This window comes from Hypanus sabinus, unplaced genomic scaffold (genome assembly GCF_030144855.1).
Source record: "Hypanus sabinus isolate sHypSab1 unplaced genomic scaffold, sHypSab1.hap1 scaffold_125, whole genome shotgun sequence".
NCBI classification, from domain to species: Eukaryota; Metazoa; Chordata; class Chondrichthyes; order Myliobatiformes; family Dasyatidae; genus Hypanus; species Hypanus sabinus.
The window spans coordinates 6,687-78,775 of NW_026779314.1; the positions used below are offsets into that span (position 1 = coordinate 6,687).

Genomic DNA, 72,089 nt, shown 5'->3' on the forward strand with positions numbered 1-72,089 from the left:
GGGGAGACAGGTGGTGATGAGGAATTAATGAGATTGCAGTGCGAAGTCGACAAATTCGAAGAAATGGCAAAACCATTGGCAGAAGTAATACAAGGCTGGAAAATGCATGATATTCCATTTTGGTGAAGGAACAATAGTGCGGGTAATTATCTAAATGAGAAGGTTCAAATATCAGAGGTGCAGAGAGTTTTGCATGTTATCATGCAAGACAACCAGAAGTTAAAATTTACAGGTCTGTTGTAAAGAAGGCAAATGCAAAGTTGGCATTTATTTCAAGCGGAATAGAATACAAAAGCAAGGAGAAAATAGTGAGGCTTCGTAAGACTGGCAGGCCGCTCTTAGATTATTATCAAAAGTTTGGGCCCCATATCTCAGAAGGGATGTGCAGTTATTGGAGAGAGTCCAGAGGAGATTCACAGGGATGATTTTGGGAATAAATGGGCTTACATATGAGGACCGTTTGTAAGCTTTGGGCTAGTATTCACTGGAATTTAGAATAATACGGGGGATTTTTGTTGACATATTTCAAATGCTGAAAGGACTAAGTAGTGTGGATATAGAAAGGATGTTTCCTGTAGTGAGGTATTCAGGTCTGGATGGCACAGCCTGAAAATTGAGAAGTGACCTTTTAGGACAGGATTTTCTTCCACCAGAGAGTTTACAAATCTGTAGAATGCTCTGCCACAGACTGCGGAGGAGACCAAATCCGTGAGTAGCTTTAATGTGAAATTTTATAGTTTCCTGAATGGTCCGTGGGATCCAGTTTCAGCCATACATGGTGGAGCAGATGGAAGAAAGTTCATCTGCTGAGGCTGTGCTTGTAGAGCTACGTGCAGATTTTATTGTCCTTTTATTGAAAAGTTGTGTATAAGCTGAAAAGAGTGTAAAGAGTAGCTTTATGAAGATGTTGCCCAGACTACAGGTATGAGTTACATGGAGAAGATCCCAAGCTGGGTACTTCCTCCTTGGAATGTAGGAGATTGAGAAGCGTCTTTACACAATGTATAACATTGTAAGAGTCAGAAATAAGGTCAATGTTAACAGCCTTTTATTGAGGTCAAGGGAGGCCAAAACTAGGGAAGTCGAATTCGGATGTGGGTAACAGTTTAAAAATGACACAAGCAGCAACATTTTCATGCAGAGGTTGGTAATTATGTGGAGTGAGCTGTCGGAGGAAATTGATGAGGTCGGGAACATAATATCTCTTAAGAGGCTTTGGATGGGCATGCGGAGTGAAGAGAGTGCTCTGGGCCAATCACTGGAAATTGGAACCAGCTCAGTGGTCACTGTGATCAGCATGATCTCGTTGGGCTGAAGGGTCTGTATCCGTGCTCCACTGCTCTGTGACTCTATCATTCTGATGAGCCCGATATCACTGGACAGATATACAGACATGGTGTGAAAGTTCAAATTGCTTCTCTGATACAGGAGATGGATACAGACATATTTGCAAATGCAATAATATGCAAGTTTACCTCGACGACGGGTAGACACACATTATAGTACAATAGTCTTTGCTTTATTATCTTGTTCACTATTATTGGTATAGTATTTTTGAGTATTATTATTCAGCAGTTATTATTAGGTAAGCACACTGCTAAGTGTGCTTTTAAATGTTGCTGCTATAATGAAAGAATTTTCCATTTGGATCAATCACATTATTATTATTATTATTATTATTATTATTATTATTATTATTATTATTATTATTATTATTATTATTATTATTATTATTATTATTATTATTATTATTATTATTATTATTATTAGCACTCTCCCTGATTCACGGCTTCCTTGTGTGTGATTCAGAGGATCACCAGCAGGTGGAGCTTTCCTGCACCTGTACCAAAGTGAAAAAACAAGATGACAATCAACAATCATCAGTCAAAATCACAATGGACAAAGGTATAATCACTGGGTACGATTGAACTTCTGTTTTGTTGGTCTCAGTGGTTAAGATAAGGAAACATACACAGATGTGAACTGAGCACAGGAGAGTTTCAGCAATCAGGGTCATTGATCCCACTGCAAAGGGGCCGCTTTGAATAATTCATCAATCCAACAGTTCCAGAGCAGGGATGTGACACCGATAATGGTCAAATCACAGCGGTCACCATGCAGAGCTTCACCTGAATGAAAGGAGCAGCAGCACCAAAATCAATTAAGCACAGAATGTCACATTCCAGGAAACACTCCAGGGAATAGTCAGCGTCTGTTTTATCTCTGAACATGTCCAGAAGTGGAAGACGCCTCAAACTTCCATTAATAAAAGACCTGGAACACTTCCAGGATTTTAGAGATTGGGTGAATACAGGGCATTTCAGAGTTTGCAAGGGCGTACTTGCAAAAATATGTATGGGCAGAGCATGCACGGTAAATAGTAGGGACATGAAAGGTGTTGCCAAACAGAGTGAACCAAAAGAATCGATGCACATTTCCCTGAAACTGTTTATGCATGGAGATAGGGCAGAGGAAGGATGTCATTAAGATGGAAAGGGTACGGAAAAGATTTTCAGAATACTATCACGAGTGGAGGGCTTGATCTAGATGGAGAGGTCCGCAGAGATTGGGACTTTACTCCCTGTAGCAGAGCTTCATGACTGTCATGTCGTTACTGAAGCATTTTTTCCCACAATCTGTCCTTATCATTAGGATTGAACTTTGAACTTCCCATCAGTGGAGAATGAGGTAATTGGTGGTCTATTCAATATTGTTTACTGTCTAAATGGTTTAATTTAGCGTTTGAGCAAGTGAAGGCAGAATGTTCACCCGTGGTGAGGTGAGAAGTTTATACAAACTTTTAAAGAGGCACAATGGTTGTATCCTTACAGGCTGCATCAGGGTCTTGCATGGAAACACTAATGGCAATGAATGACAAAGCCTGTATGAATTGTTGGATGCAGTTCAGTACATCACTGCCAAACCCTTCCCCGTCAATAAGCCCTCCCCACAAAGGAGAACAGTCAAAAGAGAGCAGCCACTATCATCAAGTAGCCCCCGTGCTGGCGGTACAGTTGTCTTTGTTCTCACACTGGCAGGGTCAGGAACAGTTATTATCCTTTAACTATCAGGCTTCTGAAATAGCGGATATCTTTACTCACCGCAACACTGAACACAACCTTCGAATTACTCAAAGACTCTTGTTCTCATGCCCTTCATTAATTTATGTATTTGTTTGCTGTATTTGCAAAGAATGGAGTTTGCGTATTGGCTGCTTGTCAGCACTGTTTGTAATCTTTCATTGATTCTATTACATTTCTTTTTTCTACTGTCAATGTACAGATAGCACATTGTACGTATATTTACATTTAACAATGACGTTGCTAATGCAGGACACGGAATAATTCACCGGTTCTTGACCTCACTGATAGTGGATGGTGACCTTTAAAACAGAAAAAGAGTGAGGAAATCACGGTAAATTTTACAAATACATATTACGGTGCAGTGTGTGTGAAGGTACTAGAAGACATCAACATCAATAGGATTTGCAAATTGTTGACAAGATGTAGGTGTCTCTGTGAGGAAGTTGAAGTAAATTTCAGAGAGTGTGTTGGCAACATTCAGGCCACAGCAGTCCCAAGCTCAGAGAGAAGGCATGGTGTCCTGTGATTTTGGGGAGGGGGGTGTATCTTTGCTTATGGAAGATCATCCCAGTAATATGCCCCAGCATCATTGTACTGGTGCCATTAAGATTCCCTGGCCATCGGAATGTTCAAATACTGAACATCCAGTGATTAGTATTACTGTGTCTATCCTGTTCTTTTTCTGGGAGTAGATGTGTGCTTATCATGATGGTTACCTGGCTGGTTCATATTAACCAGCACAGCCCCACTCCAAATCTGATCAGCCAGAATCTCTGCTCCATTGCAGCCAGTCATTGTGAATGCTTGTTTTTCTTAGCTCTTAATTATTCTAGTATACACTGTAATGCATCATTTGTTTCAGGTGGGAAATTAAATCGGGCCCGGAAAGTATTCAGGAGAATTTTGCCAGGCATCTCATCGAGAGAAGGTGATCGGGACATGGGCAGCAATGTATCAAATCAAAGTCAGATGGAGACCGATGCCCCAATGGAGGAGAAGCAAAGTCAGCCCAGAGAGAGTGGTGGCACCGACACTGATCAGGTCCCTGCAATCAGCACACGTGAGACAACTGTTTCTCAGCTTGGAAGCTCATTAAATACGTAATTGTCAAGTCCCCAACAAGGAGTGCTTCTGGATGATAAACCCTGTAATATGTCCCTCTATCATCTGTACTGGTGCTATTAAGGTTCTCTGTTCAGCAGTGTGTTGAAATACTCAGCATCCATTGATCAGTATTACTGTGTCTGTCCTGTTCTCTCTCTGGGAGTAGATGATAGCTTATCATGACGGTTACCTGGAAGGTTCACATTAACCAACACAGTCCCGCTCCAAATCTGATCAGCCAGAATCTCTGCTCCATTGCAGCCACTCATTGTGAATCCTTGTTTTTCTTTGCTCTTAATTATTCTAGTATACACTGTATTTCTCAGCTTGGAAGCTCATTAAACATGGAATTGTCAAGTCCCCAACAAGGAGTGCTTCTGGAAGATAAACCTTGTAATATGTCCCTCTATCAGCTGTACTGCTGCTATTAAGGTTCTCTGTTCAGCAGTGTGTTGAAATACTCAGCATCCCGTGATCAGTATTACTGCGTCTATCCTGTTCTCTTTCTGGGAGTGGATGTGTCCTGACACCAGTTTATCGCGATGGTCACCTGGCAGGACGTGTGGTTCACATTCACCAGCACAGTCCCACTCCAAACCTGATCAGACAGAATCTCGACTCCACTGCAGCCACCTATTGTGAGTAATTATTCTGCAAAGCTCTAAATCACTCCAGTATAAACTGTAATTCATACTTTATTTCAGGTGGGAAATCAAAACGGGTACAGAAATTACTCAATAGAATTTTGCCAGGCAGCTCATCAAGAGAAAATAATCGGGTCATGGGAAACAAGGTACCAAAGCAGGATCAGATTGAGAGGAATGTCCCAATGGAATGTACTCCGGGTGTAGAGGAGGACGAACAAAGCCAGTCCAGAAACAGTGGCGACAGCGACACTAATCAAGACAATGCAACTGGAATTAGTAAGTTGACTGCTTGTCAGCACGGAGATGCATCAAACATGGAATTGTCAAGTCCCCAGCACGGAAAGGGTGAGTAAAATATGAGGGTGATTTGATCGCAGAATGTTGGCACGTGGTTAAGGCGTCGAACTAGTAACCTGAAGGTCACTGGTTCGAGCCTCAGCTGAGGCAGCGTGTTTGTGTCCTTGAGCAAGGCACTTAACAACACATTGTTCTGAGACGACACCGGTGCCAAGCTGCTTGGGTCCTAGTGCCCTTCCCTCCGACAACATCGGTGGCGTGGAGAGTAGAAGGCTTGCAGCTTGGGCAACTGCCGGTCTCCCATACAACCCTGCCCAGGCCTGCGCCCTGGAAAGACCCATCCAAGGCGCAAATCCATGGTCTCTCGAGACTAACGGATGCCTATGAAATGATCGCAGAATGAGGCAGGGAGGAGGGAGAATGTCGGGCCTTGTCGGACTGTTGGCAGAGGAGACTTTATCATGTGAATGAGGTGCAAAAGGTGTAGTGGTTCATCCATTACCCCTCTACCGGAAATGCACTACCTGCTCTGAGGGCTTCCAGGATGTGTCTTTGAGGAGATTCCGCTGTCCAGATAAAGAAAGTGTTTTCGCGACGTGAATTAAGGAAATGTATCTCTGGGAAGCGTGTATCAGTGACATACACAGAATTACATTGCCTATCCTAAATTGATCTGGGTGAATGCTGGGGTGGGAGAATTGTTTTCTGGTAATTTTGTTCTTTGGCAAGTTAATGCCCAAAGCATGGTTGAGTTGGTTTTAAGGCCCGTGTTGGAGATTGTGACAAAATCTGTTTTCGTAGCTGAAGGCAGGTGAACGCTGAGATTGCAGACATGATGTATTTACTGAGTGATGTGAGAGCAAGAGAGATGATGGATTTTTGAGTTACTGTCTGCTTTCTCCTTTTTATATTCACAAATCCAGAGTTTACAATCTCTGACCTAACGCGGTGGGACGACACTAGGCTGTACCAAATGACAGACTTCTACAGGGATAGACTGAAACAAGCAATTGAAGAAATGGTTGAAAGGCTCAGTTGGACGTTGACAAAGGAAGGACATTTTAGTAGAGAAGAAAACGAGGTGAGTGCATTTAGTGTATTGTCACAGAGCTGCTGGTATCTGAAGGAATAGTTATCAAAATTCATCTACACTTTCTCAGAGTTCTAAACGGCCATGGCAGTGCATTAGCACTGTTGAACAGACATTCAGTTTAAAACTAATTTTGCATCTTCTCCGGACTTCCCATCAAATTCACTTGAAGTCATTAATCCAGGATGAATATTAAGCTAACAGATTGTAAATTGGACCACTGGCGTCACTACAGTCACTGTGAGAGGGAAAACCTGCTAGCCACACCTGTTCCGGTCTCTATCTGAATTTCCAAACAATGAGTGGCTGAGCTTTCATTGTCACAGAAAAGTACAGAACAGAAACAGGACATTCAGCCCAACTACATGCTGACATATTTACACTGCCTTCTTCCACTGACCTACACGCAGGCAATAGCCCTCTATTACTCTACCAGTGGTATTCCGGTTCTTCTTCCAGACCGCGGACTCTGGGTCTTGCGGCCTCCCCTCCTGTCAGCCTTAAGCCAAATAGGATCATCTTGGCTTAAGAAGGTGCACCTGTTGCCTATCAGCTGGCAAGTGGATATATGGGACTCTGGGACCAAATCTGATGGGGGGGGGGATTGCCCTGCTCTGAATCTGGTTGTCTTGTATGAGCTGGTTTGCCATGTTCTGAGATGTTTCGTCCGATTGTCTCTGTTTGTTTCGTTCGTCCCGGCTTGGAGGGCCCATGGCTTCATCCTCAAGTTCTGTGAGTCAGCTCTGGAGCCAGCTCGGACCAAGTTCCCTTCCGATCCCTTGCCTCCGTCGGGTAGCAGGCCGGACTGCAGTTGCCTGACGGGGGGACTCTTTCCGCTTCCTACCCCTCACCTTTGATAGGTGGTGCCCACTACCTGCCCAAGTGTCCCGCGTCTTGCCCGGGCCTCCGTGTTCCCGTCTGGGAGGCGGCCCTGCCCAGGAGTATGCAGCCCCCCTGAGGTCTCTACCCCTTCCTACCCCTTGCTCCCTACGGGTGGTGCCTGCACCTGCCCAAGTGTTCTGCGTCTTGCCCGGGCCTCCTGCCTGGGAGACAGTCCTGCCCAGGAGTTATGCAGCCGCCTCAGGGGCTCTCTTGCCTAGCCACGGACTCCGAGACCCAGCCGAGCCATGGACTCCGGGACCCAGCAAAGCCACGGACTCCGAGACCCATCCTAGCCACGGACTCCGAGACCCAGCCTAGCCACGGACTCCGGGATCCAGCCTAGCTACGGACTCCGGGATCCAGCCTAGCCACGGACTCCGGGATCCAGCCGAGCCACGGACTCCGGGATCCAGCCTAGCCACGGACTCCGAGACCCAGCCTAGCCACGGACTCCGAGACCCAGCCTAGCCACGGACTCCGAGACCCAGCCTAGCCACGGACTCCGAGACCCAGCCTAGTCATGGACTCCGGGATCCAGCCTTGCCATGAACTCTCTCTGAACCCCAGGATTACCTAACAGGCCCCGTCTATTTCGCACGCCCTGGTCTCCCCATCTGGATCTATCCTTTAGTTATTCCTGTCCTGCCCCTAGTACTTCAGTGCCTGCTTTCTGCACTTGGGTCCAGCCTCCTGTCTCCAAGTGACAGAACGACCCCTCCAGCATGGACCCAGAAAGGCAGACACTGGAGTCTATTTCCCGTCACCCTACAGTTCTCTCTGTTCTGTACGTTCCCCCCTACCCACACTTCTCTAGCCCTAAAGACTCTCCTTGGTCGCCTGGAGGCTCCCTTGGACGGGGGGGGGGAGGTGTGCGTGGGGGTACTGTTCTGGTCCGTTCCTGTGCCCGCATTGCGGGTCTTCATCTGGTCCGCAGACACCGGACTCCGGGTCTTGCAGCCATCCCTCCTGTCACCCTGGAGCCAAACAGGATCATCTTGGCTTAAGAATGTGCACCTGTTGCCTATCAGCTGGCAGTTGGATATAAGGGACTCTGGGACTGAGCCTAGTTGTGGGGGTTGGGGTTGGGGTTGGGGATGGGGTTGTCGTTGTCCTACTCTGAACCTGTTTTATCCTGTTTGCTGGTTGCCTTGTACGAGCTGGTTTGCCATGTTCTGAGCTGTTTCGTCTGATTGGCTCTCTTTGTTCTGGTCGTCCCGGCTTGCAGGGCCCATGGCTTCACCCTCAAGTTATGTGAGTCAGCCTTGCAGTCACCCCGGAACAAGTTCCCTTCCGATCCCTTGCCTCCATCGGGTAGCAGACCGGACTGTCTTTGCCTTGTGGGGAAACTCTGTTCCCTTCCTACCCCTCACCTCTGATGGATGGTGTCCGGTACCTGCCCAGGTGTCCCACCTCTTGCCCAGGCCTCCGTGTTTCCGCCTGGGAGGCAGCCCTGCCCAGGAGTATGCGGCCCACCCTGATGTCTCTGCCCCTTCCTACACTTTGCTCCCCATGGGTTGTGCCCGCATCTGCCCAGGTGTTCTGCGCCTTGCCCAGGCCTCCTTGTTCCTGCCTGTGAGGCAGTCCTGCCCAGGAGTTATGCGGCCACCCAGGGGGCTCTCCTGCCTAGCCAAGGACTCCAAGAGCCAGCCTAGCCACGAAGTCTCAGAACCCCAGGGTTACCTAGCACCGCCCGTCTCTTTCGCACGCCCTGGTCTCCCCACCCGGTTCTTTCCTTTAGTTATTCCTGTACTGCCCCTAGTACTTCAGTGCTTGCATCCTGCACTTGGGTCCAGCCTCCTGTCCCCTAGTGACAGTCAGTCATGTAGCTATCCAAACATCTCTTAACTATTGAAATCAGGCATCTGTCCTTCCAACGCTTGTGGTGGTAGTGATTCCACACTCTCATGACCTGAGTGAGGAAGCTCACCGCATGTTTCCCATGAACTTTTCATCTTTCACCCTTCACTTTTGACCTCTTGCGGTGCCAGCACCTGATCTCAATGGAAAAAGCCTGCTTGCATTTACCCTATCTATAACACTCATAGTTGTGTTCCCCTCTATTAAATTTCCCCTCAATGTCCTATGTTCCAGTAATAAAGTCCTATCCTATTCAATCTGTCCTTATTACTCATGTCCTCCAGTCCCTGCAACATCCCTGTTAAATTTGCTCTGTATTGTTTCAACTGTCTGCTTCATCAGAGTTTCCTGTTCCTGCACATAGCTTGATATTGCCTCCAAAATTGGCCGCAAAGCCATCAATTCCGTTTGTAACGCCATTGCCAGATAATGCGGAACGAAATGGTCTTATAACCCACACATGCAGAACAATACTAGTCACTGGCATCCAGCATCTGAAGGCCCTTTTTGCTCCCACACTTTGTCTCCTGCCAGTCAGCCAAAAGTCTATCTATTGGAAAAACATGTATCCTTTCTCCATGCTACTATGTTTCTTGTCATACCATGTGATCTATTGGTGTTAAGCTGCCTCATGCGTGGCACCTTGTCAAAGGTTCTCTGAAAGTTCAAGTAAACAAAATTCCTTGTGAGCTATGCTTACTCATCTTCCCTTTCAAATAATTATTCATCCCTTGTGATTATTTATCCTGCACCTTCCAAATCTCTCCCAGGAACTCCAGCCATCCCTGTTCTGCTGTCATGTCAACTGATGTCATCTTTGGCCAACTGCTTTCTCAGGCCTTTGTAATTTCATTAATTCACAGTAATACTGAATCATTTAAGTTCACCTTCTCCCTCTCGAATTGCAGGGCGGGTTCTATCATATTATAATCACTGACTCTTAAGGGTTCCTTTACCTTCTTCTCACTACTGAAATTTGGTTCAAACCGCAACACAAAATCCAGATCCGGCTTCCGCATACTGACATCAATGACAATCTCCACACCCTGGCTACTGTTTGGAGGTCTGTATATAAGTTCCATCAGGGTCATTTTATAATTCAGGTGTCATAACTCTACGTCATACAGTCTTTCTAAGGATCTTTCTAAGCTTCATTTTTTTTAACTAACAGAGTTTACCCAAAGTTACTTGCCAATCCTTTCGATACAATCAAAAGGTGTTATGGCTAACATAAGAAGGCACACTTTTAATGTGCTTGGAAGTCGGCAGGTACTGAGGAGGTTTTTTAAGCAGAGTTGTGAGTGCGTAGAATGGGCTGCTGGCGACAGTGGTGGGGGCGGATAGGTGCATGGAACTTGGAAAAATAGAGGGATATAGGTACCCTAGGAAAATTGTAAGATAAGGACATGTTCAGCAGAGCTTTGTGGGCCGAAATTCCTGTATTGAGCTGCAGGCGTTTCACGTTTCTATGCTTCTAATGTGTATCATTGGATGTAATCATCCAAATATGATCTTCTTTCAGCCATGGTTCAGTGAATGCCCGCTGTCCATTTTTTATCACTCTTATTGTCCTAACTCTCTTGCTCTCCACTGCCTTCTGTTCTTGTCACATTCTCTGTCGTGTTGCTCATGGATAGATCAAGGAAATTAATTACGTTGCATCGACTGCAGAGAGTCAGCAAAGGCTTATTCTTGCTCAGCATGATTCTGGAGGATGAGGCGGCAGCCCAATGACTGAACCTGTTCTGAAGCTACCGGGACAATGAGCACGTATTTTCCTGCAGTTTCTCCATATTTTCTGCCTGCCACACAATAAATTTATTATTTCACTTTTGTAGAAAGTCACTGGACAGACAGAGAAGGGAAACCTGACAGAGAGTTCCAGGCTCTTCCTCAGTTTGGTGATGGACAAAGGCTTCCAGGCCCGGAGAGCGATGTGGGAATCCTTTGTGCAAATGAGGACTGTGTTACCCAAGCTGGACAAAATACTAAAGGAAATAGAGGAGTTTGGTAAATTAAAGCTACGCACTGAACACAAAGTCACATTGAAATTCACAATGTTAATTTTATTTGCTCTGTGTTCATGTAAGTTTTTGATTTAAACAGGCCCAGATCCAGATGAATACCTGAATATTGACCGAGGAGTATCTGACGTACCCACTCAACTGAAAGGTAAGTGATGAAATGCACAGTTCAAACCACAACTCAAATATTAGACTGTGGCCTGGCAGAACTTGGGAATCAAAATTAATCATAATCAGTTTTAATATCACTGGCATATTTTGTTAAATTGGTTAACTTAACTGAGCAGTGCAATGCAAGACTTGATAATATAGAAAAAATGAATTACAGTTTATATATTAAAATAGTGCATCAACAGAAATCGTATAAAAAGTCAGGTAGTGTCCATGGATTCAATGTCCGTTTAGAAATCGGATGACAGACGGCAAGATGCTGTTCCTAAATCACTCTGTGTATACCTGACAACCTTCAGACTTCTGGACACCCTTCCTGATGGGAGCAGTAAGAACCTGGAATGTCCTGGTTGATGGAGATCATTCATAATAGGTGTCACCTTTCTGATGAACCGCTTCTTGAAGATATGTTGGATAGTGCGACGGCTCGTACCCATGATGGAGCTGACACAAGCCTGATTTATGCTTCTGGGTCAATTCTATGGCTTAGAGACGGCATAGCTGCGTACCCTACACTGTAGCCTACGCCGCAGCTGGACGCACACCTCTGCAAAATGTAACTCTGCGTCACGGCGATACAGACCACGACAACTGTGATTGGTCCACTTGATAGCATCGTAATTCCTTCTGTGCATTTTTGGCTGCTTCTTCTCTGCCATTTTCGAATTGAGAGAGAGGAAAAAAAGAACGTAAATTGGAAAATGGACCAAATTGAGGAGATTTGGTCCAATTCAATTCATTCAATGGTCGAACAGACCATCTCCTCCTACATCTTCTCTCTGTTTCAATAAAAGCAACTCCTTTCCAACATTTATTAGCTCCAACTCCAACATGATGCGCTCAGTTTAAAGTCGCCGCTGTTTGAAGTACACAAAGAAACTCAATGCAGTGGCATAGAAACCCCATCACCGACTAGTGTTTTGGCAGTGAATTGCAGAGCAGACACACCAACGCTCAAGTACAAATGCTCACAACAGCGTAGGCATCTTGTGTAGGTTACGGTGTAAGGTCTACACAGAAGCAAAAACCAGGCTTAATTTTACAATACTGTAGCTTCTTTCAATCCTGTGCAGTAGCCCACCCCACCCCCATACCATTTGATGATTTAGCCTGTTAGAATATTCTGCCCTGTGCATCTTTAGATGGCTTTGCATGTTTTAGGTTACAAGCCAAATATTCTCAAACTCCAAAATGAAATATAGCCAGTATCTTGTCTCCTTTATAGTCCCATCTATATGATGGAACCAGGTTAGATCCTAACAGAAATTGACACCTGAGAACTTTAAATTGCATATCTCTCTACTTCTGATAGCTCTACGAGGATTAATTCATGCACCCACATCATACCTTTTTCTGGTCCATAATCAACTCTTTGGTTTTAACCATAAATCATTCACTGATCTCCGGATTCAAGGGAAACTCAAATAAACTCTCATTGAACCCTGAATATGCTTCATTGTCTTTTTACACAAATCCGGCTGTTAGTTCTGTAGAGGCCTTCATTCCTCATCCTAACACTCTGGGAATACCAACACACTCCAGACAACACACTCCTGACATTGTGTCTTCCACAGTGATGACCGACAAAAGCACTCACTGAGTTCATCAGCCATTTCATTTCCCCCGTTACTCCAGCATTACTTTTTAGTGATCGGATATGTTCCCTCTTTTTTTGCTCTTCACATATCTGGTTAAAAAAATCGGCATCCTCTGTGATATTATTGACCATAGCCTTTACATTCGTATGTATATCCAGGATTATCTTTAACAGTTGACTCAATCACCATCTAGGCACCCACCACTCTGAAATAAAAATTAAATACTCACGTGTTCTTTGAATGTATCCCGGTTCTACTTAACCAAATGCTATCTGGTATTAGACACTTCAGTCTTTGGTAAGGAATACAGGTTTTCTGTTCTACCTTTACCACTCTCTACTAGATCTCTCCTCAGACTCCAGAGTAAAGAAAGCAAATTTTGTAAAGTTCTCCTTGTAACACTTGCCCTCCGATCCAGGCAACATCTTGGTGAACCCGTTCTGCACCCTGTCCAATCCTTCATAGCGTTGGCCGATCAGAAATGAAAGCAATTCTCCAGATGCAAGCCATGATCATTAGACCTAGAAGCAAAATTAGGCCATTTGGCCCATGGAATTTGCTCCGCAATTACTCTCAAACCCACTGTTCTATCTTATCCCTGTAACTTATGTTCCTGCTAGACTTGGTCCTTAAACTGCTGGAAAACAGTGCAAAAAGAACAGGTGCTGTTTTCTCCTGCAAGGGATTAGTTTTTATTTCCAAGTTCTCCTGCCACGTTGTGTTACCCTGCAACCTTATTCTTCAATCGCTTTGAATATTGGAGGACAGTATGTTTATAAGTGTCTCTCTCCAGCAGACTTCATCATCATCATCATGACTCCAGTATTTCTACTATTCTTGAATGTTTCCTAAATGTACGCATGATTTTTTTTTGTGTGTTATATCGCTCAGCAGCAGTGCACCAACTGATTGGCCTATCAGAGTTCTCTTTGAGATCTAGTTGACCTGATCAGCATTTCTGATCTGGCTATTGTTCTCGATTGCACTTAATAAAAAAAATCTTAATGCCTTTATCTTTAATCTGCAAACTAGCCCCAATGACTTGTCCCCCACTGCCGTCTATGGCTATAATTTCACAGGTTCACCACTCACTGGTGAAATAAATTTTCCTTCGCCTCTGTTCAATGTGGACATACTTCTATTCTGAGGCTGTGCTCCCTGTATCCTCTCCGACAGGAAACATTTTCTCTACGTACACTATATATCGACCTCCAATATTCAAAAGCATTCAATGGGGCATCCCTTTTTCTTCCAAACTGCAGCAGTAGAATGCTCTGCATACATTAACATTTTCATTCCCAGGATCATTCTCTTGAAGTACCTCTCCAATGCTAGCACATCTATTCTTACAAATTGAGCACAAACCTGCACAAAGTACTCCCAATATGGTTTACCCAATGCCTGATAAATCCTCAGCATTACAGCTGTGCCATACTATCGAAACGAATGCTAAAATTGCAAATGCTTTACTTACTACTGACTCAATCTGCAAATCAGCATTTAGGAAATCCTTCATGGGGGGCCACTTAGTCATGTTTCATTTCTGAATTTTGTTCCTATTTAGAAAATAGTATTCACCTTTATTCTTTTACCCAAGAGAAGAATCATACACTTTCTTACGCTGTATTGAATCATCCACTTCTCTGGCTATTCTTCAAATTTGCCTAAGTAATTTTACGGACTAATCTACAAACTTGTCCACAAAGGCTTTACTTTGGATGGCGAGTTCTAGTATAAAATGAATTTTGTAACATCTGCAGCATTACTTCCCAGTTCAGATCTGAACTAATAAAGGCGAGCAAGCAACATACCTTCCTTACCATCCTATCAGTTCTTGAATCCATTTTCGGGCAACTATGAGGTTGAACCCCAAGATCTCTCTGCTCGTTAACATTTAGCAATGCTCTGTCTGTTTACTTTTGAAGTTGCAGCACTTAATGTTTAGATGGATTAATCATCAGATGTCTTTGTTACACCTATGCTTCCAACCAATCGATATTCCTCTATTTCCTTTGCTGGTCTTTTCCACTATACCACCATTCTTTGTATCATCTACAAACTTACTGATCTTCCCATCTATTTTTCATTTCGGGTCACTGATGAAAAAAAATGTTTGTATATATATAAAAAAATTACAACACGGAATCAGGCAATCTCGGCCCTTCTAGTCCGTGCTGAATGCTTACTCTCACCTAGTCCCACTGACACGCACTCAGCCCACAACCCTCCATTCCTTTCCTGTCCATAAACCTATCCAATCTTACTTTAAATGACAATACCTAACCTGCTTCTGCCACTTCTACTGGAAGCTCGTTCCACACAGCTGCCACGCTCTGAGTAAAGAAATTCCCACTCGTGTTACCCTCAAACTTTTCCCCCCTAACTCTCAACTCTTGTACTCTTGTTTAAATCTCCCCTACTCTCAATGGAAAAAGCCTATCCACATCAACTCTATCAATCCTCCTCATAATTGTAAATACTTCTATCAAAGTCCCCCCTCAACTTTCTACTCTCCAAAGAATAAATACCTAACCTGTTCAACCTTTCCCTTTAACTTAGGTGCTGAAACCCAGGTAACATTCTAGTAAATCTTCTCTGTACTCTCTCTATTTTGTTGACATCTTTCCTATAATTCGGTGACCAGAACTGTACACAATACTCCAAATTCACCTTCCCAATGCCTTAAACAATTTTAACATTACATCACAACCCCTATACTCATTGCTTTGATTTAGAAAGGCCAGCATACCGAAAACTTCCTTCACCACCCTATCCACACGAGATTCCACCTTCAGGGAAGTATGCACTATTATTCCTAGATCACTCTGTTCTACTGCATTCTTCAATACCGTACCATTTACCATGTATGTCATATTTGGATTATTCCTACCAAAATGTAACACCTCACACTTACCAGCATTAAACTTTATCTGCCATCATTCAGCCCGCTCTTCTAACTGGCCTAAATTTCTCTGCAAGCTTTGAAAACCTACTTCATTATCCACAACGGCTCCTACCTTAGTATCAGCTGCATACTTACTAAGCCAATTTACCACACCATCATCCATATCATTAATGTATATGCCAAACAACATGGGACGCAGTACAGATCCCTCAGGCACACCACCATTAGGCTTCCCAATCTGTGTGTGGAAAATTAAAATCTCCCACAATCACAACCCTATGCTTACTATACATATCTGCTATCTGCTTGCAAATTTGCTCCTCCAATTCTCGCTCCCTATTAGGTGGTCTATAATACACCCCTATAAATGTTGCTACACCTTTCCCATTCCTCAAATCCACCCTTATAGTCTCCCTAGATGAGCCCTCTCCTCTATCCTGCCAGAGCACCGCTGTAATATTTTCTCTGACAAGCAACGCAACACCTCCCCCGCTTGTCCCTCCGATTCTATCACACCTGAAGCAATGAAATCCAGGAATACTTAGTTGCCAATCACACCAATCCAGCAACCATGTTTCACTAATAGCTGCAACATCATATTTCCAGGTATCAATCTATGTTCTAAGCTCATCCACCTTTTGTACAATGCACCTAGCATTAAAATAAATGTATTCAAGAAATTCTCCACCTCTTCTTCTCTGTTTATCTCTAACAGTACAAAGAAATTTACTGTCTTCTTTTTCTACCTTCTCCCATACATCTGTTCCTATACTCTGGTTCCCCTCCCCCCTCGTAAAATTTTAAATCTACTGGAACCTCTCTAGAAAACCTACCTGCAAGACTATTTCTCCGCCTCCATTTCAGATGTAAACCGTCCCAACGGAACAGCTCCCGTCTTCCCTGGAAAACGGCGAATTATCTATAAATCTGAAGGCCTCCCCCCTGCACCATGTCTTCACCCATCTGTTAATCTGCACTATCTTACTATTTAGAAACCCACCTGCACGTGTCATGTGGCACTGAGATTGCTATCCTGGAATTCCTGTCCCTTACCTTGGAACTTAGCTCCCTAAATTCACACTTCAGGACCTCCTCACTCTTCCTACTCACATCGTTGGTCCCTGCATGGACCACAATATCCAGCTGCTCACCCTCCCTCTTGAGAATACAGAGAACTCGTTCCGAGATATCGCGGAATCTAGCACCAGGGAGCTAACAGACCATCCGGGATTCTTGATCTCTCCCACAGAACCTTCTATTTTTCCCTCTAACTATCCAATCCCCTAACACTACTGCTCTCTTCCTTTCCCTCATTCCCTTCTGAGCTGAGGGTCCAGTCTCGGTGCCAGAGACGCAACCACTGCATCTTGTCCCAGGTAGGTCGTCCCCACCAACAGTATCCAAAACGGTTTACTTATTGTTGATGAGAACGGCCACAGGGGTGCTCTGCTCTTCCTGTCTATTCCCCTTCCCTCTCCTGATAGTCACCCAACCACCTGTAAGCTGACTCCTAGGGGTGCCTATCTCCCTGTCACTCCTGTCTATTTCTGCTCTGCCTACCGAATGATCCGAAGTTCATGCAGCTCCAGCTCCAGTTCCCTAACACGGTATGTCAGGAGCTGCAGATCGATGCACCTTTTGCAGATGTAGTTATCAGGGACAACAGAGCTTGCCCTGACTTCCCACATACTGCAAACGGAGCACTCAACTGCCCTAACTGCTGCCTCCATTACCTACCAAGCTAATTAGATTAATTAAACGAGTTTACCCGGCCTTACCTCACCTGGAGTGAAGCTCGCATTCAGCCTCTGCTCGCTTTGTAGATTTCCCCGCTGAGCTTCCCCGACTTTCCCGCGCTTGCGCAGTTATTCCCCGTTCAAAGCTCGCCTCTGCCTGATCTCACCGAAGCCTGATAGAGCCAAAGCAGTACCACTGTGCCTCCGTCCACAGGGAGATCCCTGTGTGGATCCTTAAAGAACAAAGAACTCTAGCCAGAATAAGACTCATTACCATCTGTCTTCTATGGGGAAGACAATTATGTATCCTAAATGCCAATTCACCACTGTTTATAAGCATGTTAATTTCTGTATGAGGCTCCCATGTTGGATTTTGCCAAATGACCTCCTGAAGTTAGTAAGACAGTACTTGTCCTGCACAAAGCCTTGCTGCTTTTCCGTCTTCCACCTCAAACATTCTCTTTGCTCCATCTCCCATTGTGCAGAAGATGCAAAGCCTGAATGTACGTGCCATCAGAATCTAGGACAGTGTTACAGTTTAAATACAGCATCTGTATTTATAATACTATTGAATGTTGACCCACTTGGTTAAGACGGTCTCACGATAAAAATAAATATTATAATAAGGTAAAACATAAAGAAAAAAGACCTAAAGAAGAAATCACAAATGACCCATTAAAATATTGTCCGAATCAGCAAAAATACATAATGGCTTCCTTATTGTTGTTTGTTAATAAATAGGGTACTTGTAGTACACAAATGCTTCATCAGATGTTGTAGGAATTTCACAAGTATTGTTTGTAACGCATCATTATGAAGTTCCTGTGGTGCAAAGACGTGAAGGTTCTACCCCAGTCGTGCTCCGCCAACCTGGAACATCTCAAAATCAAGCGTCGTCCATTTTATCTGCGGATGTTTGCAGCCATCATCTTGTTACAGATGTATATCCCAAATCAGGATCATGTCAACAGCACAATCTGTTGCATTCCCCATCGTTTTGGGTGATTTTAAGCAAACCAGCTTGTAAAAAAAAAACTTTAAACAATTGTCACCAACATATACCTGTGGAATCAAAGGAACCAAGACAGTGGAGCACAGTTATACTACTATCAAGAGCGCTTACTGTGCCATCCCACGCTGGCACTTTGGAAAGGTTGATCACACAGCGGTACCTGTAATCCCTGAGTATAGGCAGAGAATAAAGACCACTGGAGTGGTAGTGAGAAACAAGAAGGTATGGACACTGGAAGCACAGGAGCGCTTACAGTTCTGCTTTGAGTACGTGGACAGGGCCGTATTCAAGGATTCATCTTCGGGTTTGGATGAGTGCAACACACTTGTCACTGATTTCATTAAAACCTGTGTGGATGACTATGTGCCTACGAGACCATACCGTACATACCCAAATCAAAAGCCACGGATGATCCAGGAGATTCAAATCAGCCGAGGACTAGATCTGTGGCTTTCATGTCAAGAAAGCCAGATACGACTTACGGAGGGTTATCTCAAGAGGAAAAGAACAACTCAGATCGAAGCTGGAGGGGGAATTGGTACACATCAGCTCTAGCAGTGTTTGCAGGACAATGCTTACAACTACCCGAAACCTAACACAATTACTTACAATGATGCTTTACTCCCAGTGACGCTCACCATTTTTGCTGCACGCTTTGACAGGGAGAATAGAACTACTGCTTTGAGAATCTCTGCAGCACCCATTGATCCTTGTGATCTGTCTTGTAGGCCGATGTCAGAGGGTGAACCCTCGTCAGGTGACACGCCCTGAAGCTGTACCTGGTAGGGCTCTGGAAATATGCGCCAATGAGCTGTTTGAAGAGATTTTCAACCTCTCATTGCTGCAGACGTACAATCCCACCTGCTTCCAAGCGTACCAGTGTCCGAGAAGAGCAAGGTGAGGTCCCGTAATGACTATCGTCCAGTAGCACTCACATCTACGGTGATGAAGACCTATCAGAGATCGGTTATAACTTGAATTCATTTCTGTCTCAGCAAGGGCCTGGACCCACTGCAATTCGCCTATCGCCAACATTGGTGTACATTGGATGTGATCTCATTGGCTCTTCACGCGGCCTTCGATCAGTTGGACAATACGAATATTAATGTCAACTGCAGTTTAACACCGTCATTCCGCAGCTATGATCAAACGCTTCAAAACCTGGGCCTCCGTACCTCCCAACACAAATGGCTCCTCTACTTCCGAGCTGGAGAATCGCAGTCTGTACCGATTGGAAATAACATCTCCACTTTGTTGATAATCAAGTATATCACACCTCAAGGATCTGTGTTATCCCACTTATCTACTCTCTCTAAACCAAGGAATGTGAGACGTGGCACAGCTCAAATGCCATCTATATTGTTGCTGACGACTCAACTATTGTCAGAATGTCAGATGGTGACAAGAAGGCATATAGGAGTGAGATATTTCAGCCAGTTGAGTGGTGCCGCAGAAAGAATTTTGTCTTACTTTTGCCAGTAAGCTCAAAGGATTGCTTGTTGGCTTCAGGGGGGTAAGACGAGCACACACCTGTCCTCATTGGGGGAGAGGAAGTGGAGTGCTTGAACAATTTCAAGTTCCAGGGTGTCAACATTTCTGAGGATTGATACTAGGCCTAACACCTCAAAGAAGACATAGCAGCGGTGATATTTCACGAGGGGTTTCAGGAGATGTAATATGTCACATAATACATTAGCAAATGTCTAAATGTGTGCCGTGGAGATCATTCGGACGTTGTATCATTGTCTGTAACTGAGTCGAAAGGTGTGTGACACTGCAAAGGACCAAAATAAGCTGCTGAAATTTGTAAAGGCAGTTAACTCTATCATGAGCACTTGCCTCCCTGGTATCCAAGACATCTTCCAGGAGCGAGGCCAAAAAGAGGCGGCATCCAGCAGTAAAGTACCCCTTCACACGGAGTATGTCCGATTCTCATTGCAACCATCAGGGAGGAAGTACTCGCTCAATGATCAGGGACAGCAACAATACAACCAGTTGAGGAATGTGAAACATACAAGTATATTGGATAGTAACAAGCAAATAGATTAGAACATTCTGCAATAAAGGGAAATCTTCCATCAGAATTTACTTCACGGCTCAAGCAAACTGCCAGAGCTCAATAGTTAAAAAAAAAACAAAGGCAATAAACTCTTTTGCTGTACCTATAATGGTATATTCTTTTGTCATCACACCTTGGCCATTTACCAATTTGGAAGTTTTTCCAGAGAGAGTAAAAGAATCGAAATAACAAGTTTTAGAAAACACTATGCACACTCGGACGCATTGAATGGTTAAGTGAAAGCCTATAGCTTCCCTTTGGACTAGGAGGCAATTTGATGCGGCAGAACCGAGGAGATTACCCAGACTTAAGGGACCAGAGCGCCAGCCGAATCGAGGAGACGGGATACAGGTCCCTGAGTGTATTGAAGCGACAGATCCCTGTGTATGGATGATATTTGGGCGCCAGGTGAATTGGACAGACCTGGTCCAGGCCACGCAGCGTATCGAAATTACAGATCTTGAGGTTTGTTCAATGATCTGAGCACCAGGCCGAATTTGAGAAGATATCTACAGGATGATATAAGACAGCGGCCTAGAGCGTATCAACGCAACTGAATCTGATGTTTGAATGTCATTTTCAGCAACCAGTAAGAATGGAAAAGTTCAAAAGTGTCGGGATCTGAGACAGTTAGGCAGTTCAGCTCACAGCTCCCCAAAGTTCGCTCTGCTCTGCACGGAACTGGGGATAAGTGGACCGACTTTCTTTGATGGATTTTTGTTCTGAACAACGTTGGTTTGCATGATTTGTTTCCTTCGCACATTAGGTGTTTGAAGATATGCTTTTCAATGGCTTATTTTGGGTTTCTTTGTTCTATCGGTGCCTGAAAGGAGATGAACGTCAATGTTCTATCACTTACACATACTTTGATAATATATGTATTTTGAACATTGCATTACCTAGGACGGAAGGTGGAAGAGGGATAACAGACACCAAGTACTACACAAATGTCAGATAAAACTTCAAGGGATATATTTTCATCAACCAAAATTGGATTCAACACTCCTTGCAAATATGACACATCCCTAAACTTGCGAAAACACAACCGAGCAAAATATAATAAAGAAACATTAAACTTTAAAGGATAGAAGATCAAGACCCTCCACGGAAGACATCCTCACGATCTGATTTGAATAGATGACGACAAGGAAACATTGAATGTCTGGTTCAGAGTTAAAGACCTCTTTCCAGAAACAGGGAGGATCCTTTTGTCAAAACAGGAAATTAACACAAAGAAATATCTAAAATACAAAAAGAAAAGATGTTAAATTCTTGCTTCAATATATACACTCCTAGTAGACAGCGTACCTTATTATAAATACATACTTGATCCAGCTTTCAGAGTCAAATTACATTACGGCGGATTCATTATTACAGATCATCATGGCTATCCATCGAGTTAGAAGGTGATGTTCTTCATTTTGAAGAAGTAGCTCACAGAGGGAAGAAGCCCGTTCGTGTATTTGTTTAATGTGTACTTGATGTTGCACTCCAACATGCACACAATATTTCACAAATCAACCGACTAATTCCAAAGGCATGGACGACTGGAGCTGATGGATTTGTTGCAGCCTTTGTCTGACTTCACAGCCGTTGAATTGGAAGTAACATTGTCTGCCTGTTCCACTGTTGAGATTTTGTTTGGATTGTTCTTTTTCAGGAACAACATTCTCGGCCTTACCGCTATGGGTGACACTACCAGCACCATAGTTCCAGATGTCATCTCTCTCGGGATCACAGGGCCACGGAAGGTTCCCCACCACGACAAGCTGTCAATACACGGAGAATTATTACTGAAAGAACAATCCAGAACAATGAGCCAGGATAAAAAAAAACAAGAACACTAAATAGATAAAACCTTTCAAAACACATGTGACGTGCATCAAGTAGAATTCAAAAGCAGCAGGATACAACACACAACTGATGGATTAATCTGAAGCATCTAAGTATTTGAGGTATCAGCAAGCACAGAAGAAGGGAAAACATTCAACAGAATTTACTTCAAAGCTTAGGAAAATCTGCCAAGCAGCTCGACAGTAAAAGGTAGAAGTATAACAATGGCACCAAACACTCATAATTACATGTTCTTTTAGCATAATATCTTGGATTGAAACCAATCTGGTAATATTAAGAAGAAAAATAAGAAAGTAAATGACAATTAAAAAAACATGTACATATGAACCCATTTAGATTAACACCATCCAGGAGAAAAGGAGTAAAAGGTATAAGAGACAAATAGGCAGTGAGTTGGCTTTTCATTATATATTTTTATCAGCGAAAACGGGATTGAGCACTCCACGCAATCATTTGCAATTCATAACAAGAACACCACACACATAACATAGAGAAATCAGTTCGTGGAAAGCAGTAGAAATAAGCTGAGTTAAAAGAAGGAATTGAAAGACTGCAGGACGAGAACAGGGTTTGAAAAATTGTTCCAATAGATGTGCTCAATAGTGTAAAACAATTAGGCCTACATATGTAAATCCGCAGAAAACAACAGTACTGAACAGCACTAGAACAGTCTGGAAATTCCCAACAAATTAGATAGAAATGTCTGTGTTTGGCGATGTCCAGACCAAGGGGTTAATCAGCTTGACCTGAGAAAGTATAATACTAACTTATTGCTAAAGCACTTTTCGTACAGATGGTGTAGTTCAAGCATTATTATCGTTAAAAATAAAACTAAGACAATAAAAGAGAAAATGATGTTAGTTACATACTGTACAAAGTTCAACAGAAAATTGTTTTGATCTGATGTTTAATCGTAACAAATGTCAGCATACAGTTTAGGAGCGTAGTTTTAGACAAAAGGCTGGCCTGTTAATTATCTTTTGGCCTTGCACCTCATTGTCTGCCTGTACTGCATTTTCTTGACAACTGCAACACTGCTTCCTTGAACTATGCTGTTCTGATTTTCCATGTACGGCCTCAATGTACCTACGGTATGTGATGAAATGATCGATATGGACAGCCTGTAAAATGTTTTCTATTGTACCGCTGTATATGTGACATTAATAATTAATTGTTTTCAATAATTGGGCGCTCCACACACCCAATGCCAGACTGAGTTGTAGCTGTTACCAAGGAATCACCACCCTATCCCACTATTGTACATCAGTGGCTCACTCGTGGTCTGTCCCGTTCACGGAGATTTCCGTTCATATTGCATCCCCCTCCTCCAACCCTGCAACTGAAAACTATTAATTTCCTTGCTTGTCATTCCGTTGGGTTATCGACCCTACACTCCTCTGTGATTCTTTACACAGATGCTGCCCAACTTGATTATTTCACATATACATTGTGCCTGATTTGATGCACGAGCTGTGGACACCCGTGAATCCACACTGTGTAACTTTGCCAAAATGCAGTATCCTGCTCTCCATATGTCCGCACCAGGATATCATTAACTTCATCCGCTAATGATGTAAACAATGGTTTAATAGTGATGAAATGTTGGAATGGAAAACATCCACATAAGTGCAGTCAGGATTGCAATGGGATATCAGGGGAACATTCACCTTCACAGTAATTAGTATCAGCAAATGAGAATTGGACATTTTCAGGACATTCATCGTTGTCATTTCCGGTGTTTATCAGCAGGTTTTTACTTTTTTTTCCTGATATCCATGTAAGTATTAAGTTATTTCATGTAACCTCAAACGTTGAATATTGAAATGCAGTTCTAAAGTTCTTTGTCGGTTGCAAGATTTAACATTTTGCTTACTTTCTCTGTCCCCATGGAAGATGTTCAACATAAACACAAGGAGACTCTGCGGGCACAAACTGAGACACTGAGAGTGAACACGATCCTGATGAGGGAAAAGGAGAACGTTTTCCAGCTGGTTGATAGATACGCTGAGCTCACGGTCATTTCTACCATTCGTGATCGGAGACTGGTGGAACATGAACTGCGGGCAAGAGGCACAGAACACGAAGAGTGCAGAGAGAAAGATCTCCGTGGAGAGTTGGAGAGAATACGGACTGATCAGCTGTTTGATGTCAGTTTTTCCCGAAGTAAATCCAAATCTGGGAGTTCAGCAGCAGTGGCTGGGGTCCCGGGGATCGGGAAAACAACAATGGTACAAAAGGTTGTTTATGACTGGGCCACGGGGAAAATATACCAACAATTCCAGTTTGTCTTTAGTTTCAGATTCCGGGATTTAAACTCCATTGCCTGCAGAATTAGCTTGAAGGAACTGATTCTGCATCAGTATCCTTACTTTGGGAATTCTCTAAGAGAGGTCTGGAAACGACCTAAGCGATTGCTCTTTATATTTGATGGTTTGGATGAATTCAAACACAGAATCGATTTTTCCAAGAGTCAGAGGGACACTAGACCTCAGTTGGCATGCACAGATACTGACTTCCGGTGTGAGGTGTCTGATATAGTGTACAGTTTAATCCAGCACAATCTGCTCCCAGGGTGTTCAGTGCTGCTGACAACCCGCCCCACTGTGCTCCATTTACTGAAAAAAGCAGAGATCAGTGTCTGGGCTGAAATCCTGGGATTTTCTCGTGAAGAACGCAAGGAATATTTCATCAAGCATTTTGAAGATGAGACGGTGGCAGCAGATGTTTTCAAACACGTGAAGGAGAACGAGATCCTGTACACCATGAGCTACAACCCCTCCTACTGCTGGATCCTCGCTCTGGCATTAGGCCCCTTCTTCGCACAAAGAGTCAGGGAACCACAGCAAATTCCCAAGACCATCACCCAACTGTACTCCTACTATATTTACAACATCCTGAAAAACCACGGCCGAGAGATCGAAAACCCCCGTGATGTGTTACTCAGGGTTGGTCAGATGGCCTTCAGAGGAGTGTTTGAGAAGAAGATTGTGTTTACAGATGGTGATTTGATCAACTACGTTCTACACCCTTCCCAGTTCCTGTCTGGGTTCCTGATGGAAAGTGAGGATTCTGCCTGGTGTGTGGTATACACATTCCCGCACCTCACCATCCAAGAATTTGTAGCTGCACTCACACAATTTCTGAATATACATCCAGGAAATATCCTGAAATTCCTCACTGGAGCCCACAACACCACAGATGGGCGATTTGAGGTATTTCTACGTTTTGTTGCTGGTCTCTCTTCCTCAATGACAGCTCAGGTCCTGGAGGAGTTTCTTGGTCCATTCCATCATCAAACAATCTGCGGAGTGATTGAGTGGGTGAAGGACAAGGTTAAGCACCAGATACATAACTCTGCTGGTGAAGATGATACAAGGAACCTCTTGAACACATTGCATTACCTGTTTGAATCTCAGAATCGTGAACTGGCCCAGGATACACTGGGAACTGTGGAAAAACTTTCATTCTGTGAAATGCTACTAACCCCGATTGACTGCACAGTCCTGTCTCATGTCATCGGACTCTGTGATACAATAAAACAGCTCGATTTTTGGAACTGCCGCATTCAGTTTGAAGGTATACAGCGACTGGGACCGGGGCTGCACAAGTGCCAGGAGTTGAGGTAACCAGATCTCTCTCTCACTCTGAAATGTTAAACTGTTCCATTGTGCTGTTTCAAAGTGAAGGAAATTGAGTAAAATCTGAGTAAATCAGATTGTGAAAATTTATGCCAAATGGCCAGTGGACTGGTCAGTAATTCCCCAAGGACAGGAGGGATCTGTGGTTCTTTCTGATGGGATTTGGAGACCATCAAATCATGAACAACCGACACTGTCAGCAGGAGGTGTGTAGGAACTTCACATCCTCTTCCCGTTGAGAGACAAGAGAGGGTCAGTTGACTCTCCCAGTGAGAGGTTTAAAAATGCTGCTGTGAGATTGCCCTCCCCTGTCCTTCCCTGTATGTGACTATTTCCATCACTCCACCTGTGTGACTTTTCTCAATCCCTGATACCAAGTCACCATGTGGGCAGCATCTCTCCCGATTTTGGACCTCAGTTTAGATCAACTTCTCCCATGGATCTATGTCCGCATTACCTCCTTTTGTGGGAACATCTTTTCTCATCACTATATTCCTGTGGGATCTCTGTTCACCACTTCCATTCCCACTGTTGGACCTCTCTGTACCAGCTCCATTCCTCCTGTGCATTCGTTTTTTCTCCATTCTTCTGTCGGTTCTCTCTCTACCCCTCCCCATTTCCCCGTGGGGATCTCTCTTCCCTACCCCCTTTGACTTGTGAGTGTAACACCTATCCCCCTTGCTGTTGAGGATTCTCCCTTCTACATCTTCCACCTGTAGGATCTTCATTGCTCACCCCCTTTCCCCTGTAGTGGATCTCTCTTCCTCATTCCCTTCCTGTTGTGAGTTCTCTTCTCTCTTCCCTGTCCTCCTCCCCTTGTGATATTTCTGTTCCCCATCCCCATTACCCCGTGGAAACTCTCTTCTCGATTCCTCTGCCTCCGGTGGGATCTCAATTTCCTCTCCCCCTTTTTTCTTTTGAATCTCTCTTCTCCACCCCCTACCTCCAGTAGTATCCCTATTCTCCAACTGCTTCCTCCTGTGGGGATCATTTTCCCATCTCCCTTCCACTGTGGTGTTCTCTCTTGCTCATCCCCCTTCCTCCAATAGGGATCTCTCTACCTCATGCCACTTTCTCCTCTGGATCTCTCTTTCCTTGGGTCCATTCCTGCTGTGTGGAATCACTCTTCCACTCCTACTCCCTTCATCCTATGGAAATCTCTTCCCCATCCCCCTTCATCCTCTTGGAGTCACCTCCTCATTCCCTATCCCCCTATGGGAAGCCCTCTTCCTCATTCGCCTTCCTCCTGAGGGGATAATTTTTCCCACCACTTTTCCTGTGGTGGGGTCTCTGTGTGCACATCACATGGAGATTTTCCCATCCATAATGCCTCCTCTCAGAGGGACGTTCTCTCACCATTCAACCCTGACCCTTCTGTCATTCTACATCAGGAACACTATACTAACTGTTGGAGAAGGAGACAGATTATGAGAAATTACAGTCACACTGACACTAAATTACTGACATTCTGTAGTGACATTAAATCAGTGATTTACAGAAGGGTTTCATGTTTCCTGAAATATCGGAATGAGAGATATTATCTTATACCCACGGCTACAATCACTTTGTTCATTAGTTTGTATCTTTGTGTTTAGACTTGGGGGAAATATCCTGGGAGATTCAGGAGTGACACTGGTGTCTGCGGCATTGGAGAACCCTAAGTGTAAAATACAGAAACTGCGGTAAGTAACAGATTGTAAGACTGTGTTTACAGTCTCTGGGTGTCAGAAATTAAACATATTAAAAATCAAGCTCATCAGTAATCATTTTACTGATAAACACTGGGAATTACTGATGTCTCTGTCTGTGTGTCCTTCACCCTCTGTCTCTCATCCCCAGACTGAACGATGTCGGACTCACAGATGCTGGTGCTGAGGATCTCGCCTCCGCTCTCAGCGCAAACCAAACACTAACGGAGCTGAACCTGAGTGGTAATATACTGGGAGATTCAGGAGTGAAACTGGTGTCTGCGGCTCTGAGTAACCCGGAGTGTAAAATAAAGAAACTGTGGTAAGTACCAGATTGTAGGAGCTTGTGTTTACAGTCACTGGGTCGCTGACATTTGACATTAATGTGATAATAATTGAGTTACAGATAAACAGTGGGGTTTTGTATTCTCTCCTGTGTCTTGGTGTCTGTTCACCCTCTCTCTCTCTCATCTGCAGGCTTTGGAAGGTTGGTCTCACAGATTCTGGTGCCGAAGATCTCGTCTATGCTCTCAGTACAAACCATTCACTGACAGAGCTGGCCCTGAGATCAAACGCACTCACGGACCGATCTATCCCCACTCTTCATCACCTCATACTGACAGTCCCGAGTCTGGCCTGTATCGAGTGAGTGTTCCTGTTAATGCTCAGTGTGATAAAATATCAGCGGATCCATAGGTTTACCGGTGATATTTGCTTGTCAGCGTTGTTGAAATTTTAACCCCAGTCCGCTGTTACAGTCACTGTTGTATCAGTTGTTTATTTCCTCTTTATTCTTCCATCCTTTTCAGGCTGTGGAGAAATCACTTCAGTGAGACTGGGGAGACGGAACTGAGGTCTCTGGAGAAACTCAGACCTGGACTGACAGTGTTGCTGTAAACATTTGCACCCAAGGGATGGGTATATTTTGTTCGATTCCTGGCCGTCTCCTTTAATGACAATGCTCCAGTTTTAATTCCCAATGGTTCTAATGGATCTCGTTTCCAACCAAGTGCTCGTAGACGTCAGAAGTGTTTCCACAGTCATGTAATTCCCCTTTCTGACCGGTGACTGGCGCTGTTTGCTGGATGTCCCAGTCTTAGTGCTCATTTAAGTGAGTACTTGTGGAGTTACAAAGACTGAAGGAGACCAGTGGTGGGTCTCAATCTGGGACACCAGTGACCCGGGGTGGGATTATTCTAGGAGAGAATACTTTTGCTCACTTTGCTGAGGGAAGTACATTCAGCAATCTGGCCAATATGATGACGTTAAATGGATAAATACTGTACCTTTGTAGCAACCCTGGAACTGCAGTGATCTCGGACACAGCCCTGAAATGTGATTTTATAATCAGCGTTTCCCCAATCCGGAGTGATGGTGAGAAACGGGACTGATTATTCAATCTGTCACTCATTGTCACCAGTCAGTTATTTGTGTGTGACTCTGAGTGAATTTGGAACAGCTTATTTATTCTCGCAAATTTGTAGGTTACGCGTTGTTGAATTTACATATGTCATAATGAAATCAATAAATCGCTATAACTTCCAGTCTCGGTGTTAGACTTGATCTGAGGTTCCTGCTGCCTGGCAAACACCATGCACCGCGGTAGTGGTCCAGAGCTTCACTCCAGGGCAGTGTCTCACCTCCAGGCTCAGGGAGGTCTAGTATCCAGGACCTAGTACCCCCCACACCCCAATGCTGATCCCGTACTTTTCCAGCTCCTGCCCCTCACCCCCACATTTCATTGGTCCATCCCCCTCCACTCTTACATCGTTCTCACTCTGGCGCCTTCTCTCCTTCCACCCCCACGCATTCTCCTTACGTACACTGCCCGGCCCCAAACACTGTCCAACCTTTAACCACAACAGAGCCAAAAATCCTGCATTTTCTGCCATCTTTTTGACTATCTGATAGCGTCTTAAAAGTCCTGAAAGTATCTGTCTCAATCACCAGCAACCGCAGTTCTCCCAGACACATGACTCTCTCTGTAAAAATAAATCATCCCACTTAAACCTTCCCCCGCACCGTAACCGTGCTGATCTTAACATACCTTTAAAGTTCCCAAGGAATCTGCCTCGATCACCATCCAGGCAACGTAGTCCACACACCCGCAGTCTGTGTAAGAAGTCTGTGCACCTCACATGTCCTTTGGAATTATCTCCATCTCATCTTTAACATATGCCCTCTGCTATTTGATGTTTCAACCATGGGGAAAATACTGCCTGTCCATTATATCCATGTCTCTCATAATCTTAGGAAACTCTAGCAGATATGCGTATAGCCTGTCACGATCCAGAGAAAACAATTCCAGTGTTTCCAAACTATCATAATAGCGCATGCCCTCTAATCTAGGCAGCACCCTGGTTAGCGTCGCCTTCGTCCACTGCAAAACACCGATGTCTTTCCCCTGATGGGGCCACCAGAGTTAATTACAGACTCACTAGAGTATTATAAAGCTCTCCATGGTAGTATCTTTCCAGTAATACTGGCAGCCCTTATCTCATTAAGCAACCTCGTGTGCAGCACCTTGTCCAATGTCTTATGAAAAAAACAATAAACAATATCCACTGACTCTCCTTTGTTGATACTGGTTGTTGTTCCCTCGGAAAACTGCAATAGATATGTGAGCTATGATTTCCCTTAAGGAACCTCTGCAGACTTTGGCCACTTTTATCATCTATCCCAACACCTCATCCTCCAACATTTTCGTAACGATGAATGAAGACTAATTGGCCTATAATTTACTAATTTTGGCTAGTTCCTTTCTTAAGCAGTGGAATGACGTGCAATTTCCAGTCCACAGGAATCATTCCAGCTGGAAGTGATTCCCGAAGGACACCATCAATGCCTCCATTTGTCATGGTGTAGTAGAGACTGTATTGACTGACTGCATCACAGCTTGCGATGGAAACAGCAATGCATTTAAACAGAAAATCCTACAAAACGTAGTGGATTTGGCACAGTGGTTCACCAGTAAAACCCTTCAACCCATTGAGCACACCCTGACAGTGTGGGGCTGACAGAAACAGCGCAGTTTATAGATATACCTCTGAGAGAGTGAGACTGAGAGATACCGTTCAGAGTATCGATATGCTCTGAATGAATGGTACTGAGAGATACCAGTCAATGAGAGAGTGGGGCTCAAAGACACTGGCCTGTATACAGACATCCCCCTCAGCGTGTGCAGCAGAGAGACACAGGCCAGTGTATGGATATACTGCTGAGAGTTAACTGAGACTTACCGGTCAGAGTATAAATATGCCCGTGAGAGACACTGGTCAGTTCATTTATATAGTCCTGAGACAGTGAGACTGAAAGATACTGGTCAGTGTACGTATATACACCTGAGACAGTGGGAATGAAAGATGCTGGTCAGTATCCCGTCAGCGAGAAGGGCAAAGAAACGCTGGGTCTATGCCGATATACCCTGAGTCAGAGAGATTGTGAGACGCAGGCCAGCGTACTGATATCCATTGAGCGAGGACTGTGAGACACTGCCCGACCACCTCCACCCCCTCGAGTCAGTGCACAGGACTAGACACCAGTCACTGTATAGATTGGGGTATGGGGGAGATATATACAGAGAGGGGGAGAGAGAGATAGATGTGGGGGGAAGGGAGGGAGGACAGTGCAAAATAGATGCCAAGAGGATGATTTTCTGTGCATTGGGATGAATAACATAGTGCAGCAAATCCAGTACTAGGCGAAGTATATATCTAACTGTTATATGGCTTGAGAGGTGTCTATTCAAATGCGAGGAGTATTTTGAATAAAGTGGATGAGCTCAGAACGAGGATCAGCACTTAGAGCTATGATGTTGTGGCCATTAGGGAGACTTGGATGGTACAGAGGCATCAGGTGCAACACCTTAGATGTTTCAGAGAGGACAGGGAGGGAGGCAAAAGAGGTGGGACTTGGCACTTTGATCAGAGATATTGTCATGCTGCCGGAAAGGAGGAAGTCATGGAGGGGTTATCTACGGAGTCTCTCTGGGTGGCAGTTAGGAAAAGGAAGGAGTAAATAACTTTACTGGGTGTGTTTATAGAGCACCCAATAGCAATAAGGACATCAAGGAGCAGATAGGGTGACAGATTCTAGAAAGATTTAATCATAGCAGGGTTGTTGTGGTGGGAGATCTTAATACATTCCCCAAATATTGATTAGCATCTCCCTAGAGAAAAGGGTTTAGATGGGGTGGTGATTGTTCGGTGTGTTCAGGAAGGTTTATTGACACAATATGTAGACAAGTCTACAGGAGGAGAGGCTATACTTGGTCTGGCATTGAGAAAACAACCTAGTCAGGTGTCAGGTCTCTCTGTGGGAGAGCATTTTGGAGATACTGATTACAATTCTATCTCATTTACCATAGCATTGGAGAGGGATAGGAACAAACACGTTAGGGAGACGTTTGATTGGAGGAAGGGGAAATATGAGGCTATCAGGCAAGAACTTGGAAGCATAAATTGGATACAACTTTTCTCGCAGAAATGTATGGAAGAAACGTGGAGGAAATGTTCAGGTTATATTTGCGTGGGGTTCTGCGTAGATACGTTCCAATGAGACATGGAACATGAACCGTGTTGTACAAAAGCTGATGTAAATCCAGTCAAGAAGAAGAGTTCAAAAAACTAGGTAATGATAGAGATATAGAAGATCGTAAGACCAGCAAGAAGGAGCTTAAGAATGAAATTAGGAGAGCCAGAAGGGGCCAGTAGAAGGCCTTGGCGGACAGGATTAAGGGAAACCCCAAGGAATTCTAAAAGTATGTGAAGAGCAAGAGGATAAGCCGTGAGACAATACGATCAATCGACTGTGACAGTGGAAAAATGTGCATGGATACCCGAGGAGATAGCAGAGGTATGTAATGAATACTCTGCTTCAGTATTCACTACGGAAACGGATCTTGGCGATTGTAGGGACTACTTGCAACATACTTGAAAAGCTTGAGTATGCTGATATTAAAGAAAAGCATGCGCTGGAGCTTTTGGAAAGCATCAAGTTGGAAAAGCCACCCGGACCGGACGGCATGTACACCAGGCTACTGTGGGAAGTGAGGGAAGAGATTGCTGAATCTCTGGCGATAATCTTTGCATCATAAATGAGGACGGGAGAGGTTCCGGAGGCTTGGAGGGTTGCGGATATTGTTCTCTTATTCAACAAAGGGAGTAGGGATAGCCCAGGAAATTATAGACCAGTGAGTCCTTCTTCAGTGCTTGGTAATTTGATATAGAAGATCCTAAGAGGAAGGATTTATGAACATTTGGAGAGGCATAATACGATTCGGAACAGTTTGGTAATGGCAGGCCGTACATTAGGAGCCTGATTGAGGTTTTGAGGAAGTTCCTAAACACTTTGATGAAGGTAGAACAGTAGGTGTGGAGTATATGGATTTTGGCAAGGCATTTCATAAGGTACCCCTTGAAAGGCTTATTAAGAATGTAAGGAGGCATGGGATCCAAGGGGACATTGCTTTGTGGATCCAGAACTGGCTTGACCACTGAAGGCAAAGTGTGACTGTAGATGGTTCATATTCTGCATGGAAGCCGGTGGCCAGTGGTGTGCCTCAGGAATTTGTTCTGGGACCCCTACTCTTTGAGATTTTTATAAATGATCTTGAAGTGGAAGTGGAGGGGTGGATTAATAAATTTGCTGATGACACAATATTTGGGATGTTGTGGACAGTGTGAATGCCTGTTGGAGGTTAACGTGGGGCATCGATAGGATACAAAACTGGGCTGAGAAGTGGCAGATGGAGTTCAGCCCAGAAAATCAGAGGTAGTTCATTTTTGTAGGTCAAATACGTTGGCAGAATAGAGTATTAATAGTAAGACTCTTGGCAGTGTGGTCGATCAGAGGGATCTTAGTATCCAAGTCCATTGGATACTAAGATCTGCTACGCAGGTTGACTCTTTGGTTATGAAGGCATACGGTTTATTGGCATTCATCAATCGTGGGATTAAGATTAATAGCCAAAAGGGAATATTACAGCTATATATACCCTAGGCACACCCCACTTGGAGTATTGTGCTCAATGCTGGGTGCGTCACTATAGGAAGGACGTGGGAGCGTTTAAAAAGGCCAGGATTCTTTTCCGGTTCTAAATTCGAAGCAAGATGTTTGTGAGTGAATGGCTGAAAGGATATTCGTCGAGAAGGCATTTTACTACTCGTGTTAAAGAGAGGCAAGACTGCGCAGAAGTTGTTAATGGAGATCCTAACTGGTTGAGAGTATATGATGTGGTGTTATAACAAACGGGAAAAGATGGAGAGATGGCCAATCGTCACCAGACTGCAAAGGTTAAACCTGAAAAAAGGGGAATACCGTCGGATCCGTCAGCTTCAGACACCCGACTATGAACTTGCATATCACCCCTTCCCAATATCTAGAAGTTCCATGTGACATGGAAATAAAACAAGTTGTTGTTGTGGTTTTCTGGCATAGTTACAGGCAACAGCAGCTGTAGCAAAAGCAAAAACCGAGGGAACCAGCGGTTCCATTGGGGAAGCTGGGTTCGGAACAGCACAATCCAGGGACTGATAGTGTAGAACCAGATTCGCAGACCAGGTCAAGAAACGGAAATCTGATGAGATCATTCGGGGCCAAGCCGAGGAGGGACCGGTGAACAGCTCAGACTGGTTGTACAAGACATGTCATTTTTTAATCCATTGTCCAGGTATTGATTAAGGAAGCCTATGGAAGTTCCTGGTCAGGAGTAGAAGAGGATTTCCCTCTGCGCCACAGGAAACACAAGGGGACTGGACCCCTCCAACGGGGATCGAGGGAATGGCGATTGGAGTCCTACTGACAGAATGAATGAATGGCTGAACAGAACAAAAGCTGCCATTCTCGCAAGAGCCGGGTAACACAGTGATTTTGGAGAAGTGGCTAGATGTCAGCAAAAGAAGTTGGGTGTGGGTGGAATGTTACTGATTTTATTACCTGGTTTAGCGATACTTGGGAATCGAGCACAAGGATACTGCTGGCCGGAAACTACACACTGGCATTGAAAAAGTTAATAAATTGTCTCCAACCATTCTTTTAAATTGCACAATCTGAAATGAAAAAAATAAAATTGGGATAATTTCACAGCATTCCTCATAGATATGGATAGAAAAGGACTGTTTAAAAATCAAAAGGTGTCAATAGGGACATTTAAAGACAGAGAAATGTATACAATATACATCCTGATATTTGCTTCTTCACAGACATCCACGTATAGAGTAGAATGCCCAAAAGAATGAATGAAAATTAAATGTTGGAGCGTCAAAGATCCCCCTAACTCCCCCCTCCCACGCAGAAGCTGCAACAGAGCAACGACCAGACACCCCCCCCTTCCACTAGCAAAAATGCATCGGCAGCAAAGCATCAACAAATGCTCAGACTTGCAGTACCCCAAAGACGACTCGTTTTTCCGGCAAATGCTTAGTTAAACTGGCTGTAGAAGCACTTGGTATTGTGCTTTCGATGGTGCTCTTTTGGAACTTGCTAGATAATCAGTAATTAACTGTGCCGATTGGGGAGCTGACATTCAGAATCACGTATATTATCCATGTAATGATTGTGCTCAGATATTCAGTCACAGTCTGTGATCAGTGATGGTTCGGTCCCATTTTTTACTTGACTTTTGTTCTATATGACGACTTTATATATGGACCTTACTGTTGTCTACGAGATGTGAATGGCTTTGCAACGACAGTGGTTGTTCAGTCAGGGGAAGTTGTAAATAAGCAAAGCCATAATCTGTGCCGATGTTCATGGGCCTGAAAATAAAATGCATTTATAACATCATTTACGTCATTGAGGGAGTAGATCTGCAGTGACGTTATCTGGGTGGCTAATGATACCTCTGAATAAGCATTGTGATCAGCGATGCGCCTCTACCTGTTCTGATAGTACTTTATACTGTCTGTTGCTCTGATAGTACTGTATACTGTCTGTTGAAGTCACGTTTCATTTTGAAGAACGAAACTACGCCAGTGATCACACTGACGTTCGAGAAGAGCAACAAAACGAATTGCCTCGTACTTGTTAATCTTCACGAATGACGGTGAAATAATACTTGTTTCATTGGCAAGTTTGCTCTCATTCGTGAAATACATTGTTCAGTATGAAATTAGCAAGAATATGTGGTGGTTAAGGGAGTTCACTGACTGTCGTGGGAGAAATTAGTGGAAAGTCTTTTTTTCAGCATATCGTGGTTATACGATCGCTCGTGAAACGCGCTGTAATTAGAGGAGTCTAAATTTGCAATGTAAACCAAGAGTTAGAAACTAAGGAATACTTGTCATTGGCGGTCGTCACGAAGACAGATTTTACAGTTGCAGGATTCACCAAAGGAAAGGGGAAATTCTGCTGCGAAACTCAATCAATAAAGTCGATAACTTCAAATAAGTATAAATCCGCGAAGAGGTGAGATCTTATCCCACATTGTGCTTAATTGCTGGAGCCCAGTGAAAAAAATTCGCAAAGATCTAGAGAGTTCAATAACAGAAGCAGTCTCTTCGGTCCGTGTACTCATGCTGAACTATTCGGCCTAGTCCCTTCGACTTGTACCTGAACCATAGCCTTGCACTCCCCTCCCACCTATGTACCTATCAAAATTACATTTGAATGTTGTGTTATGAATGTGAAGCAACTCTGAGGGGCAGAACGGTACAAAGTCGCCCTCTCCTTTTTGAGAATCGCAAGATCGCTATTAATTCTGGTCTGGGACCCAGGAAATAAGAGAGAGACGTCCAGAATACACAAGGTTTGGAATGTGTCCTGACCTCAGCGAAACGGAACCACTGATAACGGCTATTGTCTCTTGGAGACGGAATTGTGTATTGAGTACTGTACTATTCATTCAAACTCCTCAGGGGACAACCAGAGTGGTCTGTAAGTGAGGATAAAAGAGGGTCTCGGAAAAAAAACCCTTTAGACGCACCAGGAGAAAGACTAGAGATCCCACGATAGCGTTTAATAGCGACAGCCAGTGAGGGCTCGTTTGCCTCCTCCCTTGCCAGGGTGGCGGGCTCACCACGGAAGAACGGTTTATCTAAAGAAGAGGTCACAATTGAACGGCCACGACAAAAAGACACTTGACGGATCGAAATCATAAAGGTTGGAAAAACCCGGAGCGGTAACTGTTCCCATTATATTCCTACTTCTCTCTCTCTCCAACAAAGTGCAACACAGCGACAACCAAACGACGGCAGCTTGTGGAACTGCAGCGAACTCTATATTTCTACCGGTCGATTCATTTACCCCTAGACAACGATAGAGCTTATTTCTTACTGATTATTATTATGCCCGCACTTTTAGATTTATTATTGACGACGTATATTATCTGTATATTTACATAGATATTATTTTTGTGTATTTTTACTAATAAATACTGTTGAAAATAGTATCATCAGATTTCAACGGACGTTTCCATCTTTGCTGGTAAGTGACCCAGTTACGGGGTTCGTAGCAGTTGAAATCTTTCTCTTTCACTCACCACTTACTCTGTCAGCTTGTTCGGCTCTCACGACGCTCTGTGAAGAAAAAAACCCTAACATTCCTTTGAAACATTTCACCTTACACCCTTAACCAATAGTCTTACCGAACCTCAGTTAAAATAGTCTGCTTGCATTTAACCGATCTACACCGTCTAAAAATTTGTAATCTCTCTCAAATCACGCATCAATCTCTTGTTATTGAATCAATACATCCCTAAACTATTTATCCTTTCCTTATATCTCAGGTTCTCAAGAGCCAGCAACATCCCTGTAACGCTGCTATGCACTCTTCCATCTTGTTGCTGTATTTCCTTTTGATAGGTGACCAAAAGCGCACAAAATACTCCTAATCAGGCCTCATAAACGTCTTATTCAACGTCAACATAACATCGCAGCTCCTATACGCAACATAATGACGTATGGAAATCAATGTGCCAAAAGCTTTTTTACGACCTTGTCTACCTGTGATGATAAGTTCTATAAATTATCGATCTGTATTCCTTGATCCATCCATTTCACCGCAGTCTTAGTTGCCCTAAAACAATATATATACGTCCTCCAAAATGTACAACAGTTTCCTCTTATCTGAATGTAATTCCATTTGCCTCCTTCCAGCCTATTTGCCCACCTGGTTCGTTGACTCAATGGTTTTATTGCTGGTAACTGGAGGACACATGGCAGTGATAGCAGATCTATGCAGAGCCTGAAGGGAGAAGTCATTTCTGACCTTTAAATCCATACACAGCTGCAGGTCGCAACACGGAAGAATGTGTGTTGTCTTTCCTCTGGATTTCTTTTCCCAGCACAGAACGACTTCCTGGATACAATTGAGTCCGGGAGCCACTTAACAATGAATCGCCATCCCAGCATTTCCATCCAAACTACAATATGCACATCCTTTAATTACACGAGACACAATATCCAAGAGGAAAGATGTGATATCGTTTTACATACTGTATTCATAGGAATTTAATGGAACGAACCTTAAGACACATCTTCACTATATTTCGGTGCGGGTGAGTATGATCATTGTAAAGCAGCAGGAAGCTAATAAACCCAGACAGAACACAACCTGGATATGTCTGTGTCGGCTGTAGTGAAACGCAATGAGGCTCAGGGTATCGCAATTATTGACAGACGATAGCCAGTTCTTATCCAATCCAGGCAAGGTAGGCGTCTTAAGTCAGGCACTAAATGTTATGAATGTTATCGAACACAGAGAATATTAGATTTTTTTTTCCCCACCAGGAAATTTGTTACAGATCTGAAGCACTTTACGAGAGCTCCCGAAAAAGAGCGGGGAGTCCGACAGCACACGGGAAGTATCTGGATGGACATTCGGATCGTAGGGACATGGAAATATCATCATCAATTTCTAGTCAGCGAGAATTGATGACACGGAAATGGTGTGACACCTTTTCGTATTCTATGAATTTTCGAACCCCTGTATGACCTTCTCTTCTGTCTGTGGTTTGGGCAGGAGAACTGAATATGGGAGCATGATCTCTCCAGGGCCAGCGACTCTCCATGTTGGGGAGACTTCCTTAAACCTGTTCTGTGTCACACCGCGGATGGTAGGAATTGCAATCGGTTTAATATTGTCACCTACGTCGAGATACTGTGAAATACCAGTCGTGTGTACTGATCGTAAAAATCAAGTCATTATATAGAGGAATGAATAGAACAAGGTAAAACAACAACAGTGCTGAATAGAGTGAAAAAACTAGAGATACACGGCACAATAAGTAGACAAAATGAGGAAGATCTCAGCGATATCGACTGGAAAGTTAAGAGTCCACGTCAATGTACTCTGGGATCATTCCATAATCTGACATCAGCGTAGCAGGTTTCGATGGCCCTGGAGTTGTATTTACCATAGTATTGTATTTTTAACAATGTTTTCTCGATCTTAATTGCAAGGAACATCCGCGAATCACAATGAAGCGAATGAGTGTCGAATCGAACAAGGTTAACGCCGGGCTCCATTGGTGCAGGAGTTGCCTACAATGCGGGAAGAACTAGTCGGGCAAGGGCGGACTAATCCGTGCAGCCCTGCCATCCATGTACCTATCTGATCTTCGCTTTTAAATTTAGAAATCGAAATCGCATTGATGAGTTGCGATGGCAGCTCGTTCCACACTTTCACCCTCTCCTTCACCTTTTACCCTTTCCCCATGACCTCCTGTAGTTGTCCCCTACACACCAGCAGAATAAATCCTGGTTGTATTTACCATAAACATACTCTTAATTGTGCAAATCTCTTTCGAACATCCCCTCAATCATCCAGGTACTAAGTAATATATTTCTAACTTATTCAATGTTTCCTTATTAATTAAGTATCTAATCTTTCCTGGCAACATCCGTGAAATATTCCAGTCTACTTTATCTATCTAACTTTCACCCATCGTGTAGGCAGATGACTAATCTGCACGTTACTTCAAATGAGGCAATACTAACGCCTTAATCTCGCAGCAATAAGAAACACTGGATATTTTATTACGATCTTCAGCTGTTCTCTGAACTTTGTCTGGTGACGGCTTAAAGAGCCGTGTTTGTGCAGCAGCTCAGAAGCTGCAGCATCGAGCCCAGATCTCGCAGACATTCAGGAGGAGGATTCGATGTATAGCAACCTAATAGCCGTATCTACGCAGAATTCACGGTGTACGGTCCCCACAGCAGGACGAAATTGCTAGAGATGATCAGCAGTAAAACGAGGGATTTCCTGCGGCTCTCCATCTACGGGTCTCTGTCACCCTGCCCCTTGTCAGCACCCTGGAGTCTCCGACGACCTCTGCTGGTGGCTAAAGCGTGTCTGACAGTTAATCCATTCGTCAGCAGAACCAGCAGGAATGGGATTACAGGGGTGAGAATATAATTCAATAAATCTAAAGACATCATGATAGATAAGGAGAAATAATCCCCGTTTACCAAACAAATGAATGGAGCAATCATCAGTGCATAATACTCTGAGAGCCGGAAATATCAGTAAATGTTCTTTAAACAGCTGATTACGTACATTGTACGCAGAATCAGAATCGCAGTTTTCCCGGAGCAATATTTTGTTTTCGTCTTTTGGCAACAAATGGCCATAAATCGATCAAATGTGAAGGTGACAGTGAACCAGACTGAACAATCTGTGGTGATGAAAAGCAGGACAGCATGGATGTTACACACTGGTGTAGCCAGAGGCCAGAAGTAAACTTCGTATAACGCGTAAGTATTCGGAATCTTGCTCAATATCAGGTCCGGGACGAAGATATTGTCCAGTAGATCCGCCGATGCCATGGCAACCAGGTAGCACGTGACAACTCTGCAGAGACCGCATTCTCCTCGGTACAAGATTAAAATCGTCACTAGGTTCACTGTGAGGAGAAGGAATAATGCGAGTGTACATGTCGGGAAACCTTCGCCGGTAAAAGGACATATAATTCATCTCATTTGAAACTGTACGTAGTCACGTTGGCAAATCATTGCGTCTCAGGAAGCACATATTCGTGGAGAAAAACAATTATTTGCATTAAATCACAAATTCGTTCAGTTAAAAATCGAGCGGAATTTGCGAATACGTATTTCCCATGAAAGAACATTGAATAACAGAAAACGATCACTGATTATTGTTGAATTTCGTACAAGTTGAGGGAAAACAGGTCGCTGGGCCATTAAATAGAAACTCCACAAAACTTGTTTGCCATTAACTAGATGTCCGTAACATCGACTCTGTTCAAATCAAAGACAGGCTCCCGCCACGGTTCGTAATAAAGCAATGTGCAGAAGTTTGAAGCATATGTAATATAGCTGGGATGCCTCAGCCTTTTAAACAGGACTTTAGTTATCAAAGTGGAACAGATAGCGTGTTTACAAACCTGGCGGGAGCAAAGGATGTAGGTAAAGAACAGGGTGGAGATGTGGGACAGGTGGTAGAGAAGGAGGGCCGGGGTGAGATGTCGCAGGTGCAGACACCCGGATCTCTGAGACACCAGACCAGGTTATTTGATAGGAATCAATTATTTTACTGATCATTACAGAACGTCTCCCTAGCTTCCTCTCCTACCCCCTCCTCCTTCTCGTTTTCTCAAACATGATCCCCCTCTCGCTGCCCCCACAGCTCTCTCAGACCAAAACAGGGACCCAAATCAGAATCAGGTTTATCTTTACTCTCTCCTGTAAGGAAAACAGCCAATTTGTTTGTGGCGGCATTATGGTGCAATATATGGAATTACAGCAGTACTGTGCAAAGGGGCATGCTAACTATATAAATGTATCTGAGTTTTCCACGTTCCTATATATTAACCAATAAATGCTGACACTGGTCATGCTGTCATCAGTAGCTCGTTGAATTTGCTCACTGAACGAGTGATCCTGTGCAGTGGAACATCATCAATTTTCACACGACCCTTAACTGATTCGAAACATCTGACCTGATGCTTGAAGAAGTTGGTGTACTGTCCAGGACACGATCTGATTTCGCTGCACCAAATGTTGTGATCACAGAAAGAAGGTTAAATCTGCAGATGTTATTCCCTTGGAATAATTCATGGTACTTTATCCCGTTTAGAAACACAGGCCCTTATTAATGCATGTTCCTCCATTATTTTTCCCATTCCTGACGAAATATTAGTTACCCACACGGATGTTCCTCTTCCGTCACCAAATCAACGCACGGCAGTTAGAATACCACGGCGTTTTCATAATCTTTCAGTTTGCAGATATGTATCGATTTTGAACACGAATTGAGTCCACAATATTATACAAACTCAGATGATAATAAAATAATCAGCTTAGGACGTTTTTGAGTCACTTTCGGAGACTGGAATCAGTTTTAGACGACGACTAACGTAAATCGCCAAGCGTATGGACGGTTAGTGGAAATTGTGATCCCTTTTTGTTTTTTTGAAGAATATTTAAACGGACTACAAAGAATAATCCCAAACCTCGAGAGATAACCCCAAAACTTACGTGGTTGATATAAAGATCAATAATTTTGAAATGACCGGAGAATGAGAGAGGCGGGTGTGTTCAGAATCAAATGTCTCCTTTGAGAGAAGACCGACTCTTTTTGCTTTCATTATTACAGCATTCTGATTTGTGTCATAGAATAAAGGAATATTCTTTATTCACTTTGATGGAAGCAATAAAGGAAAATGGAAACTTTCTTAGGGACGAATCAAGTGATAGTTATATTGTGAAGATGAAGCTGCAGTGGGACAAATGCTAATGGTGAACCGTGATGACAAAACCAGGGGTTCCCTTGACGTCGCGAGAATGAACAGTTGTTTCTGGGAGGAGAGGAAAGGCGAAATGTTCCGTTTGATGATACGGTATTCATGTGCGAAGCATCAGCGCGCCCGTGGACTGTTGCTGGTGCGCAGTGAGCCAGTCTTGTGGAAGACACAGTCCGAAAAATTGCTTGTTGGACTAGTGCGGATTTGGAGATCAGATTGCAGTGGCCATGGGAAGTAGATATCAGAGCGGTTGCCTTTTGGAATATAAAGATCAGATAAATTTCAATGGAGACACAACGGGATGAAACACCTTCATTCAGCAGCACGTATTCCTGTGGGGAGGATGGAGAGACTGAAAGGAAACAACGTTTACAGAGCTAAAATTGAGCTTTGACGGAATTCATTTTGAGCAACGATTGAACAGTGTGCCAATCAGATCAATGGCCATTTCACCAGCAAAGTTCCAAGAGCCACAGTGAGCAACATCGGTTGTAGAATTTAAAGCGCTGAAGATTTCATACCTGGTGCGTGTGACAGCAGCAATAGTTTCAAATTCGTGGTACACATTAGAATGAAAGTAATGTTGGATGATTAAACTTTAGAGAGAGACTCACCGGGAAGAGCAACCATAGCGAAGACGGTGCAGAAAATCACAAGAATGACTTTTATTGCATACATGATACGGTGTTCTAAGGTAATCCACTCATAATTAGCAATGAGAAAATGAGTACCCCAGAAGACTTTCTGGCGAATTCCCGTTACGTTCCGCGGTGTTATCTGCCGACTCTGATCCATTCCGGAAACAGCAAATCTTCTTTCCCCAAAGTCTGACTTCTCTATCCCGCTTTGTGGATCCGCCAATCACTGTCAGTGCGGGGGTAGTCTCACGCTGATACTGGGAGAAGTCAGTGAGTTGGACGTTATTAATAGGACGGAGAAACTCTATTGTGACGCTGAAACCCTCTGCGGAAATCACGTTATATCTATTTTATCAAATATCAGATACAGTTAACCTTTCCTGCATCGCAGCCAAACGGATTGAGTGGGGCTGTGCTGCTAAATAATTTCGTGCATGAAAATTGTATAAATTCATAAGAAGTTTAGAAACAATTCGGCAGGTTTAGCAAAATTAAGCGGATCAACAGGATGAGGACACTTCATCAGGACCGCTCGTGATTGTTTCTCTACCATTTTTACCCTGCTCAAGCATATTCTAAATGGTATTCATCAACCTACTTCAACCACTTGGTCGATGCATATCCATAACTAAAACTGTCACCGATCGTTCTCTAGTAAATATCTGCTTTCACTCTGTCCATTACTGCATGATTCATGAGGATCTGCTAAGTAATGATTCCGAAGAGGAAAAACATTTATCTGTGCATCTGATGGACCAGGAGCGGCAAGAATAGCGCCGACCTGGTCCGTGTGCTGAGGGGTCTGTCTGTAACAAAACCCTGAGACATTTCTCTCCTATTCGAGTGACCGCTGGATTTATATTTTATTACAAGCTATTCTGAATAAGTGCACGGTCTTACTGTTTTGCCTTTGGTTAAACACTCCCTCTTTGCATCTTGTCGGATGGTTCGCCTTTAGGTGTATTTCACGACAGAGTGTGTTCAATGAAATGTCGAGAATGATATTTCAAACATAGAGTAGATTTATATGGAAAACCTAGGAAAACAAAACTTTGTCTCCTTCGAAACAAATCTAGAAATGAGCAAAGTTTCAGTTAACAACTTACATTATCTTCACTCCTGCATCCGACCTTTTACAGAAAGTCAACTCTATTGCTGTTTATTTCTACTAATCTGTGGTATGCAGTTGCATAAATTGACCTTCACTTTACATCTTGTACGTATTCAGCATCATCGAATAGATTATATTTTGCTAGAAGACATTTATCTTCATTTCAAGATTGATTAGACATCAAACTGCAATACAATGCAATTGGTTTGTTGTATTCGGTGCTACGTTGTCATAGTGGTCAACAGTAGTATTGCCATCTCTACTAAAATTGGTTCTGGAAAAAAAGGTAAGATAACATCGGAGGTGTTACTAAACTATCTATAAAAGCGCAGACTGTTCTGATTATTGAACTGAAGTATGTTCCTTTCACAATAAGCCTGTGCTGCATCCCTCCCGATCCGTGTAGCTCGTTTTTATCTGATCCCTTGGAAATATTCATCTTTCTCTACCAATGCCTGTATTTGTATTTTTCACAACATTTAAAATGACATAGCTTATTTTCATATTCCAAAAACAAAGGTGTACCCGGTAAGCATTCAACTGTTGAACTTCAACAATTTAACTGCAGCTCTTCTGCACTGTAATTAATCTTCCATGTATCGTGCATTAATTTTCTCTTGCTGTCCTCGATAAATCAGAAGCGGCCACATTTTTTTCTCAGCATTCAGCAAAATGAATTTTAAAATGCGAGAACGTTGCTAAGTCGAATATGGGATATTTTAAATGTATATTAAAAATGTTAGTCATGAGGCATCGGAAAATGGCAGTTGTGTTATGCTGTAGATCCTGTGCGTCAGAAAGTAATGAAGTAACGATAGTATTACTCTACCCAATTCAGAGCATTATTTTCAGCTCTGATTGCAATAAGACCATAAGTCATAGGAGCAGAATCGGTCTATTTAACCCATGAAGTCTAGTCCAACTTTCTCTCATGGCTGATATTTTATTCATCTCCACCCCATTATTATGCTTTCACGCCTTAACATTTGACCAGCGTCCAACCGGCCCCGATTAATCAGAATCCATCACCGCTTATTTGAATACAATCAATGGTTTAGCCTTCACAACCGTCCTTGGCTATGAATATGAATTGCATGGATTCACTATGGCAGGGCTGATGAAATAACTCCTCAGTTTTCATCTAAAAGCAACCATCCTCTCCACAGCAATTCACTATAGGAATTACCGCATTCAATAGATTTCAATGAGATTCTTCCACACCGCCCCTTCCCTCCCCACCATATTCTTTTGAACTGCAACAAGTACAGGCACAGAGCCATCAAATGCTCCTCATACGTTACAACTCTAATTCCAGGAATCTTTATCGCAAACCTGCTCTGGATACTCTCCAAAATCAGCACGTCTTTACTTCGATTCGTTCGTCCTTTATGTGCCTTGTCATATGACATGCATGATCATTGACCATGAGCTTGACCTTTCCCGGTAATTTACTATACAGACAGTGTCTTCACAATTCGGATGGCACCAGCCATTATCAGTATTCTTTGGAGATTTTCTTTCTGACATCAGTTGTCGCAAAACCAGGACTTGTGATTTGCACGGACGACCATCCTCTAACTGGTCCCAGGGCTTCCTGTGCACCTGGCTGTGGGGAAAATAGTTGCTACACCTTGTCCTAGGGTGAGCGGTAGCCTTACAGATGGAAGGGACCTCTTACATCACATTTGGCAGAGACGTCAGAAATTCTCTTAAGTAAATTTCCGGAAACAGCTCATAACATACCAAATGCGGTCTGACCGATGTCTCAGAAGCATCAGCATTGCATCCTTGCTCTAATATTCTGTTCTTCTCGAACAGAATGCTGATTTACACTTGCCTTCTTTAGCTGCGGCTCAAACTACAAGTTGCCTTATTGAGAATTCTGCACTAGGAGAACCAAAAACAATTGCATTTTTTGTTCTTTAAAAAACCAGTCATTTCCTTCATTCATGTTACCAGAGTGTATGGCCACGAATTTCTTTACACTTTATACCATCTGCCACGTCTATATCCATTCTCCCAATCTGTCCTTTTGCAAACTCTCTACTTCTGGAACACCGCCTGCCTCTCCAGCTGTCTTTGTATCAGTTGCAATCTGTTGCACAAACCCAACTATTCTGGCATTCCAGTCATTGACATACGGCGCTAAAAGGAGAGGTCAATACCAACTCCGCGTAACATCAGCGACACAAGACAATGACCCGTTGATTCTGACTCTTTGCCTGCTGTCAATCAGCAAATTCTCTATCCATGCCGCTATCTTTACTTTTTTTTTTCTCTTGTTCCGCGGTTAAGGGCCTTCTGATCCTCCCGATAAACATGTAGTAACCACTTTTGCCTCTTCTGCATGTTATTTTTCACAGAATTTACTCAGATTTCTCAGTCAATATTTTCCCTTAAAGAAGCTATGCTGACGTTGACCAGTGATATACTTTGCCTCCAAGAGTTCTGAAATCACATCATTTTCAATGAACTCCAACATTATCTGAACCACTGAATGCGGTCGAATTGTGTATAATTATATTTCTTCAGTCCCCTTCCATTCTTAAATTGTGAAGTGGCAGTTAAAATGTTGCATTCTGTCGCAACAATTTCATAATCTAGTGATTCTTGATGTCTTTTTTATTCCCTTCAAAAGATCTTCAGTTGCCCCTTTCAGAACGCTGTGGTTTAGTCATCTGATCCAAGTGCCTTATCTACCTTCAGACCTTTACCTTCGCAAGATGTCTTTTCGTTACGATCAACATGTACTTCTGAACCGTGAAAATCCTGAATTACTGGCATTCTGCAGGAGTCTTTCTCAATGAGGGCTGACGGGAAGTGCATAGTAAGTTCACCGGCCATTTCATTATTACTCTCCAGTTTAATTTCCTGTGGTCGGATATCTACTCCGTTATTATATCTGAAAAATAACTACTTGTGATATCATTTTTATGTTATTTTCCATCTTACACTCATATTTTCAGGTTTTCTCTCCATTTGGCTTTTCGAGTGCCTTCTGCATGTTTTATTTTAATTTTCCCATTCGACTAACCTCCCACTAATTGTTGACATATTATATGCCCGCTCTTTTGCTGTTATGTTCTCTTTTACTCCCGTTAGCCAAAGTTCACTAACATCTTCCCTATAAACTACTTCTTGAAATTTGAGGTGTAACTTGTCTGTGCGTTCTGAATTGTGCTCAGAAACTTCAGTCATTGCAGTTATTAAGACAATTGTGCTCGTGTCCCTATCCATACAGCTTTAACCAGATCCCATGTCATGCCTCTGTAATTACCTTCACTTCCCTGTACATCTGACGTAATGTACTCGCTCTCAAACGGTAACGAGAATACAACTACATTTCGACCATGAACTCCAAAGGCTTCTTTTACCGCAAGCTCGCCCATCGAATCTGGTTCAATACGAATCAACAGCGTGTTAACAAAGTTATGCAGGTGTGTGTGTGTGTGTGGTCACAAATTGTCAAGCCTGGGAACAATTCTTATATATATAAGATTGTAAAGTTAAAAGGTCCAGTAATCAACAAAAAGATGAGCAAGGAGAGAGATTTGTAAATCCACGCTAAGATTACTCTAAGGCGATTACAAAGAATTCCACAGATTCTACGCAGAAACGGAGTAACATTCGCTGAAAATCGTATCCGTTGTGTTGTCCCGAAATCCACACAGAAACATCACAAAGTGATTGTCACCGGAACATTCAGCAGCACAGGTGGTCACCACAACCGAATCAATGTTAGGGTTACCGAAAGTGATCGCCCACAGAATACTTCTGCATACTGCACGAATGATCATACAAACTGACAGTCACGCACTGTGTGTGCACGGTGCCGTTGATCAACCCAAAACTTCAGGCATTACTATCGTGAGCTCTTGCTGACTGTCCAATATCCCTCTCCCTCTCCCTCTCCCTCTCCCTCTCCCTCTCCCTCTCCCTCTCTCTCTCCCTCTCTCTCTCTCTCTCTCTGTTAGAGCGCAGCTTGTCACTGCCGTCATAGCTCTGACTCTCCAGGCGTCTTAAGGTGATGCAATAGGTGCAGAAGTAGACCATTCGGCCCCTCGAGTCTGCACCGCTATTCTGAGATCATGGCTGATCATTCACTATCAATACCCAGTCCCTGCCTTGTCCCCATATCCCTTGATTCCCCTATCCATCAGATATCTATCTAGCTCCTTCTTGAAAGCATCCAGAGAATTGGCCTCCACCGTCTTCCGAGGCAGTGCATTCCACACCTTCACAACTCTCTGGGAGAAGAAGCTCTTCCTCAACTCTGTTTTAAATAACTGACCTCTTAGTCTCAATCCATGCCCTCTGGTACTGGACTCTCCCAACATCTGGAACATATTTCCTGCCTCAATCCTATCAAATCCTTTCATTTTCTTAAACGTTTCAATCAGATCCCCTCTCAAGCTCCTCAATTCCAGCGTGTACAAGCCCAATCTCTCCAATATCTCTGCGTAAGACAGCCCTGCCATCCCAGGAATCAACCCAGTGAATCTACGCTGCACTTCCTCAATTGCCAGAATGTCCTTCCTTAAACTTGGAGACCAAAACTGTACACAATATTCCAGGTGTGGTCTCACCAGGGCCCTGTACAAATGCAAAAGGCCATCCTTGCTCTTGTATTCAATTCCCCTTGTAACAAAGGCCAACATTCCATTTGCCCTCTTCACTGCCTGTTGCACTTGCTCATTCACCTTCATTGACTGGTGAACTAGGACTCCTAGGTCTCTTTGCATTTCTCCCTTACCTAACTCTACACCGTTCGGACAATACTCTGCCCTCTTGTTCCGGCTTCCAAAGTGGATAACTTCACATTTATTCACATTGAATGACATCTGCCAAGTATCTGCCCACTCACCCAACCTATCCAAGTCTCCCTGTATTCTCCTAACGTCCTCTTCGCATGTCACACTGCCACCCAGTTTAGTATCGTTAGCAAACTTGCTGATATAGTTTTCAATGCCCTCATCTAAATCATTGACATAAATCGTAAAGAGCTGTGGTCCCATTACAGAGCCCTGTGGTACCCCACTAGTCACCTCCAGCCAGTCTGAGAAACACCCATTCACTGCTACCCTTTGCTTTCTATCTGCCAACCAGTTTTCTATCCATGTTGAAACCCGGCCCCCAATGCCATGAGCTCCGATTTTACTCACCAATCTCCTTTGTGGCACCTTATCGAATGCCTTCTGAAAATCTAGGTATACAACAACCACTGGCTTACCCTTGTCTAACATCCTTGGTACACCCTCAAAAAACTCCAACAGATTAGTCAAGCATGATTTGCCCTTGGTAAATCCATGCTGGCTCGGCCTAATCCTATTTCTGCCATCTAGATGTGCCACTATTTCGTCCTTAATAATGGACTCAAGCATCTTCCACACGACTGACGTTAGGCTAACCGGGCGATAGTTCTCCGTTTTCTCCTTCCCTCCCTTCTTGAAAAGTGGGATAACATTAGCCACTCTCCAATCTTCGTGAACTGATCCTGAATCTAAGGAACATTGGAAAATGATTACCAATGCACCCGCAAGTTCCTGAGCCACCTCTTTTAGAACCCTCGGATGCAGACCATCTGGACCAGGGGATTTATTAGCCTTCAGTCCTACCAGTCTACCCATCACTGTTTCTTTCCTAATGTCAATCTGTCTCAATTCCTCTGATATCTTATGACCCTGGCCCATCCATACATCTGGGAGATTGCTTGTGTCCTCCCTGGTGAAGACAGATCTGAAGTACGCTTTAAATTCTGTTGCCATTTCCCTGTTTCCCATAACAATTTCTCCCAATTCATTCTTCAAGGGGCCAACATTGTTCTTAACTATCTTCTTTCTCTTCACTTAGCTAAAAAAGCTTTTGCTATCCCCTTTTATATTCCTGGCTAGACTGAGCTCATACCTGATTTTTTTTTTCTCTGCGTATTGCTTTTTTAGTTAAGATCTGCTGTTCCTTAAAACTTTCGCAATCATCTGTATTCCCATTCATCTTAGCCCTGTCATACTTCTTTTTCTTTAATGCTATACAATCTCTGACTTCCTTTCTCAACCACTGTGGCCCCTTCCCCCTCTTTGAGTCCTTCCTTCTCATTGGAATGAACTGCTTTTGCATCTTTTGTATTATGCCCAAGAATATCTGCCACTGCTGATGCACTGTCTTTCCTGCCAGGGCATCCGCCCATTTAACTTTGGCCAGCTCTTCCCTCATGGCTTCGTAGTCTCCTTTATTTCATTGCAACACTGACACCTCTGCTCTGCCCTTATCCCTCTCAAATTGTAGATAAAAACTTATCATGTTATGATCACTACTTCCTAATGGCTCCTTTCCTTCAAGATCACTTATCAATTCCTGTTCATTACACATCACCAAGTCCAAAATAGCCTCGTTCCTGGTTGGCTCAAGCACAGGCTGTCTCAAAAATACATCCCTTAGACACTCCACAAACTCCCTATCCTGGGATCCAGCACCTACCTGATTCTCTCAGTTCACCTGCATGTTGAAATCTCCCATAACGTCTACATTACCTTTAGCACATGCCAATGTTAACTCCCAAATCAACTTGTACCCAATATCCACGCTACTGTTTGGGGGCCTGTACACAACACCCATTAGAGTCTTTTTACCCTTACTGTTCCTCAGCTCAATCCACACAGACTCTACTTCCCCTGTTCCCAAGTCACCTCTTGCAAACGACTGAATCTCATTCCTCACCAACAGGGCCACCCCACCCCCTCTTCCCATATTTCTGTCTCTACGATATCACGTATACCCTGGTGCACTCAATCCCCAGGCCTGATCCCCTTGCAGCCATGTCTCCGTTATCCCAACAATATCGTAGTTCCCCATTTTCATCTGAGCTTCAAGCTCATCTGTCTTACTTCTGACACTACGCGCATTCAAGTATAGAATTCCTAGCCCATTCCTCCTCTCGTTGCTTAAAACACTGTTTACTGTACCTAACCCAGCTCCTTGAACTTCCATCGGGCTAATTGCACCCTGAATTTTGATGACCTTCTCAAGATCCCCCTTAACCCCATTCTCCTTCTGACCAACCCTCTGGATCTGGATCTCTGCCCCCTGCTCATCATGTTTAAAGACCCCCCACCCCCCCGAGCAGCACTGGCAAACACTCCTGCAATAATGTTAGTACCCCTCCGGTTCAGATGTAGACCGTCCCTTCGAAACAGATCCCAATGTCCCTGAAACAAAGACCAATTATCCAAAAACCTGAACCCTTCCTTCCTGCACCATGCTCTCAGCCTCGTATTAATGTGCATAATCATTCTATTCTTCGCCTCACTCGCACGTGGCACAGGTAGCAATCCCGAGATTGTCACCTTGGAGGTCCTGCCTTTCAGCTTCACTCCTAACTCCCTGAACTCTCTAAGCAGGACCCCCTCACTCACCTTACCTACATCGTTTGTCCCTACATGGACCACTACATCTGGTTTCATGCCCTCGTTCTCAAGAATAGCCTGCAGCCGATCTGAGATGTCCCGGACCCTGGCACCAGGGAGGCAACATACCATCCGAGACTACCGATCTGCCCCACAAAATCTCCTATCTGCCCCCCTAACTATAGAATCCCCTGAAACTATCGCTCTCTTCTCTTCCCTCCTCCCCTTTCTAGTTGAGGGTTGAACCTCTGTGCCAGAGGCAGGACCACTACAACTCATTCCTGGTAGGTCATCCCCATTAACAGTATCCAGTACGGTATACTTATTGTTAATGGGAATGGCCGCAGGGGTGCTCTTCTCTCTCTGCCTGCTCCCCCTGCCTCTCTAGACCGTCACTCATCTGCCTACTTCTTGGTTTTTTGGTGTGACTACCTCCTGATAACTCCAATCTATCTCTGCCTCTGCCTCCCGAATGATCCGTAGTTCATCCAGCTCCAGCTCCAACTCCCTAACTCGGGCTGAAAGGAGCTGCAGCTGGACGCACCTCTTGCAGCTGTGGTCATCAGGGACAACTGTGTTGACCCTGACTTCCCACATATTGCATACGGAGCACAACACTGCTCTGACTGTCTCCCCCATACCTGAACTGAATTAATAGAATAAGTCTAAAAAGCACCTAGCGACCTTACCTTCTTCTCCTCAGCGAGCAATCACACAGCCTTACCGAAGACCCCTTCCGCCGAAGCCCACTTAGCCAAAGCCAAGGACTCTGCTTCCACGGACTCTCTACTTAGCCAAAGCCCAGGACTCTGCTTCCACCGACTCCCCACTTAGCCAAAGCCCAGGACTCTGCTTCCACGGACTCCTCTGCCCGCTCTGACAAGAAGTCCTGCCTTTTAAAGTGCGCGCTCGACTCTGACGTCACTCGCGCCTGCGCAGTTCCCCCTCCTCCACAGGTATTTACCCTGACACGCAGAGTAATTGAAACCCGTAGGGACATAACACTTCCCTTCAAAAATGAAAATTATGATCTGTAAGAGAAATCTTTCAACTGCAATCTACAATGTGAAACAATACATGTAGCATATTACAGACTAATACAACATCTCGCAGGAACGTATACAAATTGTAAATTCCTCCCCACTAATATAGAAAAAAACTACATTGCAAGCTTAACATCTAGAAAGACAATCGACATTTCTATTATCCTTACTTATAATGTGTGCTATCATGAAATCATACTCCTGCAAAAGCAAACTCCAATTTAATAACCTATTTTTGGTTATCAGCCTGCTCAAAAACACAAGTGTATTGTGATCTGCATAAACCACAAGTGGTTTCTGAGCTGTGCAAACATAAACATCAAAATGCCGTAAAGCTAAAATAAGTGATAATAATTCTTTCCCTGTGGTGGAATAATTTCTCTGGCGCTCAGTTAGTTTCTTTGAAAAGTAAGCCACCGGATGGTCAATATCTTCGCATTCATCCCTTTATACCAACACTGCTCCTGCAGCTTCATCTCCAGCATCCACGACCATGGAAAATGACTGTGCAAAGGTCGGTGACCTGAGCACAGGTTGATGACATAAGATGGCTTTCAATTCATCAATAATTCCTGACAAGGCTCTGTCCAAACAATTTTTTCACCCTTCTTCAGGAGATTGGTCAATGGGAGAGCAAGATCAGCAAAGGTCTTACAGAACTTGAGATAATATCAGACCATTCACAAGAATCTTCTAAGTATCGTTTTACCGGTTGGAATAGGAACATCAGAAATTGCCTGGACTGTTGCCTGAACAGGAGCCAATCTGCCTTGACCTAAAACATAACCAAGATAGGTCACAGTGGCATGGCCAAATTCACTCTTAGCTAAATTAACTGTAAGGTTGGCCTTGGAAGGCCTTTCAAACAGCTTTTCCACTGCAGAGATATGGATTTTCCAAGTATCATTCCCCGTGACCAAATCAGCAATATAGACATCTGTGTGTTCTAAACCTTGAATTACAGAATTAATCATCCTCTGAAATGTTCCTAGAACATTTTTCTTTCCAAATGGCAGAACATTGCATTTATACAACAGAAAAAAGTGCTACAAATGCAAAGATTTCTCTAGCCTACCCGTTAATGGAACACACCAATACGGTTTTGACAGATCGCTTTTTGTAAGAAATTTAGCATTTCCAACCTTATTTATACAAACGTCCTCTCTAGGGATTGGTTAAGAACCTCTTTTTGTTGCAGCATTAACATTTCTGTAGTTAGGGCAAAACCTGATACTACCATGTGGTTTAGGTATCATGACATAAGATGGCTCCAATCTGAAGTAGCATCCTTAATAGTAGCATTTTCTAACACATACTCAATGTCTTGTTCAGCAATTTTTCATTCCTCAATATTCATGTGATATTAATGCTATTTTAATGGGTTTAGTATCACTGACATCTACATCTACTTCTCATCAAAGTTTTCCAAAATAGTTGAATTTGTCAATCAAAAAAAAAATAGGTATGGAAAAGCAGCAGATGTTACTTCAGCAACTGCTCCTTGCCCCTGCTTCGATGTCTGACACTCGCAAGTTCTTGCTCACAGTTCCAACTCTCTCACTCCTTCTTCCTCTGTTTAACTCTGAAAGTTCCCTCACAGCTAGTCATCCAGGCGGCTTAAAGTGACACACATTAATTGAAACCCATAGGGATCTAACAAATATTATGCCCCCAACCATAATTTTTTTTCAGGCACGAATCTGTGATGCCCGCAATAATATTCCTGCCAAACTCTCACTGCACTGCAAAATAATCTGTTTCTGACGTACACTACGTGAATTCAACTATGACACCCCCTGCCTTGTATTATTATTCTGTATTCCGTGCGTTTGTTGTCTAATAAATCATTGGCATACGTGTCTTAAAGTGAATCCATGAAGTGGAAGGGGGATTGAGATCATTTGTTTTTCCCAAGTATTTGAAAATGGCAGGGATTTATGATTTTTCCGAAGTTGCTGCATGTTTTGGATTGTCCGGCAAGCTGAGCAGTCCACCTTTAATACTGAGACATCTCACACACACACACACACACACACACACACACACACACACACACACACACACAATCCAAAACATGCAGCAACTTTGAGAAAATCCTAAATCCCCACCATCCTGGTCAGCGAGCGTGCGTTTGTGTCTGTGTGTTTTTGTGTCCCCGCGTATGAGCTGTAATGGCAGTTACTGGGAACACTAGAGCACCAGTAAGTGAAAAATCTCTGACATCAGTTTTCATTCCTAGAAGCAGAGTGGGATTCGATTGTCATATGTAGCGAGATATTGCAAAAGCCGGTCGTCGTTATGACAGTCCGAGATGACTTGGAACACTATTATACCTAGGTGAAACAAAATTTAAAAAATACATATCTATTGCATTTCCAGCAGAATATTCAGTGAAGCAGATTAAGTGAAGTAGTTGGGGTTGACTGATAGATGAAGAATTTATTTCTAACGCACATGAGGTCCAATTGAGAGTCCAATAGCGAAAGGGATTTCGTGCACGATTTGAACAGTTTCAAGCCTGATGAAAGGTGGCGGTGTTCTGGTGGTAATGAGTGTGAAGAGAGAATTACCAAAGCTAGAGAGACAGCTGTTTCTTTTTTCATGAATAATGGGAAGTGCACGCAGAGTCAGGGCTAAAGGAGTGCTGCGATAGTGTAACTGCTATAGCGACACGAGGATAATTGGTCATTTAAAATGGCTGGTGATGAAGCTAGGGTTAAGATGGTGGCTTGCTGGGCGGCACGGCTGGATGAGCTGGGTAGGCCTATGGCATGCACGGTCTTCAGATTATTAAAAGAAAAAAAAATAACTTTTCTGTAAATGGAAGGGAGGCTGTTTATCGTGACAGATATTTACAGCTCTCTGTAATTTCTTGCTGCTTTAGGTAGAGCAATAGTAGTCCAATTTGTTGTGTCTGCGCACAGATCGCATTTAGCAGTGTTTTCGTAAGAAAACAATCGTGCTGGTCCCCAGAATTTTCCTTGGCTTCTGAAGTAGCCGTACCTTCTCCAGTGCGTGCACATAATGGAAGAGGACAGGGAAATTAGTTCAAAGTTGCTAAGTATACAGTAAACAAGAACTCCCATAGAATAAATGATACAAAACAAGTAAATCCCGAAGCCTCTCCTTCCCCTGCCTTCGAACCAGCAGCAGCAGATGCATCGCCACCAGTTGCAATCGACGCCCGCGCTAGCAGGTTCGCTTGTTCCGCCGGCCTCTGCACCAGGTACATCTCCCCACCATGTAATCAGCAGCAAAACCACAAAACGCCCAGAATCCAGATTCAGAGCGCACAGACGAGAACTTCGGTATCTCAGGCACTCACTCTCTCTCTCCCAGCGAGGAAAAGAGAGGTTGTTCCAGCAACAACGAAAATTGAGACCAGAAACTCGCTGTTCCGGGGCTACAATGCTCCATGCGCTTCGCTAAGCCCCCAATCTTGAGAACCGGTAGGTACTCACTCCCACAGTTGTGAGTGCATGGGGCGGGGCGGTATTTAAGAGGCAGATAACACAGCTTTATCAGTATTAATGATAATTATTTCCCAGTATTAGGGATCATTAAGGGACACCAGCATTAACGATTATTATCTCCGAGATATTACTGCATATATTAACTAGTAGAATTGGGTACAGTTTATGCATACAAAATGGTTAAATAATATAGGGAGAGGAGGGCGGTGCTGCACGATCTGTCTGTGCACACTGGGTGTCCAACCGCCCGATCTGTGAAGAAGGGGTGTCCTTATCTCTGATACCGACAGCAGATCATTTAGTAATGGAGCTTTACTGAATGGCCGTCAAACCCTGAGCGGATTTTTTGTAAAGGTGTTATTTTATTCGTCTCTGCACGCAGTCATGCAGCAGGAGCAGTCTGCTCTGTGATATTGGAGATTTAGCGCCATAGAGCTGTGTGGTCCCACGTTTCTGCAAATGGCATCAAATATAATAGGACGGGATCATCTCCGCAAAATCAGCTGCTTTCTCGCCGCAATTGTTGCGAAATCGCGTGAACAAGATATATATATATATATATTTCAATATTATTATTTTGAGAAACAGAAATCTTCACTATCATTAACGCTGACATTAGAGCGGTATCTGATATTTCAGGCACCTTTCTGATCACCATTGAGCATTGAAAAATATCAAAATCCTTTACCGCTCTGACTTTCATTGTGCCCCGTCTCACCGGTGCACCTCGTTCATTATTATCTTTCAGATCTGATGAAATAATAGACACACCATACAAAAGGTACCTCGAGTTGAACGTGCACCTTCTGTCAATTAAGGAAAGAAATGTAATGTCATTTTTCAGTGTAAATACTCTTTCCTTCACCCGGAGGCACGGAACCACTCACGTGGCTCCCTCCAGCAAATCTAAGACGTCGCCGCGATCTACTCGGGATGTGGTTTTACTGTCTCAGCTCGAAGATATACTCCTACACTTGACCAACAAGTAATTGCTCAGGATTTATCTCTGTTTGACAATGCTTTTTTCTTAGTGTCATGACTAGTGCTTCATTCGTCTCCAGAGTTTTAATGAATGTAATTTACTGAAGTTGCTGGCCGGTGTCCAGCAACTGGGTGAACAACTCAGCGTCGAAGCGGATGGGCAGCCGAAGCGAGCGTCGTGGGTTCAGGGCCAGGGGCAAGCCAAGATCAGCGCAGTGATGGGCGAGTCAATCGGAAGGATGCTCATGAGCACAGGCCTTATGCGCGCCCTGACCAACCCGCCCCCACAGGGACGTTCGGGAAATCCCTTGGCGTTGAGTGGTGACAGACAAGCTCGGTGGTGAGCTAAGCTGCACACATTGAGCCCACACCGCCAAGTTGCTGCTGTGTTTGAACTTGCCAGATCTTACAAAGAATAGTCATCTCCGTCTACGGTTCGACGAGAGCGGCAGGCGTGCCGAAATCATTTGGAGGCCTTTCATATGGCGGGCTTCTCTGAGTGTCTGTGTCGCATGCACTGTCTGGATAATTGGCTAATTGTATCCATAATGGACCATGATAGAAAGCAGAATGCGACAGTGGCATTTTGTTTCTTCGGACTATAGGTCCATGACTAAGGATATGTTTCAGTCATTTGTGCTGGTTTTATTGTTTGCTGCCTTCTACATCAACGGTCAAAAGACCATATATCTGCTATCGTTCTATGGCCATCTCTAACTTATTTGCCATGTCAGCCGCTGCTGCGGACAGTGGCCGCTCACTTGGAAGGCGTTATGTTGACGAGGACATATGCAAACAGCTGGTGTTGCTTGTACCTATAGAATCGATAAATAGATATAAACACAAATAATCTGTCGATGGAGAAACAGGATTTATTTCAATTTGACACTCTCTCCTCACACCCCATTGAATTCACATTCCTGCCGATCCCGTTGCCCTTACCGTCCGTTTACATTCCACGTACGGTGCATTATCTTCAAACGCTTCACAAAGAATGCATCTCTTCAACTGCCTTTAAATTATGTTATTGTAGATGACTGCACCTTTCCTGATTGTCCATTCCTTACGGATGCCATTTTTATTGTATTTTATACAAATCTGGGAAAACGACTGAGTGCATTTATCCTGTCGATACTCCTCATTATCTTAGACACATCCATATGTTGACCCTTCATTCAAATAATAATGAAGGGTCAATATTGAATCAATAATGACAATATTGACAATAATGAATTCACCCAAACAATAATATTCTTGCTGTCCAACTTCTCTCACATTGGAATTACTTATCTCCTAGTAACACATTAAATAAATCACTCCTGCTCCATATTCAGTGTAATACCATTTGTTCTATGGCTGGCCGGCTATAACTGAACACACCAATCCAACTGCAGCCTCTCTTGATGTTGCACTGCCGCTTTTAGGGTACTATAGACTTTCACTTCCTCCCTTCTACTGCAATCCCCAGGGCCAAACGTTTCATAGTGGATATTCTACATTGACTTTCCCAACTGCAGCATCTCCACCTCATTCGAATTGATCTCCATTTCACACACCTCGGCCCACTTACTCATCCGATCAAATTTTCAGTGGAATTAGATAACACTCTTCACTGTCCCCATTATCGCCTATATCGGTAACAGCTGTACTATTAACATGTGGAACCACGTCTTGTATTAGTTCTTCCCACCACTGATTTAGAAAACAGAAAACTATAAACCCAGTATAAATACTTAAGGCATATCATCAGTCAGGATGTCTAGTCCGAAAAAAAAACATTCTTTCACAATCACACTCTGCTTTGTTCTTTGAGGCCAATTATATATCCATTCAGGCAATTCTCCCTATATTTTATGCCAGTTAACTGCTCAGTACAGCCTACCATATGAAAGGCCTCCACATGTACCGAACACGCCCACCGATCTGCCCTCGTCAGATGTAAACCGCGAAGACTATTCTGACCAGCTCTGGTGAATTCCAACGCAGCAGCAGCTTGTCTGTGTGGACTCCGGGTGTGCAGCTTGTGCTCCCTACCGAGCCTCACTTTCACACTTCCTCATCACGGCCTCTGCCAGATTTCTCAGTGAGTATAGTTCGGTCAGGACACACATACGACCTGGGCACATGAGCATCATAGATTAACGCAGCGCGATTAACGTCCTTGCGGGCCTTACCTTGCCCCAGGTCCGTTTGCGCGATCTCACCCCTCATCAGACCAAACCCCGAACGACTGCTCAGTCAACGCGCTACTGCACAGCTTTACCCGCCCATCCCAGTCCCCAGCCAGCGCCGGAGCGGATGTAAAACACTCAACATGGTCCACCCTACACTGGAATGCATATACGGAGAGAGTACAATGGATCTGCATCTGCCAGGTGACGAGTGGAAGAATACGACCATAACGCTGCTGGTCCCTACCAATGTTTGGAGGTGATTTTCGACTTTCCAACAGTCCAGCTGTTTTCCAAGCCTTCATGACAGAGAGCCCCCTCGCCTCAGACGGTTTCTCGTTTGGTTATAATCTACAGAACAACGGTCAGTCAGCATGAACAACTCAGCACGTGAACACGATTTTGCGCTGCCTTCCCGACTCCTACCCTAGAAATTTACACACCTCCTCTGCAACGGTATATGAACTTTTCTGCTCTTCATGGTTGTCGATCCCCGGCATTCTCTGCGAAGGTGTTTACGGTAGATGACCCTGGTGCTCCACCGCCGGAGGAGGGCACGGAGTGCTGGTCAGACTGCCAACCGCACCAGCTGCTGCCATTCGAAACACCTTCGGCGCCCCCCAAACTACACGGGACTCAGGAACTTGTCTGAATGTCTACAGATGAATTGTGTACATCGATGAGAATTTGAAAATATTGATGTCTTAGGAAAGTATTTCAGTGAATTGCGAGATTACGACGGGACGTCATCAGTTTCATCATTTGAGGCTGCTGAAGCGACAACATTGTCATTAGGGTTAACGATGGTCAGTGGGATTAGTTATGATGCTGTCAGGCTGGCCAGCGTTGACATGATCATTTCAGCTCAGTGATGGTTCAAGGGTAGTAAGGAAAACATCAGTGTGGTCAGGGACAAGTGAGTAAAGCGCGGACCATTCTGCATACAGAACGGAAGTGCTTCTATGAACTATAAACCATGCGTGTAGTCGTTCTGATGTTTCAGTATTACAGGGAATTCGTCTGCTGATGTCCAATCCAATCTCCAGTAGCACAAACAGATGACCGTGAGTGTGCCTAATGGAATGATTTGCGGACAATCATTCGGCTGTGTTTCACGTCACTGCCCACATGCAGTCATCTCTTTATTCTGTACCTTGCAAAGTTTTGTTTCATTCGAGCAATATTTACAAATTATTTCAAAATCTCTTTTGGAAACAAAAGCTGTATATTTTATTTTGCACAAACATAAAACTAAACGTATTCGTGCTTCTGCAAGTGCCGAAATATAACGTCTTAACTGCACCTCATCTTGACAGTAATTAATCTGATTCGTGATGTTCTATACTCCCTTGTTGTGATCACACTGTCCGATTAAAAATAAAATACATAAACATTTTTTGCAGCATTCAGCACTTTTTTCTTCAATAGTTATGTATGGTGAACGTTGGTTTCCGTGTACACTGGGCATTTTAACGATTATAATCACTCTTTTTTGCCTGGTATGAGACATCAGAGAATATCATATCGGTTGGGTAAAGGTGATGAAAGCTCGCCATTTTCAAGTTCCCCGGTGTCTTCCATTATCTGAAACTACTATTTTCGAAATTGAGGTTCTTTATCTGGAAAACCACGAAAGAATATTTGGATTTATTTTCGTGTGAATGGCTAAACAAAAGAGTATAACAAGACAAGCAAACAAATATCGTCGAATTTCATTTAGATATACGAAAATAATAACGTGCCCGTGCCTCGAAATATAAACACGACCCAATTTAGTGATAAAAGGAGCTAATATCTCTCCTTCATCATCGGCTCACCCCGATCAGAGTGCAAAATCAACAACAGCCGAAGTTCCACGCGCTTCTATTCCGCGGATGTTTCGGTCTCTTGTTGGTACATTATCAGATAATCTGCGAATTTCCCCGCTGCATGCTTTTCTCCAAACGCAGACCACATCACTTTTGCCCTTGTTCAATTCCACCTGCCAATTCTCAACCCGTTTCCCAGACAGTCAACATCATGCTCAAGCTTGCCTAACCTGTACATGACGCCTCCAATTTTGGGACCGTCCGCATTTTTTCTGATCCACCTGTTAACATTATCCAACCAAATCATTGTTTAAGATGATAAATAACACCGGGACTGACCCCAATCCCAGCGGCACACTAGGCAAAGTCAACAAATCAACCATCCTCTCGCTGCTAATCCAGTGTTGGATCCAAATCAGTAGCTTTAGATTTCCATCACACATTTTCAGTCTGGATTTAATGCTTTGCATTTTACAGTATTTAATTCTGACTTCGTGGCAAAGAAAAGACCAGTCTGGAACTTGATATATCCAGATTTTAAATTCTCCGTCTGTTCAAAGCCAGTATTGATGAGTAAATGGTGGTAGAACTGTGGCAGCTCTGGCTAATGTCTTTAAAATTAAATAGACTGCACCGCAAGACACGGGTATCGGATAAAGTGGTCAAGTCTTTCACCAGGAGTAGTTCATTTCCTCATAGCGACCGGCCCATGTGTGTGTGCAGGAAAAGGACGTTCAGTAATCGGTCCACAAACCGCAGCTAATATCGTGTGGGCTCGTAACATTTTTATTATCGAGGGTCCCTGGAATATTGCTCTCGATCTCTTATATGCCTAGAAGAACATTCGTACAGCGTGTTTTATTGTGATACAGGTATCGGCTGTTACCTTTTCGTCTTTAAAATGTTTCCAAATGACCAGAACGATCGAAAGAAAAAATATTCTATTTCCCCCTTCAATAAAGCGTACTCCGTTTCACCTGCCGAGCTAATGTCCCGCCCTCACTGTCAGATGCGAATGTGCTTCGTCGATGTTACAAAATAAATCAGTTGAATTTCATCGTCCATGTTGATTGTTCCAGATGATTGTTTACGTTAGAAACGACGCTGTTTAGAAGATGTCCCATTTCAGCAGCAGAAGGCAAGTGTCTTGGAAAATTAAATTAGCAATGTTCATATTATCATTTGTTTAAAATGTTAATAGCTTGTAACATCCCCTGGGGAGACAATTTTACGGAACAGTGACAAAGTGAGAAAAACACTTTAATGTCAGTATTTGTTTAGTTGGTTGTGACTTATGTGGCTGACGTGGTAATCACCCTAATTTCCTCAGTGGAATTACTCTCACGTGCATATAACTCTGCAAAACCGATTACCAGCCCATATCACCAGTTGGAACTTTCCGTACAACTGAACGCTGCTTCTGATGGAAGATGGAACATCCAACAATTTACTACATCGTGGGCATTTTCTACCCTGCAATTGGAGTGATCGGTATCCCAGGTAAGTTACTGGAGCTTGTCACTCTATGTAAGATGCCGTCCTCTTGCTTTTGTTTCGCTGCACTGTTCGAACTTTTCTTAGCTCAGCTTCTACCCTCGTCTGAAACCTGTTTCAGGATTCAAGCATCTGATTTATTTTTTCAGTGTCCATACTTTTTGGATGTGATTTTTTTTCCTGTTTTGTCAAATACTTTGGTGCCAATATACTCAGAGTTTCATAGTTTAATCTTATCCGTCATTCTGAAGCGACAGTGGACAGTTTTGCAGATCGGCAGTTTTTTCAAATGATCGTCCAGTCGAATATCGACACATCGGTCTGCTCTGCCGAAAATCACTATGTTTTAACTTAGACATTGAAGCTCGTGAATTTCACTATATATAATCTCTTCAGCTCTTTCACCTCTAGTAATGGAAATGGTGTCGTTTACTGGAGCGATCGAGGGCTCACCAGTACGTGAGTAGTGGAAATCAGATGCCCGGCTCTAATCTGTCGGAAAGTCGCCAACCTATTGCCGCTCCAGTCCATTATCGTCCACCAGCCCGAGTGCGCCGACGGAGTCGGCATACATTGAATTTCTGCTTTTTGGTTCGAAAAGAAAACATATACTACTTATTATCGGAAGAATGGTAGGCATTCAGAGAGTTGCAGCTAACAATAATTCCGTATTTATTTTTCAAATTTATTGTAGTTAATTTAACGGCGATTGTGATCCTATCTCGGGGAAAATGCGGACTCTCCAAATGCATCACCCGTTACCTGGTCGGAATGGCAACAGCGGATCTGATGGTGGTTATAATTTTCGGCTTAGTGGAATGGACCAACAAGTTCTACATTTATTTTAGATCCCTGCTCATCACTCCTGTATGCGCTCTCACTTTTGTATTTAGAGTTATAACGAGGGACTGTTCTGTTTGGTTTACGGTCAGTTTTACCTTCGATCGTTTCATCGCAATATGTTGTCGAAAGCTACGGGAACGATACTGCACTGAGAGAACAGCAACGGTGGTTATCGTGATTGTGGTTATAGTGAGCTGCGTCAAATGTGTTCCGTATTACTTTGCCATTGAACCTTACGACATTATTGACAACATACCGTGGCATTGCGCCTTTACTTCTGAATACGCTACTTTACCCATGTGGAAAGGATACGAATTACTGGATAGTATTTTAACACCGTTGCTACCGATCTGTTTAATGCTGGTGTTCAATGCGTTAACAGTAAGATATATCATTGCGGCAAATAGAGTCCGCAGAGGGTTTCGGAACAGCAGTGACAATCAGAAGGATACCGAGGTGGAAAACCGCAGAAAATCGATGATTTTGTTGTTTGCAATATCCGCGAATTTCATATTATTTTGGTTGCCCTATGTAGTTCATTCCCTGACTTGGCAATCGCAAAACTATTCTTTTCAAAACAGATATTTGAGTTCCCCGGTATATACACTGCAGCAATTTGGGTACATTTTGCAAACTCTGAGTATGTGCACTAACACTTTTATCTATACATTGACACAGAGGAAATTCAGAGAAGAGCTCAAGAATGGAATGAAGTATGTATTTACCTTCAAAGGGCATCTGTGTAGATAACGTCCAGGTCCAATTGCAATTCAGTGTATTTTTCAAACAAAACGGTTGAAAATGATTAGTTATGGCAAAGTAGTCACAAATTCAAACTATCATTTTGCTGTCCATTCTGAAATCCTAAAAATGGGTGGAAGATTGCATAGTTCATACAGTTCAAGTAGGAACCTGTGCAAATTGTTACATTCGTTGAATAAATTCCAAATTATCACACAGACTTGACAATCATAAGGAGAGGAATGACTTGTGGACTGACGGTGATTCCGATGTTTCAGAATAGACATTGTCGGGTGAATGGGAGTGCAAGGAGATCCTTGGAACAGCAGGGAAAGTACGATAATATCGCAGTTGACTTTGGTTGCTTAACTCAGTAAACTGGTGGTTGTATTTCAAGAGATATTTGCAAAGCAAACGTTTCGAAGGCAAGGATAACGGGAAGGGTTGTAGTAGACATTTCTCAATGGAGTGTCAAGCTACAGAAGATCGATTGCATTACCTACTCCCAAAATCTTCTGTCATCTCAGCCTTGCTAACAACAGCTTTTCACCATGCATCTGTGCATTTCAACAGATGTTACCTCTCCATCGTTCGTAATCTGATAAGGTCTTGTCGTAAATACAAATTCATATAGGCAGCAGTTGAGAAAAGCCCACTATTTATTGGAAATTTTAGAGGCGTCAGATTTTGCAGAATATCCAAGGTAAGCTCTGCATGGAACTATAGTACTGTGCATAGAGCCACTGAGATTTGTGCATACAGCCACTGGCATAAGCCAAGATGGAGTGGAAAGCGAGTTTATAAATCTGCTGGAAGCAGAGGATGTTGCGAATGGCGGAGGTGGAACGCCGCGTGAGCGTTGTGCAATTGGAGGCAGATCAGGAGTGCCGGAAGAGGTGGGAGGTGTGGGAGTTCCAACCAAATTAAAATCACATCCCAATCAACTTCCCTAGAAATTATGTTCTTGATTTATGGAACAGAGTTTCAGATTATAGAGTACGTTAGCAAAATGCAATACGATAGAAGAGCAGAATTAGGCCATTTTGCCCATCGAGTATGCGCCACCATTTCATCACTACTTATCCATTTCTCTTCTCAGACCCATTCTTCAGCATTACCCCCGGTGCCCACCAGTATCCCTTCATACACTGAACTATCAAGAAGATTTCCATATAACTATATTACAATTATAGTACGGAAACAGGCCATCTCGGCCCTTTTATTCCGTGCCGAACGCTGACTCTCACTGAGTCCCACCGACCTGCACTCAGCACATAACATTCCATTCCGTTCCTGTCCATACAGCTATCGACCTTTACTTTAAATGACAGTATCTAACATGCCTCTACCACTTCTACTGGAAGCTCTTTCCATACAGCTACCACTCTCAGAGTAAAGAGGCTCCCCCTCGAGTTACACCTAAACGTTTGCCCCCAAACTCTCAACTGATGTCCACTTGTTTGAATCTCCGCTACATCAATGGAAAAAGCCTATCCACGTCCACTCTATCTATCCCCCTGATAATGTTAAACACCTCTATCAAGTCCCCCCTCAACCTTCTACGCTCCAGCATATAAAGACTTATCTTGTTTAACCTTTCCCTGTAACTTAGGTGCTGAAGCCCAGGTAACATTCCAGTAAATCTCCTCTGTCCTCTGTCTATTTTGTTGATACTTTTCCTATAATTCGGTCAGCAGAACTGTACACAATGCTTCAAATTTGGCCTCACCAATGAGTTGTACAATTTTAACATTACATCCCAACTCTCCGCTCAATGTTTTGATTTATAAAGGCTAGTAAACCAAAAGATTTCTTCACCACCCTATCCACATGAGATTCGACATTTAGGGAACCATGCACCATTATTCCCAGATCACTCTGCTCTACTGCATTCCTCAATGCCCTAACGTTTACCATGTATGTCATATTTTGATTAGTCCTACCAAAATGTAGCACCTCAAACTTACCAGCATATACTCCATCTGCAATCTTTCAGACCACTCTTCTAACTGGCCTAAATCTTTCTGCAAGATCTGAAAACCTACTTCATTATCCACAACACCACTTACCTTATTATTATCTTCATACATACTAATCCAATTTACCTCCCCATCATCCAGATCATTAATGTATATGACAATCAACGTTGGACCCAGTACAGATCCCTGAGGCACTCTACTATTCACCGGCCTCCAACCTGACAAACTGTTATCCATCTCTACTCTCTGGCATCTCCCATCCAGCCACTCTTGAATCCATTTAACTACTTCAATATTAATACCTAACGATTGAACCTTCCTAAATAACTTTCCGTGTGGAACCTTGCCAAAGGACTTACTGCAGTGCATTTAGCCAACATTCACTGCTTTACCCTCGTCAACTTTCCTAGTAACCTATTCAAAAATTCAATAAGGTTTGTCAAACATGACCTTTCACGCACAAATCCATGTTGACTGTTCCTAATCAGTCTTTTACTATTCAGATAATTATGTATACCATCTCTAAGAATACTTTCCATTAATTTACCCAACACTGACGTCAAATGTACAGTACGATAATTACTAGGTTTACTATTAGAACTTTTTTTAAACAATGAAGCACGAGAAAAACGTAATCCTCCGGCCCCATTCCCGTTTCTAAAGATATTTGAAATATTTCTGTCAGAGCCCCTGCTAGTTCTACACAAACTTCCCTCAAGTTCCTAGGGAATATCCTGTCAGGCCTCGGATGCGTATCCGTTTTTACATTGTTTAAATGGGTCATTAATTCCTCCTCTTTAATCGTCATAGTTTTCATAACTACCCTACGTGTTTTCCTTACCTCACGCAATTCAATATCATTCTCCTGAGTGAATACCGAAGAAATAAAATTGTTCAAACTCTCCCCCATTTCTTTTGGCGGCACACATAGCTGTCCACTCTAATTCCCTTCATGGGCCAATTTTATCCCTCACTATCCGCTTGCTATTAATATAACTGCAGAAGCCCTTTGGATTTATTTTTACCTTACTTGCCAATGCAACCTCATTTCTTCTTTTGGCTTTTCTAATTTCTTTCTTGAGATTCTTTTTACATTTTTTATGTTCCCTGAACACTCCATTTACTGCATGATGCCTATAATTATTGTAGATATCCCTTTTGTTTTCAGAAACAATTTCCAAAATCCCTTGAAACCCATGGCTCTCTCAAACTTTTAACCTTTCCTTTCAACCTACCAGGAACATAAAGTTTCTGTACCTTAAAATTTTCACCTTTAAATGATCCCCATTTCTCTATTACATCCTTCCCATAAAACAAATTGTCCGGATCCACTCGTTCCAAATCCTTTCGCATCTCCGCAAAGTCAGCCTTTCTCCAATCAAAAATCTCAAACTGGGTCCAGAGCTATTCTTCTCCATAATTATATTGAAATATTATACAAGCATCCACCTCTGTTTTAGACATAATTAAAGCTTTGGCCTCCGCAGCTGCCTGTGGCAATGAATTCCAATCATTCACTAATCCTTCGGTCAAAAACAATCATCCTTAACACAATTCTAAATACACGCCTCTCTTTTCTGAGGCTGTGCCTTCCAGCATTAGATATTCCCACCAAAAGAAGCATTCCCTCCAGACACATGCACCATAAAGCAAGGTGTGAGGATGGAGCTTTTAGTGAGAAGACAGTCTCTTCACTCGCTCCTGCCCATGTATTCACAGGGCTGTGAACAATTTCAACACTGCCAGGTCCATGCTGCCCAGGATTTCCAGAGCTATTTGCCAGCTTATGTTCTTTTAAAACTTTTCGATGCATGCGACTTCAACATTGTTACTGTACCTACATTAAACACTTCATATGTGAAAACGTGCTCCTTGTGACCTCTTTAAAACTTTCGCCACTGAGCTTAAACCTATTTCCTCCAGTTTTCAACTCCCCGGCCCTGGGGGAATCACTGTTACCATCCACCTTATCTCTGCCACTTAAATTAGTGGATCAGGTGATGCCTGGCCCAGGGCCTTCATCAGTTAGGGGTATTGCATTGCAGAATCACAAGATGTTGATGAAATCTTACTTGTTCATACTGGTAGAGGAAGGACATCATTAAACTGCGGGTGATTTAGAGAATGTTGCATGGCCTCAACAGCCCGAGTTATCAAGAGACATTGGGAAGGCTGCGACTCTGTCCCCTTACGGGATGAGTCGGAAAAGTGTGAAAACTCATGTGGAGCATTGATATGGTGCATGGAGCAAGATCATTTCCTGCATTAGGCCATCAAAACCATAACATTTGCATTTAAGGTGATAGTGGAAAGTTTAAAACATATCATGGGATAACGTCATTACCGAAAGGGTGACCGGCAGGCCAATGTCAGACAAATGTATGAGGCAGATACACTTGAAACAATAAACAACTGGTGTTTTGTCTTTCACTATTGTGCTGAGTTGAACAAATAAGCAATAGAATGCCCAGCTAAATCAGTACCTCCTCAGACTTCAACGAAATTATTATGAAATTACAAACAGTATATGTTGCTAAATACAGCACTGATTTATTTCTTGCGGGCATACTAAATTAATTTATGGAATTATATCCATAACAAGATCAATGGAACAGCGCACCAACATGGCGGTCAAACAATGTGCAGAGAACAACCGACTGTGCACGTAACACGATGCACAAGTAATAGATATCGCGAGCAAGAGATAAAGAGTCCAGGAAAGTTAACCCATTGGTTCCGGGAACATATCAGTGATAGACAAGTGAAATCATCTCCTTTGGTTCACTGTGTACTCAACGTCCTTTTCCTGCGATTTTTTGCTCTTGCAAAGGTCGATCTAAGAACGTTTTTAAAGTTGCTATTGTGTTTGCCTTCACTATCATCATGGGCGATACATTCCAGACAACCATCACTGGCTTGATTCTCCTTTTGAACTACTTCCTTACAACTTAATTGTAAGCCCTTTGGTAAGAGACATTACAACCCTCGAAACATGACACAAGCCGTCTACTGTATCAATATTCTTCATCATTCTATAAACACTATCAGCGTCCCCTTCAAACTCTGCCGCTCATACCACTTCTGTTCTCACCTCCCCAACACATCTAACTGGGGCCCGTTCTCTCACCAGTTTTCTCATGCGTGGCTTTCCTCGTCCGTCAGATGTTTCAATCATCTTAATTTTTCAACCCTCACTCAAATAACTTCCCTTACACTTTGGTTTACCTATCTGCTGCAACCCTGTACTCATTCCATTGCCCCATGCTCATATTAAGTCTTCTTCTCCGTTGCTTTCTAGTCTCGATGCAATATCTCTGCCCGACCCATTTAGTAATTTAATCCTCTCGTGGAATGGAGGTTAGAAGCTGGGAGGTAATGTTGCAGATATATAGGACCCTGGTCAGACCCCACTTCTAGTATGGTGCTCAGTTCTGTTCGCCTTACTACAGGGAAGATGTGGAAGCCATAGAAAAGGTGCAGTGGAGATTTACAAGGATGTTGCCTGTATCGGGGAGCCTGCGTTATGAGAATAGGTTGTGTGAATTCGGCCTTTTGTCCTTGGAGTAACGGAGGATGAGGTGACCTGATAGAGGTGTATAAAATGATGAAAGGCACTGATCATGTGGATAGACAGAGGCTTTTTTTTTCCCAGGGTGGAAATGGTTGCCACAGGAGGACTCAGGTTTACGGTATCGTGGAGTAGATGCAGAGGAGATATCTGGGGTATTTTTGTTTTTAATCAGAGAGTGGTTAGTGCGTGGAATGGGCAATCAGCAATGGTGGTGGATAGGGTATTGTAAGAGTACATGCAGCCAACTAAGATAGATGGCTATATGTAAGCCTAGTAATTACTAAGGTAGCGTCATGTTCGTCAACATTTTGTGGGCCGAAGATCCTCTATTGTGTTTCTATGTAACATTGGAAATGAAATGAGGTGTCTGCAACCCACAGAAAAGTTACTGGTTTAACATCCCCATTCACAGAGAAATAATAATTAGGGGCTGTATTTGGAACAGGAGGTTTGAGTTGGACATAGCGACTCAGATCCGTAAGGTTATGATGATGAAAGTCAGTCTATTTGCAAACATCTCCTACCTGCATACAAACAAAGAACTCCGACTCCTTCTCTATATTTTATCTGGCTGAACATGTCTGTAGTGATTAAGCAACTTAAAAAAAAATGTTCTACGTTGACGTGATATTCGTTGTGTATTTGCTTGTTTGAATGAATATATGACGTTAAACTGTTGATGGAGTCTAAGCTGTCATATCAGTCTCACATGCCATTAAAGCTGTCCCATAGACTTCCTACAAATACTCTCTTCAGGTCCATTACATACCTAGATATCCCTATCCACTGTTGTGTTAAAATACCCAAAGATTATCATGACATTGCCGTTCTGGCACGCCTTTTCAACCAGTGGAAATAACTTTGCTGCCTCTATCTTATCCATCCACTTCATAGTTTTATATGCTTCTATATCATATAACTCCAGGCCACAACCTTCAAAAAACTCAGAAAAGGAAGTAATGAGATCATCTACATCATTGTAAGCTCCTCCCAATGACCATAAGGGAGGAAAAACACGAAAGGAATATACTCTCATTCCATCATTAAAGTAGTCAAGACCATAGTTCCGGTTTGGGGACTGGGGCGTATGGCACAGGCGCAAGTACAGTTTTCAAATCTGATTATGATTATGATTATGATTATTGAACCTGATAGTATATAACAAATCGTTCATTTACTCTCAATCTTATCTTTGGTCAGTGATTGGAGGCGGGAAAACATTTACGTCCTTGGAGATTTGGTGAAGTCGTGACGTTATATTTTAGACATGTTGTATAGCAATAAGCGTCTATTTGTTTTAGACTCGAAAGGAATTCTTAAATGTTATATGATTCTAATTATACATTATTTTTAAACTTTTGAACACTGAAAAGTTCTACGATAGTTTAAATTGTGAATACATTGAGAATGTAATATATTGCACACGGACTGAGTTCAGTTGAAAGAGAAAGAGAGGGATTGCGTGCGTGAATTAACGGAATTCAATCGGGTGAGTGTTAGCATTATATAGAAAGGAATTTTGAATTAATATGTTCTTCAAAAAGCGGATCTCACTGTCTGAGAATGTCAGCTTCATTAGTTGAAATACATTTGCAGAAACCTGTTAATATCAAAGACTGTTTCTTTTTCTAAAATTGTATAAAGTGTTAGTGTATGAAGGCCGCAATCATCCACATCTGGTTTCCCGTTGTTCTTTATTATATTTGATAAGGATTTTCACTATAGGAATTATCTGTTTATTGTGTATAAAAAAAAAGAAAAAGCGTTGGAGTTTAGATTTTTGTTTTGCCTTACCTGCGTATTTCGATTGCGTTCTTGTGTTTGTTTTCTGTGGTATTGATTTCAGAGGGAGACACGAATTCCACACTCGTCATGTTAAATCAACATTAAATAGATCGAAATATGAGAGTATCTATTCCGGGTACGATAAACCCGCTGTTCAAAGGTTAGTTTGACATAAGACAAATTCGTGTGTACTTGAATTGGGAATTTGAAATTCGTTTTCTGGGAGGCTGTTTAATTTGGAAAGCAACAAAGGATGCTGCTGAATATTTGGAAACGCTGATCTTAATTTCAAGGGTTCCAATGGGGGAAAAATGTTTTGATGTAATCGTAGGATCTGCCCTGTGATAAGAAAACGTGATGTCAGTTCAGATAGCGTGAGTTTCACTACGAATGCAGTGTTTTGCTTTCAACATCAGCCCTAATTCAATAAATTATCCAAGTCCGGCAGGACGGTCCAGTTGAAGTATGTTTCTCAGAACAATATAAGTGCAGAGTCTAGATATAGGTGTAATGTGTACTAAAGATTATACCATAATTACGGAAAATCACTAGTCACTATACTCCAGGCAGTGTGCCCTCCGTCCACTACCTCATCGGCCTTCCTTTGGTTAGCCAGCTCTGAGTCTGTGCAGCCAGGATTCACTAGATTCAGGCCACCTGACTTCCTGAAAGTGTGTACCACAGGGAACCCAGTCTAATCGGGTC

The 72,089-nt window shown here is 43.2% G+C and overlaps 1 protein-coding gene across 3 annotated transcripts; it reads left to right on the top strand.

Annotated features, from left to right (window-relative positions):
* The first annotated feature begins 1,752 nt into the window (after positions 1 to 1,752).
* Positions 1,753 to 29,189, top strand: LOC132386666 (NACHT, LRR and PYD domains-containing protein 3-like). Of its 3 annotated transcripts, none has more exons than XM_059959003.1 (11): positions 1,753 to 1,905; positions 3,946 to 4,143; positions 4,892 to 5,179; positions 6,055 to 6,212; positions 10,799 to 10,970; positions 11,067 to 11,132; positions 24,213 to 25,941; positions 27,553 to 27,639; positions 27,797 to 27,967; positions 28,123 to 28,290; positions 28,455 to 29,189. In XM_059959003.1, exons 1-11 carry the CDS (start codon positions 1,896 to 1,898, stop codon positions 28,540 to 28,542), a joined length of 3,135 nt encoding a protein of 1,044 aa, XP_059814986.1. In that variant the 5' UTR covers positions 1,753 to 1,895; the 3' UTR covers positions 28,543 to 29,189. The 3 variants fall into 3 exon arrangements, with proteins under 3 accessions (XP_059814986.1, XP_059814987.1, XP_059814985.1); XM_059959004.1 differs by having other exon boundaries at positions 1,808 to 1,918; XM_059959002.1 differs by lacking the exon at positions 1,753 to 1,905 and having other exon boundaries at positions 1,943 to 4,143.
* Positions 29,190 to 72,089: the final 42,900 nt, after the last annotated feature.

Excerpts from the sequence above, each read along its gene's own strand:
- LOC132386666 (XM_059959002.1), top strand. The coding sequence starts at position 3,789 with ATGATGGTTACCTGGCTGGTTCATATTAACCAGCACAGCCCCACTCCA. Across the intron at positions 6,213-10,798 it reads TTAGTAGAGAAGAAAACGAG|AAAGTCACTGGACAGACAGA; the intron begins GTGAGTGCATTT and ends TCACTTTTGTAG. Across the intron at positions 11,133-24,212 it reads CGTACCCACTCAACTGAAAG|ATGTTCAACATAAACACAAG; the intron begins GTAAGTGATGAA and ends TCCCCATGGAAG.